The following is a 72,089-nucleotide window of genomic DNA, read 5'->3' on the forward strand; positions in this document are numbered from 1 at the left end:
TTTTTAAATATTTTGTGAAAGAAATGGATGAAGAGAACAATGGCAGGCGTAGCTTAAATCAAAGCAATAGCTTTGATCCAGCGGAGGCATGGCGACTTGTCATTGTTCAAAACCCACCTACACCCAACAAAGGAAAAATCTGTCTTCTGACGGTCAATCGGATCGGGGTCGCCCTAGCCACTAACCTGTCTCTGTGGTCTAGTGGTTAAGGCACCAGCGTTCAAAGCTGGGGGCCCGGGTTCGATTACTGGCAGAGACATTTTTTCGACATCACCAATTTTTCCAAAAGGCAGATAGCTCTGGGGAACCTTGATTTAAGCTACTACTATCATTGTTCTATTCATCCATTTTTTTTACAAATATATAAACAAGAATCAAATTACAAAGTGCGGTATTACTTATAAATGTACACAACATTTTATTAAATACACAATTTAATAAAATAATACAAAGCAAGGAACTAGATTCCACGCCAAAAGTAAAGCATTGTCTCATCTGCATGTCACTTTGAGTAAGGATACATGTATCTCAAATACTAAAGCGATGGGTATAATTCTCATAGCTATGGAAAATTGACCCTAGGTTATATCATGCTTTTATAAAGCGCTTGATGTGTACTCATTCATCAAGTACGCATGATTCTAATCCTGTAGAGAAAAAGTTGTTACAAAGTCCTGAAATTTAAAACTAGCACATCAATGATGTGGAGCTCATCCATCATTTCGCAACGAAATTTAACACAATTTTAATTTCAGCCCAGTTGACACTGTAGTGAATTATATTGGTGAAATAAATTGAGGATATAGAATTGAAATTGATGAAGAAATGACATAGAAGCATTTTTTGTGATCTATGAATAAATTTCATATAAATTAAGCATAAATAACTTTCTAGTAAAAAGTTCTTAACTTTGTGTAGAACCTTGGTGAACCTCATGTAGCTCTCAGATGGAACAAAAATAATCAAAATCAATTAACAAATAAATGGGTAATTTTTTGGGAGTTTTGAAAATATATGAATAAATTAGCATATTTAATGAATTTCAAAATTCTTTGTTGAAATTTTGTATCACCACCTCGCGCTATCATATTAAGCAAACAAAATTGAAATTGATCAACAAATGAAGAAGAAAAAAACATTTTTTGTGATTTATGAATAAATTTTGCATAAATTAGCATAAATAATTTTCCAGACAAAATTTCAAAATTGTGTGTACAAGTTTGGTGAACCTCATGCAGCTCTACCAGATGGAAGAAAAAAAATCAAAATCTGTCAACAAATAAAGAAGAGGCATTTCCTGTGATTTCTGAATAAATTTCGCATAAATTAGCATAAATAATTTTCTACTGTAAATTTCAAAATTCTGTGTAAAAGTATGGTGAACCGCATGAATTTCTACCAGATGGAAGAAAAAGAAAATCAAAATCGGTCAACAATTAAAGAAGAAAAAGCATTTTATGTGAATTTTTAAAACTATGAATAATTTCGCATAAATTAGCATAAAAATTGTTCTAGTCAAAATTTCGAAATTCTGTGTAGAAGTGTGTAGAAGTTTGGTGAACCTCATGAAGCTCTACCAGATGGAAGCAAAAAATTCAAAATCGGTCCACAAAGAAGCATTTTTTGTGAATTTTGAAAAATGCGCATAAATTAGCATATTTAATGAATTTCAAAATTCTGTGTAGAAGTCTTGAATCCCCCACCTAGTGCTATCATATAAAGCAAACAGAATTGAAATCGGACTTGAAATGGCGAAGAAGTAGCATTTTGAAATTATGGACGGACGACAGACGACGGATGACAGACGACGGACAACGGACACCACGCCACGGCATCAGCTCATCTTGCCCTTCGGGCGGGATGAGCTAAAAATGTGATTATATGGGTATACAAAGAATCCCAAATAATTATGTTGTACAGTATCTTTGTCATAAATATTGAAAGAGTAACATAAAACCAGGCATCTCATAGAAGTCTGAAGTATAATTCTTGTTTTAGTCCAAAGATAAACCTTGGTTAATTATCAGTGATCACAATTCTTTTTCTTTTCTTTTGTCATAACATGCAAAAATAAATTGCATTACAGAAGTTACATTGAAAATATAAAGCTGCTGAAGGTTTCCAGCCCTTAAATACACATGTTGCATAGGTTGTGGTGCTCATGTTTGAGCACTGAGTAACCTCTATCATATAACATATCATTTTGCTACATGAAAAATTATGTGTAAGAATTTTTCCAAGCCAAACTACAGTATTTCTGAAGTCTCCAATAGTCCATTCAAGACCAAATGAAATTTTGTGGTTTGGGCTAATAATTTGGACAAAGAGTCATGAATATAGTATAAAGTATATTAAATGACAGAGAAAAATAGATCATACAAATAAACTGAGACTATACCCCATTCATTGGGACCTTCCACTGGATGGTAATTTTTTTTGGGGGGGGATGAAAGTAATCACTAAAATGGTCAAGTTGGCAATGCAATGAAACCTTCGAATTACTGTGCCAACATGCAAATTTTTAAATATTAAAGTTGTAAATCCATTCTCCATTTCTCTTTCTTTCGTCACCACCGAATCTAAAAGAAAATTGTAGCAACAAAAAAGACTTATGCTGCAAATCGAAGAATAAAATATCACAGAAAATAATTAATTGTCAATTCTAAGTAAAATGATTCAGGCAGAGTGGATTGTATGTTCATAAACATTAATGCTGTAGTCACACCAAAGAAACCGACTCCTAATCACCAACGGTATGGTATTCCCAATAATGCAATAGCTTTGATCGGTCTGGGGTCGGGTTCGTTGGTGTGACCGAAGCATCAGATGTCTTCCAAGAAAGTCATGCCAAACTCAAGGTTCACTGGAATAAGAAAACTGTAAAATCACATGCTATTTTTCACAAAGAATCTCAACAGTCAAATTTCAGAATGAAATCATCAAGTGGTCACTCAGAGTATACATTGACCTGTTGTCTACTGATGACAAGTGACTCTTGTTGAAGCCTTTGAGAATTAGGATAGCAGTAGTCATAGGGTCAACATGGCAAATACAGGGATAATACACTCATTTCTCTCTCTCTATCTCTCTCATTGTTTTCAGCTGACATTCTTGTCATCAAATGTTCAAGGAAAGCATCACTGTCCAATGTCCATGTATCTGCATCAACAGGATCAAACTTGCTTTTCCTTGAATGAAATCACATTCAGCCATCCTCTGAATCAAAATCTGTGATGGACTGCTTTCCCTGGTTCCTTCTCTTTAGGACTCGGTAAGTGGCTTGGTCTGTGGTCTGGTAGAAGGTCTGGGTTGGAAAGATAAAATATAACTGCTTTTAACATGTTTAGTGGAACTGAATGGACCCATACAAACCATGTATACAAAAATGAAAACATTAAAAAAGTTAATTCTGCTATAAATTCTTAAAGATCAAGGATTCAAGATTGCCTGCATGCTAATCTTCAAGAAATTTTTGAAAAATCTTAAAACCTCTTGCTGCAGATCTCCATGCTTCCACTCGGGCAATTTCACATCTCTTTGAAAATGAAAACAAACAATATGAAGACTAAATAATTACAAATACTAACAATAACAGTTGGGCAGCCAGAGTGTAAGATAGAAAAGGAATTTGACGTGTCCAAAGGACACAGATGCCCCCGCTTAACGCAATCAGAAATTCATTCAATATGATTGAACTTAATATCGTGCAGAAACCAATATGTATATTTATAATGAACAATTTAGACTTTTGACCTAAAGACTCACCCTTTCCATAATAATCTCTGACAGAAGATATGACAGTCAGGTCATTTGATGTGACCTGACTGTATTTTGGTGTCATCTACTCAGACACCAAACATTTTTAATATCTGGTGAATACTTCCAAAGTTATCTTGCAGAAACCAACTCGTATATACAGTGCGTCCCACAAAAAACGAAACCAAGATTTATCGATGATTTATCATAACTTAATCACAAATACAATAGACAAATGACCTACCATTTTAAAGCTTAGAATCTCCTCTTTCATCTGGTATTACTTAGATAATTCCTCATTCACGCATGAGCGAGCAAAAACAATTTGAAGAAAGGATACCAAAAACTCATTTGGTGGGCCGTATCTGGGTTTTAAAAAGAAAACCACATGACTAAAAAGTTCAATATCTGCTCTTTAATTTGATACCTCAATTGCAGAAAATGGTCAAGAAATAACAAAGTTCTGGTTATTTGAAATAAGGCTTGAATTTCAATAATTTCATAAAATGAAGAGGTTTTACAGGCTAGCGTTCAAACTCACTCGACATTCCGTTTTGTTGACGATCAGCCATGCATTAAGTCTTTTGTTACCATGCTATAGCTTCTGTGGCAAACCGGTGAAAACATGTTTATTTAATGAAATTATGGAAATACAAGCATTGTTTGGAGGGATCATAACTTTTTTACTTCTTGACCATTTTTTGTGATTAAGGTATCAAAGAAAAGAGCAGATATTGAACTTTTTAGTCATGTGATTTTCTTTTTGAAATTCAGATACCCCCCGCCAAATGAGTTTTTGGTATCCTTTCTTCAAATTGTTTTTGCTCACTCATGCGTGAATGAGGAATTATCTAAGTAATATCAGATGAAAGAGGAGATTCTAAGCTTTACATTGGTAGGTAATTTGTCTATTTTATTTATGATTAAGTTATGATAAATCATCGCTAAATCTCGGTTTTGTTTTTTCTGGGACGCACTGTATAATGAGCTGTGACCTTCGACCTGCAAACTCTGAGTTCGAACTTAGCCTGTATTTTGGTGTCATCTATCTACACACCAAATTTTTTTTAATCCGTTGAATATTTCATAAGTTATCATGCGGAAACCAACTCGCATATTTAATGAGCTGAGACCTTTGATCTTCGGACTCCGAATTCGAACTTAGCATGTATTTTGGTGTCATCTACCTACACACCCAATTTTTAAAAAATTTCATAAGTTATCATGCGGAAATCAACTTGCATATTTAATGAGCTGTGACCTTTGACCTGTGGACTCCGAATTCGAACATAGCCTGTATTTTGGTGTCATCTACCTACACACCCAATTTTTTAAAAATCTGTTGAATATTTCATAAGTTATCATGCGGAAACCAACTCGCATATTTAATGAGCTGAGACCTTTGATCTTCGTACTCCGAATTCGAACTTAGCATGTATTTTTGTGTCATCTACCTACACACCCAAATTTTTTTTAATCTGTTGAATATTTCATAATTTATCATGCCGAAACCAACTTGCTTATTTAATGAGCTATGACCTTTGACCTGCGGACTCCGAATTCGAACTTAGCCTGTATTTTGGTGTCATCTACCTACACACCAATTTTTTTTTAATCTGTTAAATATTTCATAAGTTATCATGCAGAAACCAACTCGCATATTCAATGAGCTGTGACCTTTGACCTGCAGACTCCGAATTCGAACTTAGCCTGTATATTGGTGACATCTACCTACACACCTAAAAAAAAATTTATCTGTTGAATATTTCATAAGTTATCATGCAGAAACCAACTCGCATATTTAATGAGCTGTGACCTTTGACCTGTGGACTCCGAATTCGAACTTAGCCTGTATGTTGGTGTCATCTACCTACACACCAAAAAAAATTTTAATCCGTTGAATATTTCATAAGTTATCATGCGGAAACCAACTCGCATATTAATGAGCTGTGACCTTTGACCTGCGGACTCTGAATTCAAACTTAGCCTGTATTCAGGTGTCATCTACCTACACACCAAAAAAAAATCCATTAAATATTTTTTGAGTTATTGCGCGGAAACCAAGTGGGGGGACATACGGACTTCATCTGCGGAGGCAAAAAAAGACGCCATTCGTCAATTCACATCTGTCCAAAGAGCAGCCCAAAACACAGATCAAGTATTTTCATTATGGACACAGGACTAATTCAAATGTATCTTGCAGCATTAACTGAACTAGATTTTAAACAATCAATGTGGACATTCTGAACTATAGTGAATGAATGATTCCGAGCAATTCATATATATATTCATTTCACATTTCTTTCATCTAAATGAATTGCACTGCTGGTTGTAAGTGCTCAATCAATCAATAAATGTTTTGTTCATGTGGAAGTGATTTGTAATGTAGGAAGTGTTGTGGTTAGTGTTTCTGGCTCTTGCCTTGGCAAAGCTGTCAATTCACACTTTGTCACTCTTCACCTACATGTAGGTGCTAAATGGGTACTCTTTAGGATGCCAAACCTAATTACATTTAATCATATTTGTAAGATTTTTTTCCAATCAGAATGTAGATCCCTCATTTTATAAAAAAAAATAATACCATGATAATCAGATATCTAAAAAATTGATACTTTCTAACTTAATAAAGTAAAGAGTAATAGTAGGCATATATCATCCATATGATATCATGTTAATGATTGAATACTTTCAGTTTAGTATACATTTAAAATTGTATAGAATATATATTTAACAAAACTTACATTTGACTCCCATACCAAGGGATTTCACAAGAATGCATTTTTACACTGTAGAGTAGTAGCATACATGTCAATATTGTTATCGTTATTTCTTCCATTACAGTGTTGCCAACCATTCAGTTTTTTAAGTTTGTATTTCGCAGAAAAAAATCAACGTTTAGAGTTTGGGATTTTGTGTATTAGTGTGTCAATTATTAATGTTATCATTATTTTATTATATATATATATATATAAATATATATATATATACATGTATATATATATATATATATATATATATATATATATTAAATATATATATATATACATGTATATATATATATATATATATATATATATAGATATATATATCCATTTATATATATTCTGGTTGAGCAAATCATAACACATGCAGGTGCAGTAATTCCTGAGGCTGAATTTTCTCTCAAGGTGTATGCACACCAGATTGCACAATTGTAAGTCCAAAAATGCCCAAAGCTCCCTATCGTGGAATTGGGGAAATCCCCCTCCCATACCCATCCCCTCTCCCCCCCCCCCCCTCGGTCACTCTGATCCCTTGGGCTTGGTCGCTTCACTTCCTTGAAATAATTGTTTTCTGCATTTCAAATGTTGGCAAGTCTGCCATTATTATCGTCATCGATCATCATTATCAATGGTTAATGGATTGGAGCCCAAACATAGAAAATTACTTCGGTTACCTGCAGCTAATGCTCTTTCCACACATTCTCGTAAGTGTAGCTGCTGCTTTGCACACACTCCAGTTATATCTCTTGGGAGGACATTTCCTTCATTGTCCACAAACTGGCTAAGTATCAGAACATCCTGTTCAGATTCAATGAAATGATGAAGATGATCACAAAATGGGTTACACAGCATGAAAATTATTTTAATTATATTTTTCACTCGTGTTCATTACTTTTTTCAAATGAATAGGCCAAGTCTTTAAAAGATTTTTTATGGGGGGGGGGGGGGTGTAAGATGCAATAGCCATGGTATATTGAACACATAAAAGCAATCATCTTTTAATATTAAAGAAACATACATGTATTTCATATAAAACAAAATATGAACAGTCAGACCACAGGTCTCAGCATGATTCATCCAAATCCTCTTGTGGCTAAATCAGCCTAAATACGAAATCTTGTGAATTGCATGAATCTTTCCTCAAAGAATTTAAGGACGTTCCAATATGTCTGTGCGCATCATGATCTGCGCATGTGTAATGCTAAGCACATTTCAGTCACAATGAATGAACAGCTTATTATGCTGTTATTGGTAACAGTTGATTTTTTATGTTACCTGCACTCCAAATGCACGCACATCTGATTTTGTGAAGCTAATTAGCTGAAAATAATCCATTAACCCAATTTTTAAATGCCTCTCAACTTCAGAGTACTTTACTTCGCAGTGTTGCAAAGTATAATGAATATAACAAGTTTGAATGGCAGAGGGGGGCTTGGAGTTTTTCCTCATCTACTACGCCTTGGCACATTTTTGGTGTTTTTGTTCTTACGTAACTGATACTATACAAACAAGCACATGAACCCCCATTTTTATATCTTAATGCACCTCTCTAGTATACTTTCTGAGGCTTCCTCTACAACTTTGCAAATTATGGTGAAAACAAAAGCACAACATTCATTGTATTTTACAATTTTGTTAGAAAATTTCAAGATTCTTTCTATTTTTCACACCATTATTTGAATTGAAGGTGCTACTATCCTTAAAGAGCAAATGAGTAGCAATATGAATGGACTCTCCATCTTAAGTCCTGTACAGACAATCATTTTAACAACATGTACATGTATACTGTAAGTTTGATGTGTGACTCAATGTTGTGATCCTACATGTACATCTACAGGTGCCAAATTCTTTTGATTGAGTAGACCTTGACAGCTTTCAATTGGGTGAATTTTAAAGCTCGAGAGCAAGAAATCATGAATATGACCCATGTTATTTTTTTGCAAACTTGGAGTTTATCAGCACTAAACTGTGCAAAAGTTGGTAAAAATAACATTGATTTCATTTTAAATGCGGAACGTCTTTAACCACTTTTTTTCTCAAGCAACACTGAAAAGATTATGTGACACTTTCTTGGTCATGCTTTTGTACAAAATAGTTTGATAAATTAAATAATTTCAGGCATTAAGAGATGCCTCAAATAGTGTTCTTCCCCTGTTTTCTCTTGATAATTGTGCAAAACTTTTTATTTCAAGCCTAAATAATACTTGTTATATCATCATAAAGTTGAAAAAAAAGTCTGTACTTTGAGCACAACGTCACTCTTGGATATGTGGCACCTTTTAATCGGGTCAAGATCACTCTTTTCCAACCAAGGTACAAAACCAGGATTCTAAAATTTCTGAGTAGTATGAAATCTAGAGTTCTGATTGGCTGAATAAGGTTTCAAAACAACCGGCGTGGGTAATTTGAAGAGAAATCAACACATGGGGAGTGTGACATTTGAGGGGCTACAGCATAGAAATGTTGGGTAGGTGTATCATTTGTTTGACCAATCAAAGTGCAGTATTCTTTTTCAAGGAACTAAATATAACTGGCCTGGGAAACGTGTGATCTTGACCTCATAACAAAAACAATCCTTCTTTTGAAACCAATACCATTTTAAGGCATACATGTAGATCTTTGATCAGTCTAAAAATCATTTGGGCTCAAACAAATATAATTAAAGTGACAGAACAACTTTTGTCTAGCCACTCAGATGAAAATAATAATTTTTTTTAATAATCATTTTCACATCAAAATTTTCACCTCTGTAATGTTTTAGGCCTAAATATATTAAACTAGAGTGTTGCTAAGGCGAACACATAATACACCCAATGGAGTTATTCGTCAAGCAAAAAAAGTGGAAGGTGGCGACTTCACCTTTGAACTTCTGATCTCAAAACTGAAGTTATCACGTTTACAAGTAAACGGATGGACAGACAGACGTACGGATGGATGGACAGACGTACGGATGGATGGACAGACGGACGGGCACTGAGTGTGATACCATAATACGTCCTGTCTACGACGGGTATATAACTAGGACGGGCTTATAAAGATTCTTCTTGGTTAAAATGAAACCAAAAACATGAAATCTGATAAATATTTAGAGCAGCAATGACCAAATTAGAAGAGACCTGTGCTTTTGTCCGCAGTCAGCACATTAAATATGCAAAACTTTTCTAGTCTTAAATATCACTTACATACATACATACATACATACATACATAACAAGTACTTATATAGCGCTTTACCAAAAATATGATCAAAGCACTTTACAATAAATAAATAATAATACACTTGGATGAAAGAACCTATGTTTTGACTGCCTGCTGAATGATTGAACTGTATTTAAGGTGAAGAGATGATCATTAAAGGTCAAGTCCACCCCAGAAAATTGTTAGTTCGAATCAATAGAGAAAAATCAAACAAAGAACACTGCAAATTTCATCGAAATCAGATGTAAAATAAGAAATATATGACATTTTTAAGTTTCGCTTATTTTTCAACAAGGCAAAAGCAATTTTGTGTCTCGCCCACTTATGAAAATAACCAGAAATATCGTGATTTGCGAGAGCACGCAAGATAATTATATCGAAACTTCATTGTGAAATGACTGGGATGGAATAACACTTGTCATGAGAGCCTTGCACATAAACTTTAATGTTGACCTGAAAATGACCTTTGACCTTACCATGTGACCTCAGACTGCAGCATTACATGCAGGTCCCCCAAGTCCATCTACCATCCAAGTTTGGTTGAAAAGCGACTTACGGTTGTGGAGTTATGTGTCATTATAGGTTTGTGACGGACGGACGACATTTGGATCCCTAAGTCTCGCCTTCACCTCTGGTGGGCGAGACAAAAACCAGTTAAATGCACAACTCAGCAATATGCAAATGAGAGTCGATGATGCCCTTCACTCACTATTTCTTTTGTTCCTTATTGTTTGAATTATACAATATTTCATTTTTTACAGATTTGACAATAAGGACCAACATGACTTAACCATAAACTGTTAAGATAATGGTAATTCCACATGTTCAGGGAGGAATAAAATTTAGTTTCACATGACAAGGAGAAAATAAAAAATTTTCATATTTCATATAATAAAATACAAAAGAAATAGTGAGTGGGAGACGTAATCGTTTTGCCAATTTGCATACCGACCAGGATGTGCATATGAACTGTTTTGTGAAATTAAGCGAAACTTTAAAATTTCATAACTTTTGTATTTTTCATCTGATTTTGATGAAATTTTCAGCGTTATGCTATTCAAGTCAACTTTTTGTTGGGGTGGACTTGTCTTTTAAGTGCTTTCTTAAAGGGTTCAACTGCTGCCTTGGTTATGATATATGTGAAATTGGTATCATATTCATCAGATTTATAAAGGGATCTCACTTTTCACAAAACATGAGGTTTCATGATCTAATCTTTCATGACAATGCATTCAATCTTTGAAAATTAGTATTCTTTGGAGTTATCCAAAGTATTACTATACTGTAATTTAAACTTACCTTGTAGGTGATGTGAAGGTTTCGACTGCATATTGGGCAAGCACCATGTGGGTTATCTATTGGGGAGTAACTATTCCCTGCTTCTTCATAGGATGCTTCAATCTATTAAAAAAAAAAGGAAATTGAATTCACAAATCCCTTATACTGAGTGCATTCCCAGACACAATTTTTAAATACATGTATGGCCAAATTTATGCATACAAATTAAGTTAACCACACAAAAGAAATTAGTCACAAATAAAACAAAAGGACTTACAACTCAAATGATTGAGAAATACAATGATAATCATAATGGTGGAAACTTATAAAGCACACAGGTCCACCTTTGGTGCCCATGGTGCTTCCAGAAACAATACAAGTGGAATGCCTCTGGTGGTCTCACCTGCATCACGCGATTCAATAAAGCAGCAGCACTGACTTTGAAAACTACTATAAAATTATTCACAAAAAACACCATTTATACAATGATACAATAATACGTTCATTGACATTTTACCTTGATCATGTGACCTAAAACTTGTCAGTGATACTTGATTACCCCTATATCCACATTTTATACACTACATCTCTAAACTTTGAAAGTTATGACATCAATCTAATAATTACCTCTATAATGGCCAAAGTTCAAATACCTTAAATGACCTTTGACCTTGATCATGTAACCTGAAACTCGCACAGGATTTTTAGTGATACTTGATTACTCTTATGTCCAAGTTTCATGAGTCAGATCCATAAACTTTCAAAGTTATGATGGTAATGAAACAGACACCCCCATTATGGCCAAAGTTCATAGATCTTTGACCTTGGTCATGTGACCTGAAGTGTGCACAGGATGTTCAGTGATACCTGATTACTCTTATGTCCAAGTTTTATGAACTAGACCAATGTACTTTCAAAGTTATGATGGTAATTCAACAAATACCCCCAATTTGGCCAAAGTTCATTGACCCTAAATGACCTTTGACCTTAATCATGTGACCTGAAACTTAAACAGGATGTTCAGTGATACTGGATTACTATTATCTCCAAGTTTCATGAATCAGATTCATAAACTTTCAAAGTTATGATGGTAATTCAACAAATACCCCCAATTCGGCCAAAGTTCATTGACCTTAAATGACCTTGGTCATGTGACATGAAACTCATGCAGGATGTTCAGTAATACTTGATTAACCTTATGCTTAAGTTTCATGAACTAAGTCCATATATTTTAAGTTATGAAGACATTTCAAAAACTTAACCTTAGGTTAAGATTTTGATGTTGATTCCCCCAACATGGCCTAAGTTCATTGACCCTAAATGACCTTTGGCTTTGACCTTGGTCATGTGGCATGAAACTCAGGCAGGATGTTCAGTAATACTTGATTAACCTTATGGCCAGGTTTCATGAACTAGGTCCATATACTTTCTAAGTTATGCTGCCATTTCAAAAACTTAACCTTAAGATTTGGTGTTGACGCCATCACCGCCGTCGCTGTCGGAAAAGCGGCACCTAAGTCTCGCTCTGCTATGCAGGTGAGACAAAAAGCAAATGAAATGTAGAATTTGAATTTTCCTGAATAAACACACTATTAAACTCTTAATGGGAGAACAAATAAGTTATCAGTTGGGACTTGAATATTTCTGTTGACGAAATTTGGTGTAATTGGATAGGCAATCGATTCCATAGCTTTGGTCCTATAACAGAAAATGCATGGTCCCCCATTTGTGTTTTGTTCTGGGTGTCTGGAGCAATAGAGCACCGGATGATGAGCAGAGACTATGTGAAGGCTGGTATTTTCAATAGAGCTGCGGAGATATGTGAGGAAGAGAGAATAAATTGAATGATGTATTAGTAAAAGAATTTTGAAGGTGATTCTTTTATCAACAGGCAGCCAATGTAAGGACTGGAGGATTGGCGAGATAGAGTCATACTTTTTAGTGTAGGTTAGGAGACAGGCAGCAGAGTTTTGTAGACGTTGAAGTTTTGTCAAATCTTTTTGTGGGAGGTCATATGTTGTTTATGCAACTCTAGACATTTCTTATGCACCTACAATTAACATACGAGCAATGCAGCCAGAGTGAAGGTAGTCTAGATCTAGACGTTAGTAGTTATTTATACTAACAAGAGTGTCGCTAAGGCGAGCACATAATACGCCTGCCTGTAAAGCGGAAAATGGAGTTATTGGTCAAACAAGAAAAGTGGAAGGTTGCGACTTCACCTTTGACCTTCTGACCTCAAAATCAATAGAATTGCTGATATCTATGCTAGTATCATACACACCATATTATATGAGCCTAGATTAAGTTAAACTGAAGTTATCGCATTTACAAGGACTGCAGAAGGGTAAGATGAAAACATGTGAGTGTGATCTTGACCTTTGACCTTTTGACCTCAAAATCAATAGGCTTCCTGGGATCAATGCTAGTATCATACACACCAAATTATATGAGCTTAGGTTAAGTTAAACTGCTTTTATCGCATTTACAAGTACTGCAGAAGGGTAAGGTGATAACATGTCACTGTGAGCTTGACCTTTGGACCTCAAAATCAAAAGGCTTCCTGGGATCTATGCTAGTTCATACACACCAAATTATATGAGCCTAGATTAAGTTTAACTGAAGTTATCGCATTTACAAGGACTGCAGAAGGGTAAGATGAAAACATGTCAGTGTGACCTTGACCTTTGACCTTTTGACCTGAAAATCGATAGGCTTCCTGGGATCTATGCTAGTATCATACACACCAAATTAGCTTAGGTCAAGTTAAACTCAAGTTATCGCGTTTACAAGGACTGCAGAACGGTAAGGTGATAACATGTCACTGTGACCTTGACCTTTTGACCTCAAAATCAATAAGGTTCCTGGGATCTATGCTGGTATCATACACACCAAATTATATGAGTCTAGATTAAGTTAAACTGAAGTTATCGCATTTTCAAGGACTGCAGAAGGGTAAGATGAAAACATGTCAGTGTGACCTTGACCTTTTGACCTCAAAATCAAAAGTCTTCCTGGGATCCATGCTAGTATCATACATACCAAATTATATGAGCCTAGATTAAGTTACATGTAAACTGAAGTTATCGCGTTTACAAGGACTGCAAAAGGGTAAGATGAAAACATGTCAGTGTGTCAGGAAAGAAATTTAATTATAAAATGTTTCAGTTTAAACATGTGTTCAACATATTTACTTGTCCAGGAGACCACCCCCCCCCCCCTTTAGAATACAAGTGTACCAGGTTGATGCCATATTTCGTATTAGGTATACTATAAGCATTTTCATACAGGTGTCATAAATAGCCAATACAGTGCTCTAGCATTTATAAATGTAGTTGACAGATGCACAGGAAGTGTCTTTTATTAATAAGAATGTGTTGCTTTATGCACATCTGTTATTTGAAATTCTTTGAATTACTTTATAGAAGTTTTACAGTTAGTCCTAGTAACGGTAGGGTATATTAGGAGGTTAATTTAAGTAATTCAGAGAGAACTCCCTAAGCTAGAATAGACTACAGATGTTCGTATAGGCAGTCTAAGTTAAAACTGAGGGACTACGTCGGTGACGAGATAACGACCCCAGCTGCCACCGGTTCTCCACCGACATGATTCGACACAATTCATGTCATCATTGGGGGCTCGATCTCGTCCACTAATTCGTTGAAGCCACATCTTTGATCTGAGGGCTACTCATCGAGGGGCAATATAGTCTGCGGAGGCCGAGGCCGAGTGGAAGAGACATCGCTAGCTGCGGAGGCCAGGAACTGGACCGACCACCAGGGCCGAGTGGGGCATGTCAGGCCAGATGAGATGATGGGGGCTAGAATCAACGATTACCGTTAAGTTAAGTTGTATTTTGTTATATCTGTGTATATTTTCATGTACAAATTATTGTAAAACCATCAAAAGAGAACATCAGAAAGATTGAAGAGATATGATTAAACCTTTTTAATAACTGTATTCATCAGTTCTACGTATTCTTTATTTGGTGTCAAGCAGCAGTAAGTAAATAATTAAAAAAAAGTCACTTCCCACGTGACACAGTGTGACTTTGAACTTTTTACCTTTTTACCTCAAAATCAATGGGCTTCCTGGGATCTATGCTAGTATCATACACACCAAATTTTATGAGCCGAGGATAAGTTAAACTGAAGTTATCCCGTTTACATGACTGCAGAAGGGTAAGAGGAAAATAGGTCACTGTGATCTTGACCTTTGGACCTCAAAATCAATAGGCTTCCTGGGATCCATGCTAGTATCATACACACCAAATTATATGAGCCTAGGTTAAGTCAAACTGAAGTTATCGCGTTTACAAGGAAAAGTTAACGGACGGATGGACACCGAGCGTGATACCATAATACGTCCCGTCTAGACGGGCGTATAAGAACTCTACTCTCTTATTATACACACCAATTTACTAGTCCTCCCACTTTTCACCTTCTTTGAGAGGACAAGTATATTGGTGTGTATATATGCAATGGACAAGTGTAGGATTTTTCAAACAAATAGCTAATAAAGACCGAGATAATTAGACTAGACTGAAGCCTGAACTAGACTTTATTTTGAACTGGGCATTATTCACGCAGGGATGATGTTGTACATGTCACTGTTTTGGGATGTTTGCATTAAACTTTGAGGTTGGCCACATAAGTGAATTGAGAGCGCCTTCAAAGCTCAATTAGATCTACACACGCATACACATTGGTCATGGTCTCACCTTTATTGTATCTCCGACCGTCTCTTCCGTAACTGTACAAAACAAAACAGACAAAAATTTTATGTCATAATCTGTCTTACAATTACCTCTAAATCAGGCATCTGATCAATAGACTGCAGGCACACATGTGCCATTCTTTGCAAATTTTATGTGATTAAAATTATGACAAATCTTGACTTAAATTAGTTATAACTCTCTGGGTTAGCCCACTCAAGGGTTTATTACATGCCACCACGCACAGAAAAATCAAGCCATAGATGTCGTGTGTTGTGGACGCCAGAAGTGGCGTCGCAGCAGGCGCGACCCACTAGTTAGAAATCCACTGCCAAACACGGTTCTTGGTGCGAGGTTAGTATACTAATACTAAAATCGCCTAAGTGTGAGAGGCCCTAGCCAAGGGCTGGCTAACCTAAATTAACATTAACCCTAGGCTAAATAAATCAATCCCACGATCATCTGCTAACTGGTCGCATTTCATAAGCTGGGTATGCAAAAAGGGTGGTGGAAGAACAATTTTCCACACGGTGCCATGGATAAATTATTGCTACATCACAGCATCTTGACCAAATTTATTAAGTAAGATCTCACTTTGAAGCTAGAACTAGGCAGGGTGCAACAAACCCGCTTGCCCGGGGCAAGTGAAAATGACGTGCGGGCAAGCATTTTTCAAAATCAATTGCCCGATCGGGCAAGTGGTTGTTTTGAAAATAAAATAATAAAATATCAGTAGACCATCTAAATTTCAATATCTTTTGGATAATCACAACTATCTCTCATATTAAGTCAAACCAGTAAAAAGAACAGTGGAAACTGATATAAAATCAGCGCCAATTACCAATAATCTATTGCCAGGTACCTCGTTCAAAAAACCGTGCCATTGCATCTTACGTTCTATGTGTGCAATTACTGCGCATGCGCTACTATCTTGCGCAATTTGCCGATGCAAACCCAAAAAACCCACCAAAAGTGGCTAAAATTTCACATTTTGCAAAAATCAATGAAATGGCCATCTATTTTCCATATTACCTTGAAATTGTTTTGATTTAGTTGGAAACTGCCGAAAAAAATGAAGATTATTCAGCTCTTTCTTGACTCTCTTTCTTGACTCTGATTGATGATGATGCTTACACTCGGTAAATGTTTTTTGTTATTGTGGTACCACATGTAGACTTTCATGTTGCATGAAAAAAAAACATGAAAGTCTACATGTGGGACTACAATAAAAAAAATACTGACCGAGTGTTATATCATAAAATGAAGAAAAGACAAGAGAGAGGTGAATATTCTTAATTTTCTTGATAGTTTCCAACTAATTAGAAAAAAATAAAATTCAAGGAAATATGGAAAATAAATGACCATTTCATGGATTTAAAGATGCAAAATGTGAAATTTAGCCACTCCACTTTTTTTTTTTTTCTCATCATAAAACGATCTTTTTCAGAGTCAATAAAGAGCTGAATATTTTTCACTGGCTTTGTTTATAGTTTCCAACTAAATCAAAACAATTATAAGGAAATTTGGCAAACAGATTAACATTCCGTGGATTTAAAGATGCAAAATATGAAATTTTAGCAACTTTTGGTTAAGGTTTTTTATTAAACTTAAACGCCCATTTATAAATAGCGAAAGGTTTTTTTCAAAATAAATGTAATGACTCAGGCCTACCTTGCTGAATAAACTTTTAAATGTGTGTTCTATTATACTATACATGATTCTCAATTGTTGTTATTTTGTATGACCTTTAAAAATAATAGTAGTGCCGTCATAATAAAATTATAAAACAAATTGGGCAAGCAGTTTTTTCTATCGGGTAAGCAAATTTTTTCATCACTTGCCCGACAGGGCAAGTGACAATAAAATTTTTTGTAGAGACCTGCTAGGCTAAATGTCTTATTATAAATTAGATTACAATATCGGGAACAAAAACTATAGCACATTAAGTTTGAAGTAACAGGGGTGGCGGAGCTAGTGGATGCGGTGAATGATAGAATGTTAATTAAACTTAATTAACAACTTAATATAATATGTAATAAGACAGTCAGCCTCATATTTCTAGGCAGCTTAAAAGCTGGGAACAAATAAATGTTATAAAAATTTGACAATTTTGAAAATATGCAGGAATAAAATACATGTGTATGTCGGCTCTGATCTGCAACCTAATCAATGAGTAAACTGGAGAAATTTTGTTAATTATCTGATTTGTAATCTTAATTTTTAGTACAAATGTTGTGTATCATTGCAACAAACATTCCTACCAATGCCAAGCATATAAAAAGTGACAGGTATTTGGGGCAAAAATGCAAAATTAAATATTGTTAATTTATTATTGTAACTAATATGCATACAATAACAGATTTAATCTTGATGTTACAAGATTAAAACTGCAAAATACGGCTTGTTATGATCGTCTGTGTTCGCGGAGCGGGGATGGCCGCACCCTTTAGAGAAAACCGGGGGGAGTTTTTCTGGAAAGGGTGGGTTGAGGGAGGGGAGTCACATAAACGCACCTTTCGGGACAACCGGGGGAGCTTTTCACGAAAGGCTGTGTTTAATAGTTTTCTGAACCAGTCGTTCCTATGAAAATTATTCATAACAAAATAACAACAATACAAACCCCTCAAAAAAAGTTTGGAAATCTAAGTTTGGCCATTAATTTCCCCCAACTACCAATTTCACAAAATGCATATTTCATATCATTCAAAAGATCATTTAATTCTCTTAAAATGATACCATGCTTGCTTTGATCATGCCATCACGAAAAGAGCAGGATTCAAAAGTGTTGGATGAGGTCTGAATTTAAAAGCTGCAAAACGAGCAGAAATAGTCATGAAGGGTCAATAAAGAACATGATTCTTTTGTCTGTGTCAATAGAGATGAAAATCCATTCAAATCAAGCCCCTGCTTCTTCATTTTTGATGTTTTGTTATGGTTTACGTAGTGATCCTTCTGTGAGATAACATGGTTTGAGGCGTGGTTTGAAATACCCATGCATGTTAGTTTGTTTGTGTTTGCTTGTGGCGAGGTGTGTTTGATTCCATGTTAATGTTGATGTTATGGTGCATGAAACAAAAGATATTGCTGATAAACTCATTCATCAACGCGGAAAAAAAGAACAGTGACTTTCAATATTGTGTAATTCTGCAACTTTTGAATTTTGAACTTGCCCCACATTTCAAGGCTATGCACCTCCATGTGAACCATAATCATATCATGTAGGGTATCAGTCCTTCACGTTTTTTAAATTTTCGTGGAGCTCAATAAATTGCTCTCCTTATTTTTTTGAGGAGCTCAATTGAGCTCCTCAGAATCGCTCTCCTTGAGGAGCTCAAATCAATTCAACACAATACATGTATGATAAATTGTAGATTTTTTCTTTACATCGTATATGCAATAGCTGTGTAGCTATTAATTAATCTGTGGTGAAACTAGGCCTGGGTCAATACGTTTACAAAACGTCACGCTCCTGCTAAAAAAAAAAAAAAAAAAAAAAATTATTTTGATTTACTATCAGAAAAATAAAGAATATTCACCTCTTTCCCGACTCTGATTTGAACTTGCACTCTGTAAATATTGTAGTCCCACATGTAGACTTTCATGGTGTTGCCATGAAAATCTACATATGGGACTACAATATTTACCGAGTTTAAATTCAAAACAGAGTCGGGTCCGTGTCGACATGTCGGAAACACTGAAAATATAACTCGCTCTCAGTGTTTACAACGTGTACACGACCGAAAAACACGCCGTGTACAAGTGCATCAAAAACGGACTTTCAAAACGGGCCTAATATTACTGAAGTAATTCTAGTGTAGTGAAACATATCAGTGGCGTAATGAGCCAAAATATTTGAGGGGGCTGAATATGGCATATTGGGCAAAATTAAAAGAAAAGTTGTGAGCGTGCAAAAATGTTGACATTTTTATCTTTAAAAAGAAATCAAATTACATGTATGGCATCATATTCAGAAAAAATATATTTCACAATTTTCTCTTTCCCTTTCTTTTTTTTTCTTGGTCGTGATTTTTTTGTTGGGGGGGGGGAAGAGCCCGAAGTCCCCCCCATCTGAACACCACTGAAGCAATTACTTTGAAACTGGCTTTCCTTCGCAAGCTGCTAGCTAGCACTAATATTATACATGTAGTTACCATGGTACGGCAAAACCTGGTTGACGCGTGCACCGCCAAGACTATTGAAATTAAATAAGCCTAAATAAAAATGCACAAAATTTGTGTTTTTTCCTTCTTTCCTTCCTTTTTTAAACCAAATGTCCGAAGTGTTCCAATGATGACACACATGGACCAGCACACACCCCCACACACAACATCACCTCATATATGGCCTCCATACCCTTGCACAAATTTACAGAGACACACAAATAAACAACTGGTACAAGAGACTACTAAGCACTGCCTTTCGTGAAAAGCTCCCCTGGTTGTCTCGAAAATGTGCATTATTTTGACTCCCCTATCTCAACCCGGCCTTTTGAGAAAAGCTCTCCCAGTTTTCTCGAAAGGGTGCGGCCACCCCCGCTCACGCAGACGATCGTAACAAGCTGCAAAATACTAAGGTGATCCAATGTTAACTTCTAACATCATGCGCAGCAGGTCCAATTTCAGAAAAACACATTTCAAAATTCATATTTACAATACATTGACGTGAGCTGTAATAATTAAACCAAAAGTTCGGTTTCTGTTATATTGGTTGTTCCGCTGAACTCCGTTGGCTCCACTCACCAAAGGCAATTACGAGAAATAAAAAAATAATTAAATGTTTAAAAAACTCCTCGAAACAGACGGCTGCCAGCTATGTAATAATTAGCTGTTAATTACATGTACTAAGTCATGTTAAGGAAAAATAAAGGTATTTTAGACGTAAAACTTTTTCATTATTTACAGAATGGTAATAGGCCTACCTAACGTTTTATATCAACAAATATTTTTTTGACCATTTTTACCCTGTTCACAAAATTATTTGGACCACCTTGTCCTTGACATAGCCTAACTAAACTCACTCACACTAGTAGAGGTTAGTATATAATACTATATATACTAACCTCGTACACCGAACCGTGTTTGACCCTTGATTTCGAAGTAGTCGGCAAACATCGCTTCATTGCTGAAGTAATATTTGCCGAAACTCCTTCTCGCTACTCACCGGGGCTCTTTCCGGTAAGTAGCAATACATTAAAAAATTAAAAATGTAATTTGAATATAATAATCGGTCAAAAAGAGCAAATTTCGCTTACCTCGGCCTGGAAAGTAACTTCGCTTGTCTCTTCTACGGAAATACAAGGAGGCCCGTTGGTGGCGCTAATAAATTTCACAACCTTGATTCAGCTCCTCGGTAATTTTATAACTGTGTCTAAATTCTTTGAATGCGCAATTCTTATGATTAATTTACTAATTATGGGCACCAATAAATGAAATACCTTCAAACGTGTCAAAAACATAATTCAAGATTATTATTGGCGATGATAACACTTTTCTGCAATTAATTTAAAACGATGACTAATAAAGAAAAATTGAAAAAAATATACGTGCCTGGAACGAAACCAGCAGTACAGGCTTTAACGAACATCAATAATACGGTATACCAAAGTCTTTACAATGAAAAGATTGGACACTTCACGGACTTTGCGTAATGACCTGCGTCAATTTGCGTGTAAAATAGTGTAGGTGCCTAGTCTTTCCCTTGTCGTGTCTTTGATATGAATATAAATCGCGCGCCCTCTTTAGACGAAAATTGATATCGGCGCTGACCAAATTTTATCTCCGTGAAATCTTCACTAAAGATCAAGAAAATATACATATTTTTTAGAAGAAACTTCAAGAAGTCACGGAAGGATCTAAATGATTGGGTAAGTGTCATACTCATAGCAGAATGTGAAATCCCTAAATTATGTGTGATGTTTTATGTAGGCGAAAGCCCAGTAGTATATGGATGTGTCGTGTGTGTTGCGTTATTATGAATGATATTCCTTCGCACGCGAGATGATATGACTTAATGAGCCCATGGGTGAAGTTGAGTCACCATGAACTAAACTTAGAGTTAGAGTTAGACTTAGTTAGATGTTAAGATTTATTTTACTACTTTTGTCTTTTTTACTGGGGCCAGATCTGTCTCATGACTTCAAATTCAGCACTACAATTTTCGTTTTGTAATAGTAGATCAAACGTTAGATTTATTTAGAGTTCTATATTAAAGTTACTGTTACTGTAGTGTTACTGTTAGATCGGCGCTAGTGTAGTTTCGCACCTCCCCGTTTAATGGTTTTCAAACATGTACAATCTCACCCTAAATAATTCACAACCTAAAATACTTGCATCTGAGCCTCCAATGTCCAGTAGAAGTTGAATATTTGCCGTTTTGACACTTTTTTTTACAAAGTTTTACACCTATTTCGGAATCACTCGGTCGCTTGAAGCTCAGCGCTGCACATAAGCAGTCGGTACGCGTACAGTACGTACCACCTAGTGAAGTGCAAGAAGAGCGAGTTTTTCTATGGTATCTTCAAAAAGATTTTTTTCCCCTCTTTCAGCTTGCACCAAGTATTACGGTAGTGGTTGTGCAGAGTGGTTGAAGGAAAGTTCTCTGACCTAGAGTTCAAAACAAGGCTCTACATTATTATTTCTTATTTCATCGCTAAATCTACGTGTATTCACATTTTTCACATTTCTTATTTCATTCAAAAAAATCACACACAGGCACACCCCACACACATACCTTCACACAACAAACATCAACCACTCTGCACAACCACTACCATAATACTTGGTGCAAGCTGAAAGAGGGGAAAAAAATCTTTTTGAAGATACCATAGAAAAACTCGCTCTTCTTGCACTTCACTCGGTGGTACGTACCAACTAACGTAGAGGGCAGCAACACACAAGCGTGTTGCTCTAAGGAAGGTCAACTCCGCTCGAATTTTGTGACCACTTTAAAAAATAAGGTGGGGTTTTGGGAAATTTGTCGAGTTGATTTCTTTTCATTTGTTAATTTCAAATATTTTTTAATGAACAATTATTAGATCGGTTATTCTGGGTATAAATATTAAAAATATTACTTTCATTTTTAAAGAAAATATTTAGCTTAAATAATCATGATTTTGACATTTTTCTTCATTTTGGAATATTAAGCCTGTGACGAGGATACCTCATATCTCTTATTTTCTTCTGCTGAATTTCGCTGCACCACTAATAAATGCATAGACAACTACCGTAATAATCGAGGTCATTTTTCTGGGCCGGTCGCGCAGCTAGCTAGTGACGTTGATGATGCGCTGGGGCTTCAGGCGACTCGTCATAGATCTAGCAACTTAGACAATGACGTCTAATTTGCCTGGCCTGATTTGAAGTGTAATGGCTTCAGGGCTGATGTTTATCAACGATGATTGTTCAAGGTTAGATTTCAAATTTTAAATGTCATTTGACTTTTAAGTCTATAAATCTGAAATAAAGGCGCTGTATCCCCGAAATCCGGGTCTAAATTTCAACTCTGAGTCCGAGACCATGGCATGGACGGCGAAAAAACAACCCATGCATCGGATGCATTGCATTGGCTGCGCGCTGCGCTGCAGCTGCACTGTGATGATGGGTTCAGCGAAGAGCTCAGAGAAAATAAGGTGGTTATATTCAATCCCGAAATGCTTTGCGAGTGGTCACAAAATCGTCTCGACGCAAATCACCTAATACAGCCGTCTGGTGAAATCGCTGATAACAACAATCACCGATTTGGTAATGATTTTAGTTTCCTGAAACTTATATTTGTAAAGTTTTAAATATCAAAGTATGTTTTTATATGTATGTGTATTCCTCAACATATTTTTTAAGTTATCTTTGATATTGTTGTAGTCATATTCTTTCATATTCGTTTTTTGATCGCTACTAATTTGTTGTTGTATTGGATCGGCATTTGATTTCTTCTTCTTCTTCTTCTTCTTCTTCCGGGTGTAGTACGGCAAATATTTCGTTGGCATGAACAATAAAATACGCGCGCAGCTCAGCTGCATGCGCGTATCGAGTTGACCTTCCTTATAGCAACACGCTTGTGTGTTGCTGCCCTCTACGTTCGTTGGTACGTACTGTACGCGTACCGACTGCTTACCGTATGTGCAGCGCTGAGCTTGATCAAGCGACCGAGTGATTCCGAAATAGGTGTAAAACTTTGTAAAAAAGTGTCAAAACGGCAAATATTCAACTTCTACTGGACTTTGGAGGCTCAGATGCAAGTATTTTAGGTTGTGAATTATTTAGGGTGAGATTGTACATGTTTGAAAACCATTAAACGGGGAGGTGCGAAACTACACTAGCGCCGTTAGATCTAAATTCATTCAGTTCAAATCATACATGTACAACCAATAACAACGATGTCTACGCGTGGGACTTAACAAACATGACAAAACATAGCCCCCCACCAAGTTGAATTTTAAGACTCGCCTCACCTTTTCTGAACTTTTCATGAGTAGAACTTGCACAATATGCTTTCAAACAATGATCCACACCTCTTCTTCTTTCAAGGCTACAAAATCGATGCAATTTCGTTACATTTCTAGTCAAAAGTAGAGCACTCGTTCTGACGGCCGCAGAAAACATGATGATGCCAGCTAGCAGCTTTAATTTGCGGCAGTCACGCTCTGCCGCGCCTCCACGTCCACCACACCGGCCGCCGCGCGCGCCCCGTGTAGCAAGCCCACGCGTGGTATAGCCGCATTGGGCATGCAGGCATGGCAGCGCAGGTACTGGGAGGGGGGGGGGGGGGTCATCTGTTGACGCAAGCAGGTTTTTTTAATCATTTTTATTTTTGCGAGAGGGGGAGGGGGGTCATACCCTTATAGGTCTATGCAGGTAATTACATTGTTTGTAGTCATATACATGTATAGTCAAACCATGCAGACAAATATTTTCTTTTGTTAGCAATGCCATTAAAATTAAGAGAGTTCACCCAAAATTAGCATACCGGTATATAGGCCTACAAGAATTAGAGCAAAAATTTTGATTTCGTGAATAAAAACAATTATTTCGTATAAAATAAAAAATAACTTTGATCAAAAACCAATCAAAGCATCCTTGAATATAGGGCTAATATACACTGGTGTGAAAGTGTGTTTGTGAGAGTGTGGGTGCGTGCAGTACTGGGTGCGTGTGTGTTGGAGTCATATCCTTGTGAAAGTGGGGGTTAATTTGTACAAGAAAATATAGGCATAACCTACGCTTCATGTTAAATGAACGATGGGGTACTGATGACAATGACCCAGAAAAATCAATGCTCTTAATAAAACAAAGAGGCAAGTAGGACAGCAATATTTCCCACACACTTTAACACTTTGAATTACATTAATTAAAATAGTAATCAAACATGATTTTTTTTTCGCAAATGAATTTTGCTCAAAATTTTGAATTTTTGCATTGTTTCTTAATATATTTTTTAATATTAAAATATTACATTTTTTCAATATTCCTTCTTTTTTTTCATTTGCATCATTGTGCTCATATCCACCTTTTTGGGGGAAAGTAATATTGTGGTCCGTCTAGTCGGTGATGGCCTATTATCATTTATTAATTTCACCCTTATTCCGATAATCATGATCCAATTTTTTTTTGTCATTCTCACTTTACCTTGCATAGTTGAACCATTAATTGAGCGAATGAACAAACTCTGGACTGTTATTTGCTCTTTATATTTCTTCCTTTTCTTCTAAAGTTTTACGTTTATTGGTTATATACCCTTATCATCCTCTGTAATGCTTATATTTACACGACTGAACCAACTTTTTCAAGGCTCGCTCATATTGATATTAACTGTAATTCATTACTTCATATCCGATATGACAACAAATCCATTACAACTTAACAATCGAAAAAAAAAATGAGAAGCCTTTAGCTGAATGATGGTAGTATTATGTACACGTTTGTCGTCCTTGGTGTGGGGTGTTCCCAAAATTTTGAATTTTCAAGTCAATTTATTGCTATCACTAGAGGAAATTGTCTGAATATATATATAACTCCCCTGTCTTTGACTAATATACAGATTAGACCCCTGCAAGTATTATTTGCATAAGTCATGTGTAAAGAGAAAATCGTTGATCACTTTCTTGACTTCTCTATCTCCACAAGTTATTATCAAACTCTTCATTTTATTGTTGCCTATACATAGTGCTACGAAACAATGTGTTTTAATAAAGAGTTTCAGTGTTTCATAAATGTTTATATTATAACCTTCACCCACTCCGTCACTTTATTCATCAAGGGGAACAATATTGGTGCCCCCCCCCCCCCCATTATGAATACCGATCGACACTGACATATGTCGTCATTGTTTTCATTTCAGATTTTTAAACACCAATTTTCACTTTGAAAAATTGAAAGATTGAAAAAAAAATAATAATCTGAATGGCCGTTATTCTACGGTGGGGCTAGCCCAGTAGCCTCATCATTCACAGGACAGCTTCTCCCAGACCGTCAGAAATTAACTAGAATCTTAAAAATACTTAACATAACAAAAACTAATCTGTCTGAGGGTCTCATTTTCTCCTACAGTCTAAGGGACCAGCGCAGTAGGCTCATCATTCACAGGACACCATCTCCAAGACAGAAATTAACTACATAACTACTAGGCGTTCCGTTCTTCTACAGTTTAAAGGATTAATTAGCCCAGTAGGCTTAGGGCACCATCTCCCAGACAAAATATCAAATTCAATTCATTTTTCTCAGTATAAAAACAACACCATAAATAGTACAAATATGATAAAAATCAAACAAAAACATAAATAAAGTATTACACTGAAAGGGTAGCAACCAAAAACAAATTAACCTTTTCTACGGCCGACCCAAATTAAACAGACATAGTATTTTTTTTAAATTAAGGCACAAAGAAAGGAATTTCCTAACAATCCATACAAACAAACATGCAAAATAATAATTAATTCGAAAATGAATAAGTAGTAATAATACCTCCTAAAAACTTGAAGAACACAAATATCCTTAATTTCCTTTGATAAAGCATTCACAATTAATATATGGTCCCTTATAAAAGATTGATTTTTGAAATTATTTGATTATTACTTTAGGTACGTTAACGGGATATTCAGGGCTAAAAATAATTAGGGCCTAAATCTAAATAAATAGAGTAAATCTCAATGAGCACAAAATGCTTAAGTTATCAATATCTGAGACTGATAACAAATAACGAATTTATGAATTATATTCAAGTTTAGCAATATTTTGTGAAAACATGTTATACACGCCTTCATGAATATGCATCAGATGGGCTGATATAATAGTCCCCATTCCTCGATTGCCCCTTTAACAAGTTATCTGACGAGGTGTTCCATTCTTTCAATTCAATTTAACTTATTATAATATAACCAAACTGCACACTATACTGGTCTGATTATATATTACAGATGAAATGGTTAACAATTGCATACATTTTCAAAGATAGATAATTACTGATAATTTTAAATAATGGTACATGCTCCTAAAAAAAGTTTATAATCATAAAAACATTCAAATAGAAGATAGTATTACACATATAAAAAAGACAAAAAACGTACACAAATGCACAAAAATCAGGTGATACTAATTTTACATTGCATGTACAGTTGAAGACCCCGGGATATTCCTATACTGGATTGGATCAGCTTGTGGAAGGAAAGTATTCCATATGATCAATTTATAAACATAACATTCTAATAATTTTGCCAACACCGGGGTTAGAGATATAGGTCTCAGATCGTTTTTGATAGACACAGGCGGGTTGATTATCGGTAATGAGATTACATTCGCTAATTTCCAGATAGGGGGAAATAACCTTCTTTGGGAGAAGAATTGATTATGGGCATACGGGTTCCGTAAGAATGTTAAATTTCTTTTCTTTTTTTTTTGGTGAGAATCCAGGAAGGTATTCCATCTGGACAAGGTTCCTTCGTTGCATCGATGGATCTCAGTTTTCTGTCTACATCATGATTATACAGGTATATGATATACTCATCGGTGGGGGTGATTCTGTTAAGGCTATGATTCAAGAGATTGCAGTAGGTGCAGATCTTTTGACGAGGCAAAGAAGGAGTTGATCACATGGGCCATGCCGGATTTGTAAATAAAGCATATAACATCTGCCCAGTGAAAAGCTTAACTTCTTCCCATCAGTTATTACGATTATTATCATCTAATTGACGTTGGTAGAACTGTTTTTCATACGGTTCACTTTATCCCCCCAAAAAAACTTATAAAGAATATTATGATTGTTTGTAATGCACGTTGACGCTTGGAAATCACTTTACGAACCTTAATTCATGGTTGCTGAATTCCCACTCCTGTCAAAATCTTGAAAGGGAGCTCATTCGCAGGACACCACCTCCTGGACAGAAGTTACAAATACTTACTTTAAAAAAATCTCGGCGTTCCATTCTTCTACAGTTTTAGAGGCTAACATAGTAGATTCATCATTCACAGGACACCATATCACAGACAAAAATTAACTACATTCTTACAAATACTTCAAGTTAAAAAAAAATCATAATGATCTGACTGGGCGTTCCGTTCTCTTACTGTTAAAGAGGTAAGACTAAGATGCTCGTCATTCACAGGACATCATTTCTCAGACAGAAATGAACTACGTTCTTACAAATACTTAAAACAAGTTTACCTCCCCCCCCCCCCCCCCCCCCATCAAAGTGTGGATTTGAATGAAAACGAGACAAATCCAACAAGCATAACGCTGAAAAAAAAATCATCAACGTCCGGTGTAAAATAAGTTATGACATTTTGAAGTTTCACATAATTTCATAAAACAGTTATGTGCACAACCTGGTGGGTATGCCAACGATGGGACTGATGACACCATCTTCTTACTATATTCTTTCAAATAATTAACATAAAAAATAATCTGACTATGACTTTCCATCTATCTACAGTTTGAAGGGGCAAGCCCAGTAGGCACATAATTCACAGGACACCGTCTCCTAGACAAAAGTTAACTACATTCTTACAATTTTGTAGCATGACAAAATTATATGACTGGGCGTTCCGTCTCCTACACTTTAAGGGGCAAACTCAGTAGGCTCATCATTCAAAGGACACCATCTTCCAAACAGAAATAAACTACATTCTTTCAAATACTTAACATGAAATAATTATCTGACTGGGCGTTCTGTTCTCCTATAGTTTAAGGGGCAAGGCCAGTAGGCTCATCATTCACAGGACACCATCTCCCAGACAGAAATAAACTACATTTTTACAAATACTCAATATGAAATAATAATCTGACTGTGCGTTCCGTTCTCCAACAGTTTAAGGGGCAAGCCCAGTAGGCTCATCATTCACAGGCCACCATCTCCCAGACAGAAATAACTACATTTTTACAAATACTCAATATAAAATAATAATATGACTCGGCGTTCCGTTCTCCTACAGTTTAAGGGGCAAGCCCAGTAGCCACATCATTCACAGGACACCATCTCCCAGACAGAAATAACTACATTTTTACAAATACTCAATATAAAATAATCTGACTGGGCGTTCCGTTCTCCTACAGTTTAAGGGGCAAGCCCAGTAGGCTCATCATTCACAGGACACCATCTCCCAGACAGAAATAAACTACAATTTTACAAATACTCAATATAAAATAATAATCTGACTGCGCGTTCCGTTCTCGTATAGTTTAAGGGGCAAGCCCAGTAGGCTCATCATTCACAGGACACCATCTCCCAGACAGAAATAAACTACATTTTTACAAATACTCAATATAAAATAATAATCTGACTGGGCGTTCCGTTCTCCTACAGTTTAAGGGGCAAGCCCAGTAGGCTCATCATTCACAGGACACCATCTCCCAGACAGAAATAACTACATTTTTACAAATACTCAATATAAAATAATAATATGACTGGGCGTTCCGTTCTCCTACAGTTTAAGGGGCAAGCCCAGTAGGCTCATCATTCACAGGACACCATTACCCAGACAGAAATAAAGTACATTTTTACAAATACTCAATATAAAATAATAATCTGACTGGGCGTTCCGTTCTCCTACAGTTTAAGGGGCAAGCCCAGTAGGCTCATCATTCACAGGACACCATCTCCCAGACAGAAATAAACTAAAATTTTACAAATACTCAATATAAAATAATAATCTGACTGCGCGTTCCGTTCTCGTATAGTTTAAGGGGCAAGCCCAGTAGGCTCATCATTCACAGGACACCATCTCCCAGACAGAAATAAAGTACATTTTTACAAATACTCAATATAAAAAAATAATCTGACTGGGCGTTCCGTTCTCCTACAGTTTAAGGGGCAAGTCCAGTAGGCACATCATTCATAGAACACCATCTCCCAGACAGAAATAACTACATTTTTACAAATACTCAATATAAAATAATAATATGACTGGGCGTTCCGTTCTCCTACAGTTTAAGGGGCAAGCCCTGTAGGCTCATCATTCACAGGACACCATCTCCCAGACAGAAATAAACTACAATTTTACAAATACTCAATATAAAATAATAATCTGACTGCGCGTTCCGTTCTCGTATAGTTTAAGGGGCAAGCCCAGTAGGCTCATCATTCACAGGACACCATCTCACAGACAGAAATAAACTACATTTTCACAAATACTCAACATAAAATATTTATATGACTGGGCGTTCCGTCTCCTACACTTTAAGGGGCAAACTCAGTAGGCTCATCATTCAAAGGACACCATCTTCCAAACAGAAATAAACTACATTCTTTCAAATACTTAACATGAAATAATTATCTGCCTGGGCGTTCTGTTCTCCTATAGTTTAAGGGGCAAGGCCAGTAGGCTCATCATTCACAGGACACCATCTCCCAGACAGAAATAAACTACATTTTTACAAATACTCAATATGAAATAATAATTTGACTGTGCGTTCCGTTCTCCTACAGTTTAAGGGGCAAGCCCAGTAGGCTCATCATTCACAGGACACCATCTCCCAGACAGAAATAACTACATTTTTACAAATACTCAATATAAAATAATAATATGACTCGGCGTTCCGTTCTCCTACAGTTTAAGGGGCAAGCCCAGTAGCCATATCATTCACAGGACACCATCTCCCAGACAGAAATAACTACATTTTTACAAATACTCTATATAAAATAATAATCTGACTGCGCGTTCCGTTCTCGTATAGTTTAAGGGACAAGCCCAGTAGGCTCATCATTCACAGGACACCATCTCCCAGACAGAAATAAAGTACATTTTTACAAATACTCAATATAAAAAAATAATCTGACTGGGCGTTCCGTTCTCCTACAGTTTAAGGGGCAAGTCCAGTAGGCACATCATTCATAGAACACCATCTCCCAGACAGAAATAACTACATTTTTACAAATACTCAATATAAAATAATAATATGACTGGGCGTTCCGTTCTCCTACAGTTTAAGGGGCAAGCCCTGTAGGCTCATCATTCACAGGACACCATCTCCCAGACAGAAATAAACTACAATTTTACAAATACTCAATATAAAATAATAATCTGACTGCGCGTTCCGTTCTCGTAAAGTTTAAGGGGCAAGCCCAGTAGGCTCATCATTCACAGGACACCATCTCCCAGACAGAAATAAACTACATTTTCACAAATACTCAACATAAAATATTTATATGACTGGGCGTTCCGTCTCCTACACTTTAAGGGGCAAACTCAGTAGGCTCATCATTCAAAGGACACCATCTTCCAAACAGAAATAAACTACATTCTTTCAAATACTTAACATGAAATAATTATCTGACTGGGCGTTCTGTTCTCCTATAGTTTAAGGGGCAAGGCCAGTAGGCTCATCATTCACAGGACACCATTACCCAGACAGAAAAAAAGTACATTTTTACAAATACTCAATATATAATAATAATATGATTGGGCGTTCCGTTCTCCTACAGTTTAGGAGCAAGCCCAGTAGGCTCATCATTACCCAGACAGAAATAAAGTAAATTTTTACAAAATACTCAATATAAAATAATAATCTGACAGTGCGTTCCGTTCTCCTACAGTTTAAGGGGCAAGCCCAGTAGGCTCATCATTCACAGGACACCATCTCCCAGACAGAAATAAACTACATTTTTACAAATACTCAATATAAAAAAAAAATCTGACTGGGCGTTCCGTCCTCCTACAGTTTAAGAGGCAAGCCAAGTAGGCTTATCATTCACAGGACACCATCTCCCAGACAGAAATAAACTACATTTTTACAAATACTCAACATAAAATAATTATATGACTGGGCGTTCCGTCTCCTACACTTTAAGGGGCAAACTCAGTAGGCTCATCATTCAAAGGACACCATCTCCCATACAGAAATAGACTACATTCTTTCAAATACTTAACATGAAATAATTATCTGACTGGGCGTTTCGTTCTCCTATAGTTTAAGGGGCAAGGCCAGTAGGCTCATCATTCACAGGACACCATCTCCCAGACAGAAATAACTACATTTTTACAAATACTCAATATAAAATAATAATATGACTGGGCGTTCCGTTCTCCTACAGTTTAAGGGGCCAGCCCAGTAGGCTCATCATTCACAGGACACCATCTCCCAGACAGAAATAAAGTACATTTTTACAAATACTCAATATAAAATAATAATCTGACTGGGCGTTCCGTCCTCCTACAGTTTAAGAGGCAAGCCAAGTAGGCTCATCATTCACAGGACACCATCTCCCAGACAGAAATAAACTACATTTTTACAAATACTCAATATAAAAAAATAATCTGACTGGGCGTTCCGTCCTCCTACAGTTTAAGAGGCTAGCCAAGTAGGCTTATCATTCACAGGACACCATCTCCCAGACAGAAATAAACTACATTTTTACAAATACTTAAAATAATAATCTGACTGGGCGTTCCGTTTTCCTACAGTTTAACGGGCAAGCCCATTAGGCTCATCATTACCCAGACAGAAATAAAGTACATTTTTACAAAATACTCAATATAAAATAATAATCTGACTGGGCGTTCCGTTCTACTACAGTTTAAGGGGCAAGCCCAGTAGGCTCATCATTCACAGGACACCATCTCCCAGACAGAAATAAACTACATTTTTACAAATACTTAAAATAATAATCTGACTGGGCGTTCCGTTTTCCTACAGTTTAAGGGGCAAGCCCAGTAGGTTCATTCATAGAACACCATCTCCAAGACAGAAATTACTTACATTCTTACATATACATAGTATTTTTTAAATACACTAATTATGGGGTTAACACAGTCGGCTCATAATTCACAGGACACCATCTACCAGACAGACATTGACTACTTTCTAAACATGAATACTAATAATAAAAAATACACTAATATGGCTCGGTAATCCGTTATCCTATATATGGTTTAAGGGGTTATCACAGTCGGCTCATAATTCACAGGAAACCATATCCCAGATATTAACTACATTCTTAAAAAATACCCAATATAAAACAGTAATCTGAATAAGATGAGCTTTCCGTTGTCCTACAGTTTTAGGTTAAAGCCCAGTAGGCTCATCATTCACAGGTTACCATCTCCCAGATAGAAATAAACTACATTTTTACAAATACTTAAAATAATAATCTGACTGGGCGTTCCGTTCTCCTACAGTTTAAGGGGCAAGCACAGTAGGCTCATCATTCATAGGACACCATCTCCAAGACAGAAATTACTTACATTCTTACACATACATATCCTTATTTTTTTCAGAAAGAACTAAACTACATCCTTGCAAACACGTATGATTTAAAAAAAATAATCTGAATGGGGGTTTTATTCTTCAATTTAAGGGGCAACGCAGTGTATTCATCATTCACAGGACACTATCTCCCAGAAAGAAAATATCCAACTCTTTAAAATAATCTGACTAAGCACGTTCTGTTCGCATTCAGCTTATAAGTATCTAGACTATAAGGCTATTTATTACATCCATAGACCTGTTAGGGTTTATTTAGTTTTACATGTTGGATTATGTGCTTGGATAAACGTGCCGATTTTCCATCGGAGCAAATGTCGCCGAATAAAATGTCATTAAAACAAAATATCAGGCGACTTGAAGGAAGGAAAATAAAACTTTTTATCACATTTTTTATTCCCAAGTACTGTAATACAAAGTCTTAATGTTGAGCACAATATATGGCCATGTTTACAATACGATTTTTGTTATTACCGTTTATTAGAATCACTTGATTACTTATTCTGTTTCGTAAGTTGATGTGTTTTATTCTTTAATTCTTTAATCCCTAGTTAAGAGGTTTTAACTGTAACATTAAATGACTGAATAACAGTTGTGCAAATCTTGTACATTGATATATGAGCGAGCGAAGAAAGCAACGCGTTTTTGTGAATTTTATATGGAAGACTGAATGGTGTGCAAAGTCGTAAAGATGAAGATTGAAGAGTCAAAATCTATTAAAATAAAACTCGTCTCCTTCTCCTCAAAAGTGAGAAGACAATAGAAGGAAATGTGATAATGATTACAAGGAATGAGGAGGACATGATTTACATTAGCTATCACACGTCATAATATAAACTCACGTAAAAGCGTGGACATAGTACATTGATGCAAATGAAAAGGGAAACAATGCCGAAATTAAATATTTTGAATAATCTTTAACATCATATTCAGATATGACAGAACATTAGGCATTCTAAACAAAATATCATTCACATTTAAGATATTTAGTTTAGATTTTTTATAATGCTATTTTAAGTCTCTTATGTGTTGTTAAGTCCCTTTTAGTTGATAGAATCTATATAAACAAGTGGAACGCCTCCGGCAGTCTCACCTGCATTACGCGATTTGATATAGCAGCAGCACTGACTTTGAAAACAGCTAATGAATAATTATTCACAAAAGAAAACATTCATACGATAATAAAATACTGTGTACATTGACCCATGGCCTAAAACTTAAGCAGAATGTTCAGTATAAATACGTGATTGCCCTCATGTCCAAGTTTTATTAACTAGGCTCATATGACGACATTTCAAAAACTTAACCTTGGTTAAGATTTCGATTTTGATTCCCCCAACATGGTCTATGTTCATTTACCCTAAATGACCTTTAACCTTGGTCATGTTGCCTGAAACTTAAGCAAGATATTTAGTAATACTTAGTCACCCTTATGTCTAAGTTTCATGACCTAGGTTCATATAATTTTTAACTTATGATGACATTTCAAAAACTTCACCTAGGTTAAGATTTCAATGTAGACGAGTCCGCCGCCGTCGCCGTCGGAAAAGTGGTGCCTATAGTCTCGCTCTGCTCTGCAGGCGAGACAAAAATAACTCAAAGATACGTTAAATATTACTGTCTCAAGTGTTTTTATAACGTAATTGATTTCATCTTCAGTTAAGGGCAAAGGTATATGGAAATTTAATAACTCACTTCTTAGAGACGACATATCTAAAGAAACAATCAGAAATATTATAAAGAAAGTGAAACTAGAAAATATAAACTATAATGATCAAATGTTATGGGATTTATGCAAGATAAAGATCAAATAATATGCAATGAAATACTCAAAGACAATACAGAAGGATAGAAACCAAATATATCATACCTCGCAAAGTAAACTTGAAATCCTTTCGAAAGCAAATGATGCTCACCCGAGAGACAATAATCTCACTGAACTTAACGATGTTACTAAGCAGATTGATAAATTAATTGAAGATAAATGTAAAGGTGCCTTTGTGAGATCCCGTGAAAATTGGATGGAAGAAGGTGAAAAAATCATCAAAATATTTTTTCAAATTGGAAAAAAGGAACGCGATAAAGAAACATCTAGACTTTTTGAAATGGGATAAAGATGTCATTTTTGATGAAGAAGCCATTTTAAAAGAAATCTATGAACACTACCAAAATCTATATTCAAATAAGAATAATGTTCTTGTAACAGAAATATATGATTATTTGAATGATGTTGAGTTTACTACCCTGTCGGAAGAAGAAGCTGACCTTTGCGAGGGTTTACTTACAGAATCCGAGTGTTACAAAGCATTGAAGTCAATGAAAGGTAACAAGACTCCAGGTAGCGATGGACTATCAGCAGAGTTTTATCAATGCTTTTGGCAAGATATAAAATATATGGCTATCAATAGTTTGAAAGAAGGTTACAGAAATAATAAGTTGTCAGAATCTCAAAAGCAAGGTATTTTGATATTGTTACATAAAAAAAGGTGACAGAGGTTTACTTGACAATTGGCGTCCTATATCACTTCTAAACATCGATTACAAAATTGCAGCCAAAGTCATTTGTTCACGTCTTCAACGTGTTATCGATGATATCATTTCTAAGGATCAAACTGGTTATCTAAAATTGCGTTCAGCTTCAGAAAATGTTCGTTTAGTTGAAGATGTAATTGATCTTTGTTCGCACCTAAATCTTCCAGGTTATTTCATTTTTTTAGATGTCAAAAAAAGCTTTTGATAATGTTAACCATCAATTTTTATTTCAGTTATTACATAAATTAAAATTCAAGAATTCATTTATTAATTGGATTAAAGTTCTGTATTATTATGCTTCCGGTAGAGTGATTAATAACGGTTGGATGTCACAAAATTTCAAAATAGAACAAGGTGTAAAACAAGGCTGCCCACTCTCAGCCTTACTGTTTTTATTAATTGCTGATGTTATGGCAAGGAAAATAAAACAAGTGAAATGCCTCTGGCGGTCTCACCTGCATCACGCGATTCAATATAGCAGCGGTGCTGATTTTGAAAACTTCTATAACTCGCACGAGATGTTCAGTGATACATGTACTTGGTTACTCTTATTTCCACGTTTTATGAACTAGACCAATACACTTACAGAGATATGATGGCAATTCAACAAATACCCCCAACGTGGCCAAAGTTCTTTGACCTTACATGACCTTTGACCTTGATCATGTGACCTGAAACTCGCACAGGATGTTCAGTGATACTTGATTACTCTTATGTCCAAGTTACAAGAGTCAGATCCATAAACATTCAAAGTAATGATGGTAATTCAACAGATACCCCCATTATGGCCAAATTTTATTGACCTTTGACCTTGGTCATGTGACCTAAAATGCGCACAGGATGTTCAGTGATACTTGATTACTCTTATGTCCAAGTTTTATGAACTAGACCAACACACTTTCAGAGTTATGATGATAATTCAACAAATACCCCAATTTGGCCAAAGTTCATTGACCCTAAATGACCTTTGACCTTGATCATGTGACCTGAAACTTGCACAGGATGTTCAGTAATACTTGATTACTATTATGTCTAAGTTTCATGAATCAGATCCATAAACTTTCAAAGATATGATGGTAATTCAACAGATACCCCCAATTCGGCCAAAGTTCATTGACCCTAAATGACCTTTGACCTTGGTCATGTGAGGTGAAACTCATGCAGGATGTTCAGTGATACTTGATTAACCTTATGTTCAAGTTACAAGAGTCAGATCCATAAACATTCAAAGTAATGATGGTAATTCAACAGATACCCCCCAATTCGGCCAAAGTTCATTGACCCTAAATGACCTTTGACCTTGGTCATGTGAGGTGAAACTCATGCAGGATGTTCAGTGATACTTGATTAACCTTATGTTCAAGTTACAAGAGTCAGATCCATAAACATTCAAAGTAATGATGGTAATTCAACAGATACCCCCATTATGGCCAAAGTTTATTGACCTTTGACCTTGGTCATGTGACCTAAAATGCGCACAGGATGTTCAGTGATACTTGATTACTCTTATGTCCAAGTATTATGAACTAGACCAACACACTTTCAAAGTTATGATGATAATTCAACAAATACCCCAATTTGGCCAAAGTTCATTGACCCTAAATGACCTTTGACCTTGATCATGTGACCTGAAACTTGCACAGGATGTTTAGTAATACTTGATTACTATTATGTCTAAGTTTCATGAATCAGATCCATAAACTTTCAAAGATATGATGGTAATTCAACAGCTACCCCCAATTCGGCCAAAGTTCATTGACCCTAAATGACCTTTGACCTTGGTCATGTGACGTGAAACTCATGCAGGATGTTCAGTGATACTTGATTAACCTTATGTTCAAGTTACAAGAGTCAGATCCATAAACATTCAAAGTAATGATGGTAATTCAACAGATACCCCCATTATGGCCAAAGTTTATTGACCTTTGACCTTGGTCATGTGACCTAAAATGCGCACAGGATGTTCAGTGATACTTGATTACTCTTATGTCCAAGTATTATGAACTAGACCAACACACTTTCAAAGTTATGATGATAATTCAACAAATACCCCAATTTGGCCAAAGTTCATTGACCCTTAATGACCTTTGACCTTAATCATGTGACCTGAAACTTGCACAGGATGTTTAGTTATACTTGATTACTATTATGTCTAAGTTTCATGAATCAGATCCATAAACTTTCAAAGATATGATGGTAATTCAACAGATACCCCCATTCGGCCAAAGTTCATTGACCCTAAATGACCTTTGATCTTGGTCATGTGACGTGAAACTCATGCAGGATGTTTAGTGATACTTGATTAACCTTATGTTCAAGTTTCATGAACTAGGTTCATATATTTTCTAAGTTATGATGACATTTCAAAAACTTAACCTTAGGTTAAGATTTTGATGTTGATTCCCCCAACATGGTCTACGTTCATTGACCCTAAATGACCTTTGACCTTGGTCATGTGACATGAAACTCAGGCAGGATGTTCAGTAATATTATTAACACTTGATTAACCTTATGGCCAAGTTTCATGAACTAGGTCCATATACTTTCTAAGTTATGCTGTCATTTCAAAAACTTAACCTCAGGTTAAGATTTGGTGTTGACGCCGCCGCCGCCGCCGCCGCCGTCGGAAAAGCGGCGCCTATAGTATCACTCTGCTATGCAGGTGAGACAACAAAACGATAATATTTAAGGAATCATTATTCCAGGAGAAAATGGAACCCAGTGTTCAGAAAAAGAAATCAAAATATCACAGCTTGCTGATGATGCAGTAAGTTTTGTGAGTTTTGTTAATTCCGGTAATATTGCGAAAGAAGATATAAGGCAATTTGGAGAAATTGCAGGCCCTAAACTTAATTTAACAAAAACTCATGCAATGTCCATCTTCCCTCAAGATGAAACCTTAAGAGATATACAATGGACAAATGATCTAGTGAAATACCTTGGTATTTTTGTAGGAACGGATAAACGTAAAAAAGAAAGAATGAATTGTGATACAAAATTAGTTAAAATTCAATCTATAATGAACATCTGGAAAATGAGAAATTTAACTATATGTGGCAAAATAGTAATACTTAAATCTTTGATAATATCACAGATTGTTTACCCTGCAACTGTAATACACGTGTCAAACAACCTGGCACGTGAATTAGAGAAAATGATGTATACGTTTATTTGGGGCTCGAAAAAAAGAAAAGATAAAACGAAATGTTTGTATTAATTCATTTCATAAAGGAGGATTAGATATGATAGATTTAAATTCAAAATTATCTTCATTGAAACTTTCATGGATTTCAAAATATTTAAAATACGATGATCAACCATGGATGTACTTGTTAAAATTTTGGACAGCAAAGATAGGACCGATGCCTTTGTGTCTCCGTTTCAATTGTTCTAAAAAAGATATGTTAATTTTATGTATGAAAAAGCAAATTCCATCCTTTTATACAGATCTATTATGCTCTTGGTATGACATACAATTTACTGAATATCACAATATTAGTAGTATAAAACACGAAATGTTATGGTATAACAGTCATATAAAATTTGAAAGAAACCTTTTATATTTCAACAGATGGTTCGACCACAACATATTTTATGTTCACCAATTATTACGTAATCATGCCTGGAAACCTTCCGAAGAAATATTTGAAATAGTAGCATGTAAATCACTTTTAGTCGAGTTTGAATATTCAAAGCTAAAAAGATCTGTTCCAGCAGAGTGGACTAACAGATGTGACACCTTATCTTCAAAGCTTCCAGAAGATCTTTTTGAAATCAGTGGAGGAGATATTGTAAATTTAAAGAACATGAAATCAAAAGATTTTTATGTTTTACTTGTAACCACAAAAAAATCTGATCCACACTTTATACAATACTGGCAATCTAAATAAGGATTACCAGTAGACTTTGAATGGCAAAATGTTTTTAATTTCAAACTAAAGTATTTAAAGCAAAACAAGATTCGACAATACAACTTGAAAATGCTTCACAATTTATTACCCTTTAAATTCAATTTATGTCGATGGAAATTAGCTAATGACACATCTTGTATGTTCTGTGAAGAAACTTTTGTTCATATTACGTTAGAATGTAATCCTGTTGCCAATTTTTGGATAAAGATAAATAATTCTCTGCAATTTATGTTTAAAATCACAATTCCTATTAACGAAACGACTGTTAAGGTCTTAAACTGTAAACTCTTGCTATAGTGTAACTCCGCATACATTCGTAATTCCGAAGCTTCGTTATTCCGAAGGTTCGGTTATTCCGAAGGTTCGTAATTCTGAAGGTTCGTTAGTCCGAAAAAACGAAATGAGGTTCGTAATTCCGAAGGTTCGTTAGTCCGAAAACGAAGTGAGGTTCGTAATTCCGAAGGTTCGTTAATCCGAAAAAGAAATGAGGTTCGTAATTCCGAAGGTTCGTTAGTCCGAAAACTAAATGATTAACTAACCTTATTTCGTTTTCGGACTGACGAACCTTCGGAACAACGAACCTTATTTCGTTTTCGGATTAACGAACCTTCAGAACAACGAACCTTATTCGTTTTCGGATTAACGAACCTTCGGAACATCGAACCTTATTTCGTTTTCGGATTATCGAACCTTCGGAATAACGCCACAAATGTTCGGATTAACGAACCCTTTTACGTTTTCGGATTAACGAACATCGAGGTATAGGCAATTTGCGTGTTTCGGAATTACGAACCTTCGGAATAAAGAACCTTCGGAATTACGAAGTGTAACCGTGTAACTGGCTCCCTAGCTTATTGAAAATGTGTCCAGTGTGTGCGCGCACTGCCTCTGTGTTGTTTGGTACCATTTGTTTGTACACCAACGCACCGGATGCACGCATAGGATCCACTGCATCCACTGCATGCACACGTACACGATCGCCTATGATTTGCTCTAAATGAAAAATATGCTGCATTTTTTTACCAGGTTATTATATGTCTTAAATCTCTTTTATTTTGTGATGAGAAAGATGTGTTTTTTCTAAAACGGACTACAACTCCCCACCCCAAAAGAAAAACGTAAGTAGTTGGAAAAAAGAAAAATACAGAGTGTTTGTGCGTGAATATTTTATTGAAGCGATATTCTCGCATAAACTCCCAATAGTAGAGCGGATTAGCTCCAAAAATCACAACAATTGTGCAAATTTTGACTAAAGCATGAAACTTTCACAAGTATTAGTATATGCCGTAAGATTTATTTTAAAGATGGGAGGTAAATTTTTAAATGCCATTTTCGGCCGTTGCCATGGCAACGGATTAATTTCTCCAAAACAACATACATTCCCATGTAAATGGTAAATAAACATGATATAGATGACCAAAATGATAATTTTCAGGCTCCCGATTGAATACATATGAAATTTAGAAATATTCAAGATCATCAAGATAGTTCCAATTGGTCCGTTGCCATGGCAACGGCTTGTTTTTCCCCAGAAAAATAAAAACATTTGTTTGAAAAACCTTGTAGAATATGATTTATCTTTAATTTCCCCTAATTTTACAGTGCTTAACAAAGATATTTTGGTTGCTAAATGTGTAAATTACATCTCAAGCCATTGCCATGGCAACCAAATATAAACTAGTTTACAAAAATAACATGGTTGACAAGACAATGGACAGGTGGAAAATACAATTGGAATTGACTTTAATCTGTATGCTTAAGTTTTGACCCCCTCATTTGAACAAAATATACAAAAAGTGTTCTGCAGGAGTTCTTTATAAAGATACAAAATTTTGTTCCCTTGGTTATGCTTGAATTAAATTTAAAAAGGAACAATTTTACAAAGGGCCTGTTGCCATGGCAACAGCTTATTTCTCTCTAGAAAGGTAAAAATATTGATAAAAATGTAGAATACATGTACGGTATGATCATCATTCCATTTTCCCAAATTTAAAGGTACTAATCGAGATATGTTTGTGACTAAATTTATAAATATAACATCTTAAGCCATTGCCATGGCAACCAAATAACATCTAATTTTTTTTTTAAAGTGGATGATAAGGTTAACAACAGGTGAAAAATACAATGAATATTAACTTAATGTACATGCGTAAGGTTTGACCTACTCAACTAATTTAGGGGAAAATAATACAGTCAGTGTTCTGCATGAACTAATTAAAATGATAAACATTGATGTTGCCTTGGTAATACTTGAATTCAACGATAAATATCAATGTTCCAAATGGCCTGTTGCCATAGCAACGGATCATTTACCCAAGAACAGTACCAGTTTTGATTTAAAAAAGGACTGTATAATTTTAGGATTAGAATAGATATGTTTGCTGTTAACATGCAAATAATATCTAAATCCATTGTCATGGCAACCAAATAACATCTGATTTGAAAAAAATATATAACATGGTTGACATGATAATGGACAGGTGGAAAATGCAATTTATAACAATTAACTCAAGGTTTGACCCAGTCATTTAATTTTGAACAAAGATTACAGTGTTTCGCATTAGTTCATTAGAATGATGAAATTTGAGATTGCCTTGGTAATGCTTGAATTTAATGATAAATATCAATGTTGCATATGGGCCGTTGCCATGGCAACAACTCTTTTTTCCCCAAGAAAAGCACCAAACTTGATCGAAAAACAGTTTAGAATCTGCATTTTGTCATAAATTTCCCCTAATTATAGGGTGCGAAGCATAGATATGTTTGCTGTTGATGTACAAATAACTTAGGCCATTGCCATCAATGCCATGACAACCAAATAACATCTAATTCAGTGGCTTAATTTGGTTTCTATTCAATGGTTTTCAGGGTGAAGTAGTACATTGGGACTAGTTACAAGGACAGCTCGTGGTCTGACGTGTCCAAAACCCTAAGACGGCTTCCAAAAATGGAGTTTTAAATGGCTGTTGATGTATAAATGGACATAGCTCATTTCATATCCGTCTGAGATATATTATTTTGGTGTCTAGACCATGGTTTCAATGGTCAAATAATACACTATGACAAGTTGAACGGACAGTCAGTATATAAAAAATCCAAGATGACTTCCAAGAATGGAGTCTAAAATTGCTGTTGCTGCATTGAAAAACGTAGTTTGTTTAATATCCCGGAATATGTTTATGTCATGGTTGAATGGGTCAAATAATACATTAGGACAAGTTACAAGGACAGTCAGTGGTCAAGTATGTCCAAAAATCCAAGGTGGCTTCCAAAAATGGAAAAGCTCCTGTTACTAACAAATGGACATATTTCGTGTAATATATGCCAAAGGCATATTATTTTGATATCTAAACCATGGTTTGAAAAGTCAGTAAATACATCATATACATTGGAACAAGTTACAAGGACAGTCAGTAATCCAGTATGTCTAAACATCCAAGATGGCTTCCAACAATTGGAGTCTAATCGGAGTCTTTTACTTTAAAATTGACATAGTTCATTTAAAATCCACCAAGTAAAAATATTTTGGTGTTCACACTTTGGTTTCAAGGTTTAAAAAATATGTTTAGACTGGTTACAATGATATCCAGTTGTCCATTTTTTCTTTAAAAATCCAAGAGGGTTTTCAAAATGGCGTCTAAAATGACTTCTATCACTCAGAAATTATCTGAGTTCATACAACATCAACCTGTGAGAAATATTGTTGGTGTCTACACTGTGGTATGAAGGGTCAACTATTACATTAGGACAAGTACCAAGGATGATTGGTTATCAATTTTGTCCAAAATCCAATGTAGATTCTAAAATTACATCAAAATGGGTGCTGTTGCCAACTCATACCTGCTTGCATTTTGAATGTAGGCACCAAAATTATTTCTCCACTTCAAAGTAACAGTCGTCATTTTAGAATCCATTTAAGGAAGCCATCTTGGATTTTCAGGCAAAATGGACAATTGTAACCAGTCCCAAAGTATATTTTGATCCTTGAAACCCTAGTGTAGACACCAAAATAACATCCCCAGGTGTATTTTTGATGTACTATGTCCAATTTTAAGTAACATTAAAACCCCCATTTTTTAAGCCATCTTTGAATTTTTTGACACAATAATGACACCTGACTGTCGTTTCAACTTGACCAAATGTACAGTATTACTTGACCCTTTTAATACTAGTTTAGACACCAAAATCATATCCCCAATGTATATTATTAATGAACTATATTATGTCCATATTGAAGTACCAACAGTCAATTTAGACCCCATTTTGAAGGCCATCTTGGATTTTTTAACATACCAGTCCACTGACTGTCCTCGTAACTTGTTCTAATGCATTAAACCATGGTTTTATGATTATGGTTTAGACATCAAAATCATATTCCCCAGACAGATATTGAACAAACTATGTCCTAATTTATTATTTGACTCTTGAAAATATGGTTTAGACACCAGAATCACATCTCACATGCGGATATAGAATGAACTATGCCAATTTTTAAGTAACAACAGTCAATTTTAGACCCCATTTTTGGAAGCCATCTTGGAATTTTGGACATACTAGACCACCGACTGTCCGTGTAAGTTTTTCTTAATGTATTATTGGCCTTTGAAATCATAGTTTAGACACCAAAATCATATCTCACAGGTGAATATAAAATGAACTATTCCACTTTTTCACTATCACTATTCCACTATCAGCAGCCATTTTCGTTGTAACTTGTCCTAATATTATTAGACTCTTGAAACCAATGATTTAGAGTCAAATTCACTTCCCCAAGGCCAATATGAAATGAGCTACGTCCACTTAAGGTATCAGCAACCATTTTAGATTCAATTTTTTTGAAGCCATCTTATGTTTTTGGACATTCCAGACCACTGGCTGTCCCTGTAACTTGGCCCTATGTACTATTTGATCCTTAATAACCAATGAATAAAAAACAAATTAAAGCCATTTTATGAAGTAATGGATGAGTTGTGGATTTTAGCATACGGCAGCCAGTGAGGGCACCATCTTGGATTTTCCTGTTACCCTGGAGTACTTAATTTTTCTTTTCAACCTTTCAACCAGTATAAAGGGTATTTAAATTTTTTAAATATTTTAATAAGTCTACTTGTCATGTAAAATTAGCAGTGAATAGATTATACTTCATGTTGATTCCATTCATAATCATGTTAATCTAAAAATTATCACAGCATTTCAAAATCTTTTTCGTCAAAATCAGTAGCGTAATTTGGAGGGATCCAGATATGATGTATCGAGTGAAATGTATTTTTAAAAGTTGTCAGCTAGCCCAGCGAAAGAGTAAAACATTCGAAATTTTTCATTTTTTTTTACAAAAATAAAATTTTGGGTATAGTATTCGGAAAATAATCATATTTTATCCATATCTCTTTCACTTTCTCTTTATTTTTTCTTGGTAATGATTTTTTTGGGGTGGAGTAGGATTGCAGAATTCCCGGGAATTTTCTTGATGGAATCTTTTCATGGGTATAAACGGGAATTTTGTGGGAATTTTTGGAATTTTCGGCAATTTTCAAGAAATGATGGGAATTTATAAAAAGTAACAATTTTCTATGCAGAAATTAAAATGCATACCCTAGCAGATGATACTTGATAATTCTTTGCCTTCATATTTCAAGCCAAGTATTATGCTAAAACAGTCAGACAAAGCAACATTTTAATGATTTCCATGTAAAAGTTGATTTACTGTATTTACTTTGATTAGGAGCTCAAGACCATGTCAACTCCTCAAATAGACTTAAGATTTTGATTTATCAACGCCTATAATCCCCTAATATATTGGTATGATGAACGGCCTTAAAGCACAAATCACACCAAGACGCTTTCTTCAAAATGGCAGCCTGCGAATACTTTGAACGAAATTGACCAGCGTCGAAATTAGAGTTTCGGGAATTTATTTGAGCCCAAAAAAGTCTGATATGATTTTTGTAGGTCTTATTTCGATGCCATGTATAATGAAATAAATTGGTGCTTATCATTTAGCATATTTATGTTCAGCACCCTCAAATAAGGGAAAAGGAAATAAAAATAAACATATTATTTTCATAAAAAATGGTACTTTTAAGGGACCATTGGCAACATTGATATGTATCATTATTTTCAAGCATTACCAAATCAACATATCGTAATGAAATCATGCATAACACTTAATGTGATTTTAAAATTAAAAGAGTAGGTCAAACCTTACACATATTAAGTTAATTTTATTGTATTTTCCACCTGTCCATTATCTTTTCAGCCATGTTATTTATTTGAAAATTAAATGTTATTTTATTGCCATGGTAATGCCTTAAGATGTTATTTATACTTTTAACAACAGCGATGTACGTGTATGTTTGGCACCCTAAACTTTGTAGAATTGAATGAAAATTAAGATTCTACAAGGCATTTTTTAATCAAAGATGGTATTTTAGGGGGAATAAAATGACCCGTTGTCATGGGAACAGAACACACATTTGCAAACATTAATATTAAATTCAAGCATTACCAAGGCAACTGTCAGTTTTTATCATGCTAATGAACTCATGCGGAACACTGTATTTTTTGTTCAAAACTTAATGACTGGTCAAACCTTATGTAGATTAAGTAAATCTTTACTTTACATTCCACCTGTCCATTATCATTTCAACTGTGTTAGTTTGTTTTAAAAATTATATCTTAAGTGGTTGTCATGGCAATGGCTGAAAAGGTTTTTATTTATTAACAGCAAGCATAATAAATATGCTTAGCTCCCTAAAATTGGGGCAAATGAAATAAAAATCAGATTTTACAATTTTGTGTTTTTCAAAGATGATACTTTTCTGGGGGGAATTGAGCTGTTGCCATGGCAACGGTACATTTGAAACACTAATATTTATCATTAAATTCAAGTATTACTTAGGCAACATCATTTTATTATTATAATGAACTCATACAGAACTCTTATTGAAATTTTTGTTCAAAAATTAAATGACTGGCCAAACCTTTCGCATATTGAGTTATTTGTAATTGTATTCTACACCTGTCCATAATCTTGTCATCCCAATTATTTTTTTTTGTATTAGATATTATCTGGTTGCCATGGCAATAGCTTCATATGTTATTTATACATTTTGCATCAAACATATCGATGTTTAGCACACTAAGATTAGGGGAAATGCAAGAAAAATCAAATTCTACAGTCCCTTTTTTAATCAAAACTGGTACTAAATGATCCGTTGCTATGGCAACAGGCCATTTGGAACATTGATATTTATTGTTGAATTCAAGTATTACCGAGGCAACATCAATGTTTATCATTCTAATTAGTTCATGAAGAACACTGACTGTATTATTTTCCCCTAAATTATTTGAGTAGGTTAAACGTTACGCGTATGTACACGTTAATTTTTATTATATTGTTCACCTGTTCATAAGCTTATCATCTATGTTGTTGGTTTTTTTCAAATTAGATATTATCTGGTTGCCATGACAATGGCTTAAGATGTTATATTTATAAATTTAGTCACAAACATTAGGGAAAATGGAATGATGATCATACCGTACATGTATTCTACATTTTTATAAATATTTTTACCTTTCTAGAGGGAAATAGGTTGTTGCCATGGCAACGGGCCCTTTGCAAAATTGTTTCTTTTTAAATTTAATTCAAGCTTTACCAAAGCAACATTAATTTTTATCTGTTATAAATAACTCCTGCAGAACACTTTCTGTATTTTTTGTTCAAATGAGGGGGTCAAATCTTAAGCATACAGATTAAGTCAATTCCAATTGTATTTTCCACCTGTCCATTGTCTTGTCAACCATGTTATTTTTGTAAATTAGATGTTATTTGGTTGCCATGGCAATGGCTTAAGATGTTATATTTATAAATTTAGTCACAAACATATCTCGATTAGTACCTTTAAATTTGGGAAAATGGAATGATGATCATATCGTACATGTATTCTACATTTTTATCAATATTTTTACCTTTCAAGATGGAAAAAAAACTGTTGCCATGGCAACGGGCCCTTTGCAAAATTGTTTCTTTTTAAATTCAATTCAAGCTTTACGAAGGCAACATGATTTTTTATCTTTATAAAGAACTCCTGCAGAACACTTTCTGTATTTTTTGTTCAAATGAGAGGGATCAAAACTTAAGCATACATATTAAGTTAATTCCACTTGTATTTTCTACCTGTCCATTGTCTTGTCGACCATGTTATTTTTGTAAATTAGATGTTATTTGGTTGCCATGGCAATGGCTTGAGATGTAGTTTACACATTTAGCAACCAAAATATCTCCGATAAGCACTGTAAAGTTAGGGGAAATTAAAGATAAATCATATTCTACAACGTTTTTATATCAATTTTTTTACTTTGCTGGGGAAAAACAAGCCGTTGCCATGGCAACAGATCAATTGGAACTATCTTGATGATCTTGAATATTTCTAAATATCATATGTATTCAATTGGGAGCCTGAAATTATTATTTTGGTCATCTATACCATGTTTATTTACCATTTACATGGGAATGCATGTTATTTTGGAGAAATTAATCCGTTGCCATGGCAACGGCCGAAAATGGCATTTATAAATTTACCTCCCATCTTTAAAATAAATCTTACGGCATATACTAATACTTGTGAAAGTTTCATGCTTTAGTCATAATTTGCACAATTGTTCGGCTAATCCGCTCTACAATTCACTGTGCGCTCGTATATTATATTTGCAATAGAACACTTTTACGCAAACTTACCCGGCGAGTTACACTATAAGCAAAATTCGCTTATAAGATCGTAACAGATGTTAGACGTAAATTACAGTTCTTGTAAAATATTGTCACCATATAGTCGCAATAAATTTATTTTTCTGCAACCATTATAAGACCAAATATCTATACAATTTCATAATTTAGATAACATAGGCATGTCTGTATATCTACAGATCTATATCTAAAATTGCAAAATAATTTGTGCAATATGGAAAATAATCGAAATGAAAGGCAAAATGCTTTAAAATTAAAATATATGATATTAAAAACCTACATACATTACACTACAAAGTAGCAAGGGTGATTTGGAAATGAGAAAGCGCAATTTACCACTTTGATAATACAGAATCCTCCCTCTCTCTCTCACACACACACTTTTTACGCACACGCGTGACCGCTCTCTTTAAAAAATGACTAATAAATTACGATTATATATTTGCAATATATGAAATTTATTTTTGGGGTTAAAACTGAATTTGATACATTACCAGCAGATCGGCCTTATCCACAGATGAAGAAAGAGAGAGAGAAGATCACGTTCACTCACCGAACCTATATACACAAGTCTACCGAATTAAAAAGTCCCGGTTTTGAATTTCACGAAAATGTTCACTTCATATTGTCAATGCTTTACATGTAGACAAAGCTGGGACCAGTCAAACGAATGCAAGGCAGTTCGTAGCTTGTAACAAGGTTATTAATGAAAATCACTGCGAAGATACCCTCTGACAATGATCGGATACCTTTGCATTGAGCTTTACCACTGAACTCGTTAAATTCAATCGATAAAGCTTTCATCTGAATCAGTGGATTAACAGATTTTCTGGATGTACTTGGCCACCATGAGCTCAATAGTAGTACCGCAGTCAGAATGGCGATACCGGCTCTAGACCGACCAAACCTTTTATTACTAATGACATTCCATTGGTCTGGTTGGAGATGGTTTCGTTGGCATGATGGCGGATCGACACTTGAACACACAAAAAAAAACTATAGAGGCAGTCATGAGGGAAAGTGGATTCGATTTTACAATAAACTACCCCCCCCCCACACACACACACACACACACACACACAAACGTAAATAAATATACAAATAAATAAATAAATGAATAAATGAATGAATGAATAAATAAATAAATATATAAATAGATAAATAAATGGTAAATGTTCGTTTGCCTTTTCTACGCAATTCACATTCAATCAGGCCCGTAACCAGGGAGGAGGGTTTCGCGCTTCCATCATTTATAGTAACAACAATCGACCTCTTCATAATGGTCCAATATGTTTGAAAGCAGAGGCGGATCCAGCCTTCGCCAATAGGGGGCCCGGATTTTTTTTCAGCCATATTTTCCCCGATAGGCCGCTCGAAGTTGATTTTCTTTGTTTCTTTGAAGGGGTAGTCCTAATTATCACTTTTTAGCTTTATTCCAATAATCTCATAATCCTTATTTAAATAGTGCGAGCGCGAGCTATTTTTTTGTATTCTATGTATTTTGTCCTAAAATTTAAACATTCTGGGCAATGTCTGTGATCCTGAACAAGTATGCAACTAAATAATTACAACAAGCGCGAAGAGCGAGCATAAATTTTTAATATACTTTTGAACTGATCAAAAAGGTACCTGTTAGGGACTACTTGCAGTTAGCCATGAAGACGTTACATATTTCAACTGTCACGAGCGAAACTGCTCTAATTAACTCATTAATCTACAGGCTACTTAACCACCCTGAATAAAAGACCAAAGGCTATTCAAGATATAAATGAAGTGATCAATTTAATGTCATAAAATATAATAAGCCATTAACATTGAATCGTTGAGAACATAAGTATATTGGCAAATGGATATTCAATAAATCTTTGCATATAAAAATCATAAAATGCCATATATGCATAAGATGAATATAATCATCATCGATTGTTTATGGGAAGAGATCGATCTAAAAATAGGCCTTTAAATTATGTTACCGAAAGTCTTAATCGGGTAAAGTGGAGTTCGAAAAACAGAAGAGATCGACAAACCACGGCGACTACGAAGAGGCGACGATTACGACGAAGAACATGTCGATGATTGACGACAACGAAGAACAATTATGGGACGATGAAAACGCGACACACATCATCAGCGAAGACACGTGTCCTTGAAGAACGAAGAACCATAGTTGAGTTGAAGCTCTATAACTAGGAAGAATTATGGTCGAGTCCGACGAACAGAAGCTTCGGCTGACTGAAGTGAGTCATTCCTCTCTGTGACTCATGACCTTGACATAGCGGGTATAGGTGCTACCCTGACCTACGTACGTTGACTCTACATTAACCCTGGGTTGACCCTAGGTTGACAGCCGCCTAAAATAGGAATAGACCAAATACTTAACAGCAAAGACCCTAACAATTTTCTATTCACAAAGATGTCAGCTTATCGAAATTAGCTGTCATATTATCAAAGTAAATAAATAACAATCTTTTATTAGCATGAGCTTTGTGATAGTCAAAAAATACATAACAGTGTGGAGAAATCTAATATAATTAACTTTCTCTCTGAATCGTAGATCGATTATATAATTGACTTTAACAGACTTGCAAAATACGTTTCCTTCACCGGAGGTATCACATGAAATATTCATAATTTGCAAAACAAGCTTTTTATAAATGACACAGAATTGTACGACTTTAAATAGCAAAATACAACTTTGTTCATTTTAGTAAGGATAATTGTATTCACTTTGAGGAATGGAGTAAGATAAGAAATATATGTAATTTGGTGACAAAATGAGCAGAATATATATATGTAAATCTATCTTTCTTTCCGAAAACAGACATGCCATATTAAGCATAAGAATTGTATTAACATTAAAACCATATAAACCAAACATTACTTACAATTCGGCATGAGTAGAAAGGAACCTGCCCGCACTGTGGCACACGCCCTTTTCCTTGGTTAGGAAACACCCCAAAACGGACCTTCCTCTCCAAAATCAGAAGTCAGAGTGAGCTGGCTTGGCTTTTCTTGCCAGCACACCAAACAGAAATATGTAACACAAAGAGTCTGTCATCCTACACACCTGTTAACCTATAGTCTACTTATTATGACAACCCAGCCTGTTGAAATACCAGGCAACCTATCATGCCTATAGTTCAGTTACTAAGGTATGCAGTCCACATCTGTACATGGAGTTTAACAAAAGAGTTTAACAAAACATGGACTTTAACAAAAGGGTTATCTAACTTTGAATAAGATCCTACATCAACAATCAAATAATACGAGCGTGAAGCGCGAGCTGAAATTTTTTACATTTCTACCTAAAGAATGGAAATTCTAAGCACTTTTTGTTATCATGAACAGGATAGGTATATAACTAAACAATTCACGCTCGCGAGCGGAAAAATTCGAGATTTTGACCTTTAAACGAGACACTTTATTCATGTTTCGTAAATCATGAAAAGGATGGCTAATATGGGTATCTTCATACATTAATCATACGAGCGCAAAGCGCAAGCAGAAAACTTTGATATTCTGATCTGAAACTGGATAATGATTTAAGGACGTTCCACAGTTATGTTTGTGAGCATCAAGATCTGCGCATATTTTACACTCTGCGCGCTAACGTCACAATGGTGAACAGGATTGATCAGCTGTAGGTATGAGCTGATTGTCCTCCTTATGATCAGATCCGATGTGTTATTTTATGAAGCTAATAAACTGGAATTATTCCATGGACCATTTTTTTTCATTCCCCAACAATTTTAAAACACTTTACTATATAGTGCTGCAAAGTATGACGAATTTGACCGCGAGTTTGAATAAATGGTAGGCCTATAGTGGTTTGGAAATTTTCCTCACAATAGAAAGCTATTCGGCGCGTTTTAGGTGGTTTAAAAAGTACATTTGCTCTGATAAAAGTGCTGAAAGTTTGAGAATAAGCACATGAACCCATAATTTTTAATGTTTGCACCTCTAAGGTATACCTTCCTCTACAATTTTGCAAAGTTTAGTGAAAGTGATATGGGGTTTGAATAAAGTGCAGCATTTCTTGTACTTCTCAAGTTTGTTATTGAAATTTCACATTTTTGAAATTGAGTTTTTTTTTTGTCTTTCGCGCAATCTCTGAGAATTGAGAACGCTGTTAGACTTAAAAGAGCAAATAAATACCAGCATAAATAGATTATCCATCATAAGGATACAATTATTAATTATAATGCGAAATTTGATGAAATTTTCATGGATTTTGACTGAGTAATAAACTCTTTGTTGTGATATCTGGTTGTGATGGTATCAATATTGCAAAACACATCAGCCCAGAGCTTGCAGCATCCGACTTCGAGCCCGTCCAATCATCGTGCGATTCACCACAAGACGTGCTCGGAACATCATGTATGATGGAAGAAGAAAGCTGAAGACCCTCAGCACAAAGGATCTTGGATACAACAGCGATGGCAAGATCTACCTCAATGAAAACTTGATCGCTTCCACTAAGGAGCTTATGAAAGATCTCAACAAGGCCCGCCGAGATGCCGGATACAAGTTCTTGTGGACCCAGAATGGCCGAATCTATGTAAGGAAGGATGAGAAGTGTCAACCCATCATCATTCATTCCAGAGAGGACTTTTCCAAACTGTAGTAGTAGGACTATCCTTCACCCATTCCATGTTATTCGATTTTCCAGTATTCTTTTCATTTATTATGAAATTCTCGTCCCAAAATTGTTCGCATTGTTCAATATCTGTGTTATTTTCCGTGGTATATTTTGCATTCCTTCACTGCCCTTTCAATAATGTTTCAATACCAGACATTTTATGGAGGTCATTTTACTTATTTTTGTGTGCAAATATTCTTCATCGCCCGTTAATAATTGTATTAGATAATCTTTATTTTGTTAACTATTACAACTGTAGTATTTTCCGAACTCGAATTTTGGGTCATGATGGTATCAAATCTAAAAAATGCTTTATATGCTTAGCTTACAAAGATTTTGTTTTAAAATGGCAATATATTATATTTCATAATGGAGGATGATATGCGTGATTTCCCCTTTTATCATCTGAATAATGATGATTTCTTATTAATAAATCATCAAGATAAAAGCAATATTATCTCAAATCATCATAATCCATTTGATAGATTTTCTACTGATATTCTTACAAATAATTTTGATGAACTTCAAGTTGAATTCGATATTCATGATAAAGCATACAATCTTTCCTCTTCTCCATATTATACAGAAAATTCATTCAAAGACTAAGCTAAATTGATTGGAGAAGATGATGTTTTTATTTTGCATTTGAATATAAGAAGCGCTAACCAAAACTTCGAGAAATTACGATTATTATTAGAAAATACACAGTTTGCCAATCCCCCAATTATTGCTCTTACTGAAACTTGGTTCACGGAAACCCCGAATTCCTTATGCACCCTCCCGAATTATGATATTGTTATAAACAATAGGAAAAATAAAATTGGAGGTGGACTAGCATTATATATTCCGTCTTCATTTGATTATGCAATTAGACATGAATTTGAATACATGAATGAAATCATCGAATCCTTATTTGTAGAAGTAAAAATTCAAAAAGTTAAGAAAGCTCTAATAGGTGTCATCTACAGACCTCCTCAAACTTCTTGTATAGAAGATTTTTTACTTGCTACTAATGAACTTTTGCAAAACGGAGAATTGATAAATAACAATTGTATCATCACTGGTGATTTCAATATTAATCTCTTGACCAGTAATCACTCTTTAACAAATGATTTCCTTGAATTAATGTTATCTTCTACTTTTTTGCCTATTATTTCTAGACCAACCCGTATTACTGATCATTCTGCTACGCTTATAGACATGGGCGGAAATCCCAGGGGGGACAGGGGGGACGTGTCCCCCCTACTCAAAATAGTAGGGGGGACACAATATCAAATGTCCCCCCTACTATTTTTTGTCTTTAATGATGGTAAGAAATACATCATTCTAAATCGAAATAAAACATGTATTTTGGGACGAGATATGACCTTACTTTGGCGATGATAACTTTTTTTGCTTGTCAAATTGTCCCGCCCCTTGTCCCCATAGGCGGATCCAGGGGCCGAGGGGCCCGCCCCCCCCCCCCCCCCCCCCTCTTGGCGGAGCAAAAAAAAAAAAAGGAAAGAAAGAAGGAAAAAAGGAGGGAAAAGAGAAGAGAAAAAGAAGAGGACGACGAGTGCATAAAATAAGATGAGGGGAAGACTTGGAAAATAAACGAATTTTTCGTGCCACTATATAAAATTTTTCGCTCGCGCTTCGCGCTCGCATTGCCTGTTAGGTGATTTACATATCTTGTTCAATATGGAGTTCGAATATCAAGTTTGGAAGTCAATATACAAAACATGTTTCACCTCGGAAATCGAACTTTCATTATTTTGTGTGATTTACAAATTGGTTTTTAAAAAGTGCTCTGTAAAAATGTCAGTTTTATGGTCTGAATGTTAACATTTGCTGCTTGCGCTGCGCGCTCGCAAATTTTGATTTATCAGGTACCTATTATTTTCGTGTATTCCATAAAGTTTTCAAAATATCCCTTTTCAGGTCTGATTGTCAAGACCAAGACGTATCAGCTAGCGCGCTGCACGCTCGCATTTTTATTGGCGAGTTATATAAATGTTTCAATATTGATTATACAACAAACTACTTAAAATCCCCTTTTCATGACAGTTTATCAAAAATTTTAGCTCGCGATTTGCGCTCGCATTAATGGTTAAAAATATATTAACTGATGCATCCCATTCATAAGCACAAAAGTGAAATGTCCAATTTTTATGCCAATATATAATCAGATTTCGCGCCCTCATAAGGCATTAATAAATACGATATTAATTTAATAATTAAATTGTCCCTTTTGTTTCATCTCGCGCTTAGCAAGAGGATTAGGAAGATAGTCATCATTGTCATATGATGACATGTCGTAAGAATGTCCCGGTCCTATGTCAAAACTCAAAGTAATAATAATATCAGCTCTTTTTTATAAAGTGCGATCCATATCCACCTTACAATTTTTCTACAAAGGGCTTGAAATATAAAGCTGAAATTGACACTTTTTTCAGATCGGAATATCAAAGTTTCATGATTTTCATGATTAAACTTGTATTTAGAATGCCTAGATACTAGGTCTAAATATGAAACACGCTCGCGCATGTTTATTCAGATACTCAACTTGTTCTCTAATTTAAATCATTATCCAGTTTCAGATCACATATCAAAAATTTTCTGCTCGCGCTTTGTGCTCGCATCATTATTGTAGGAAGACCCCATATTACTCATCCTTTTGATGATTTACAAAACATGAACAGATTGGCCCATTTTAGGTCTAAATCTCGAATTTTTTTCTGCTCGCGCTTCGCGCACGCATCAATCGTTAAATTATATAGCTATCCTGTTCACGATTACAAAAACTGATTAAAATTTTCAATTCTTTCTTTAGAAAGTTCAAAATTTTTCAGCTCGCGCTTCGCGCTCGCATTTTTTAATTGTTAAAATATGTAACGCCTTCATGGCTAAATGCAATCAGTCCTTAACAGGTACCTTTTCAACAGGTACCAGTTCAAAACGTATATAAAAATTTTCTGCTCGCGCTTTGCGCTCGCATTATTAATACTCATCCTTTTCAGGATTTACAAAACATGTATAGAGTGTCTCGTTCAGTAAATATTATAGGACTAAAATCTCGAAATTTTCCGATCGCACTTTGCGCTCGCATTAATTGTTTACTTATATACCTATTCTGCTTGAGTTACAAAAAGTGCTTAGAATTTCCATTCTTTAGGTGAAATATCAAAAAAAAATTCAGCTCGCGCTTCGCGCTCGCATTATTTGATTGTTAAATGCTACTTTAACAGGTATGTTTTCCATCATTTCATTTCTGCTCGCGCTTTGCGTTCGTAGTAATTATTAAGTTGCATACACATCTTTTTCAGGATAGCAAACATTGCCCAGAATCAGTTCAAAGATTAGGAAAAAATACATAAAATTTCCAAAAAAATTAGCTCGCGCTTCGCGCTCGCATCATATAAATAAGGATTATGATATTATATATTAATTTATAAGAAAGAATAAAGCTAAGAAGTGATTAATGAGGACTACCCCTTCAAAGAAACAACAAAAATCATCTTCGAGCTGCCGATCGGGGAAAATATGGCTGAAACAAATTTCCGCCCCCCCCCCTATTGGCGAAGGCTGGATCCGCCCCTGTGTCCCCCCTACCTTTTGGGAGAGATTTCCGCCCCTGCTTATAGATAATATATTCTGTAACTCTCATCCTCTTCCGAAAGCTGGCATTGTAACAACAGACATATCCGATCATTTTCTTATTTTTACCCATATCCAAACAATGCAATCACTCGCAAAAATGGAAAAGAAATATAGGATCTGTCGCAACTTTAGTGATAAAAATATTGAACGCCTTCAAGAAGATTTAAGCTCTGTTGATTGGTCTGACGTTTATAACTCGAATGTGAATGTCGATGACTCATTTGACATATTTTTGAAATCTTTCAATGACTGCTTAGATTCTTGTGTTCCTTTAAAGAAATATCGAAATTACGATTATAAACGTGTTCCAAAGCTCCCATGGGTTTCAAAATTGATATTAAGGTCTATAAATCGGAAAAATAATCTGTATGTTTCTTATATATCAAATCCAAATGATATTTTAAGGAATAGATACACGTCTTATAAAAATACCTTAACAACTACTCTCCGAATAGCAAAAAAGAGGTTTTATTCAGAAAAATTAAAATCATATAAAAACGACATTAAAAATACATGGAAAACAATAAATGGGGCCCTAAACAAAATTAACAAATCTAGTGCTGTTCATAAATTATGTGTAGATGGAAATATGGTTGAAGATACTCATTCTATAGCAAATGAATTTAATACATATTTCTCTCAAATTGGACCAAAGTTAGCTGGAAATATTATGCCTGTAGAAAATTCGTTTAAGGACTTTTTGGATAAACAAAATGAAAGTTCAATATTTCTTACTCCAGTTCATAAAGAAGAATTACTTGAGATTGTATTTAATTTGAAAGCAGAAAAGACTCCCGGTTATGATGGCATTACAAATAGAGTTGTGAAAAACATTATGCATTCTCTTGCTGATCCTCTGCTTCATATATTTAATTTATCGTTGCAGCTTGGCCAGGTCCCAAAGAAGATGAAAATAGCTAAAGTTATACCCATTTTCAAGAAGGGAGACCAATTAATTACTAGTAATTACCGCCCAATATCTTTGTTAACTTCGTTCTCAAAAATTCTTGAAAGGATAATTTATAAAAGGACAGTTGCTTTCCTTAAGAAATATAGTATTATATGTGATAATCAATTCGGTTTTAGAGAAAAACATAATACAACTCATGCTATATTGACATTAATAAATAAAATATCTACTTCTTTTGACGATTCCGATCACACCGTAGGGTTATTCCTCGACTTCTCAAAAGCGTTTGATACAATAGATCATGAAATACTATTATGTAAGCTATCAAATAACGGTATCAGAGGGACAGCTTTACAATGGTTTAGGAGTTATCTTACTGATAGAATTCAGTTTGTTACAGTAAATGAATCAGAATCTCCAACAAGGCCAGTTGGTGTGTTATGTAATGGGATGAGTGATCATTACATTAGTTATTTTATATGGAAATCCCAACAAAAATTATCATCTGGTGAAACTTATATAAGGTATAGAAAATCCAGAAATGTTTATTTGGAGTCTTTCAGAAATGACCTTCGTAATCAAAACTGGAGGATAATAAAAGATTTTGATGATATTAATGACGCTGTCAATAAGTGGGAAATAATACTATTAGAAGTTGTTAATAAACATATGCCCTTAAAATCTAAGCGCATTCGTAAAAAATCTTCTCCTTGGATGAATAATGAGATCTTGTCTTTAATGAAAGAAAGAAATAAAGCTAAAAGAAAGGCCAAAACTAAAAACGATAATGATTTATGGAAATTATATAAAACTCTGAAAAATAAGGTCACTTTTGTCATCCGGAAATCTAAAAGTAAATATTATTGTGACAAATTATCAAATGTAACAAATAGAAATGACTCTTGGAAAATACTAAAATCCGTTATGGGCAAAAACAACAACTCGTCTAATAGCACTTTTCCCAAAGTAATGTCAGATGAAGTGGCTAATGGTTTTAACAATCACTTTGCTAATGTGGCGTTGGAAATTGCTGATGAGTCAACAAATGTACACCATGATCATGTAGCGTCCACTCTGCATGAAAACTTTAAATTTTCGCCTATCTCTGAAAACGATGTCTTGAAAGAGTTTCATAATTTGAAGAATACAAAGTCTGTTGGTCTAGATGGTATTTCAGTATATATAATCAAAGAATCAATTCCAGTTTTAATCGAACCTATTACTTTCTTGATAAATAAATCTTTATGTGATGGTGTTGTACCTGAGAAATGGAAAGTAGCCAAAATTGTTCCTATTCACAAGAAAGGTGATAAGTTTGAATTTAACAACTATAGACCGATATCGATTCTACCCTGTGTGTCTAAATTAATGGAAAAAATTGTGCAAAAGCAATTGCTTCGTTATATTCAAACTCATTCTTTACTTTCTGCTTTTCAATCTGGATTCCGTCCGAAACACTCTACCATTACTGCTCTTGCTAAGGTAACGGATGACTGGTTTCATTCTATGGACAATGGGCAGTATACAGGGGCTATTTTTATAGACCTTCAAAAGGCTTTCGACCTGGTCGATCATGCAATTCTCCTATCCAAACTTAAAAATATTGGTACATCTGGTGATGAATTGCATTGGTTCAAAAGTTATTTGACTAATAGAAGAATACGTACATCCATTAATGGAATTTTATCTGAAGAAAGGGTAATTTTTAAGGGAGTACCCCAGGGATCTCTCCTTGGACCCTTCCTGTTCATTTTATTTATTGATGATATAATTTCTGTATTTAAAGAGTGCACCGTACACCTTTATGCTGACGACACAGTAATATATTTCTCACATAAAGATATTAGAGTTATCGAACTCATCCTTAATAAGGAGCTGGAAATTCTATCTGTCTGGATGAACAGGAATAATTTGAAAATAAACTATGATAAAACTGTAAGCATGTTGATTGGAACACCTAAAATGCTTAAAAGGTCACAACATTTACAACTAAAAATTGACTGTCATTTACTGACTCAAGTGAATAGCTTTAAGTATCTAGGTGTCTTTGTGGATGAAAACATGAAGTGGGACTATCACGTAAATTATTTATGTAAAAAACTGGGGAGAATGATTGGTTATATTGCACGGCTAAAGCATTTTGTAAATTTGTCAGAATTAAAGTTAATATATAAGTCAATAATTTTACCTCATTTTGATTATGGTGACATTATCTATCAATCTGCAAACAAATCTCTACTTGACCAACTTCAAAAAATTCAAAATAGAGCTGGAAGAATAATCTTGAAAATTGACCCCTATTCACACACTTCAACCTCTCAAATTCATTCTATTATTGGTTGGGACACTATTAAAAAGAGACAGTATACTCACTTGATATTATTCATGTATAAGATTTGTAACAACATGTCCACTGAATATATGAAAAATTTGTTTCATACAAAAGATACTCCTTACCCTCTTAGAAATGAAAATAATATATGTTTACCCAGACCTAGAACCAATAGTTGTAAAAGATCTTTCTCTTACCGAGCTGCATCTGAATTCAACAGAATCCCTTTGTGCGTGCGTAATGTCACCACTTTCAATTCTTTTAAAAATACATTTTTGAAATATATCTGTGCTAAATGAAATTAAACCACTGATTTGTACCGGGGGGAGGGGGGTAGGTGTAGGTTATATGATTTTTCTTTGTTTTTAATGATTTCACTTATATGTCTGATGGTCAACTTTCTTTATTTTATGGTAATCATAGCATTTTTGTAAGTAAACTGGCTCCATGGAAGACCAGCAGCAATGCATTATTGCAGCTGAATATGGACTACCAGCCGTATAATTTACTTTATTTTTTACCTTTTATTATTGTATCTTAATATTGACCTCATCATATCATGTTATATGTATTTGTATGTACTTTGTATCTGTTATTTTATATACGGAAATAAAACAAACAAACAACAAACAAACAAAGTTTCCTGTGGAATTCCACAAGGTAGTATTCTTCGCCCTTTGCTATTTGTACTTTATGTTAATGATATGAAAAATTCATCTCATGTTCTCTCATTTATTCTCTTTGCTGATGATTCCAATATTTTCTTTACACATCATGATCCACATGTACTTGTGAGCACTATGAATGCAGAATTTAAAAAAGTAACAAACTGGATTAAAGCCAACAAACTGTCATTGAATCTGCAAAAAACTAATTATATGCTTTTTAGTCATTCATTGAAACATCTACCGCATCAAATACTTTTAGATAATACTGAAATCAAAGAAGTGCAAACAACAAAATTCTTAGGTCTTACTATTGATCACAAGCTTACGTGGAATGCTCATATCAACAATATTTGCAAAACTGTGGCAAGAAATATTGGAGTCACCAATAAGCTTAAAAACGCTCTTCCAGCACAGGCGCTATCCATGTTGTATTGTGCATTAATTCTACCATATCTTAATTATGGAATTCTGGCATGGGGTAATGCCTCTCAAACGAGACTCAATAAAGTCTTGCTACTTCAGAAAAAAGTACTGAGAATAATATGCAATATGTCCTTTAGAGCTCATACAGATGAATTGTTTCGCTTGCAACTATTCCAATTCATGTATCAGCTAGATAGAAATAGTGTACCTAATGTCCTACAAAAGAAATTTATGAAAAACAATACTTTACATTCATATAATACGAGACATTCAAATGACTATCACTTACCCAAAAGTAGAACAGTATTTTCTAGCAAAACTGTATTTTTCACAGGACCAAAACTCTGGAATTCTCTGGACAGAGTAATAAAAGAGGCAGCTAATCTAAACCGATTTAAATTACTCATCAAAAAATTTATTCTGAATTCTTATTGATTCAATCAAATATTTTGTGAACCTCATACTTACCCACGGTAGTATTGATTATTTTAAAGTCAATATTTAATTTTGTATATAGTGTAAATACATTTGTGTTACAGTGTTTATATATAATTTTATAGAATTTTGCTGATTATTTTACTCTACTTATATCATATTACCCTTTTATAAAATTTTGATAGGGGGTCTACATTTTACAAGCTTTGCTTTTTATTAGGCCCCTCCACTTTTTTCATTTCATTGCTACGTTTCAATCCTGCATGTGTTATGCATTTTTTTCAGTGTTAAAATGATTTATTATAAATGTACTTTGATGATTGTGGAATATGAATATATCAATAAATAAATAAATATCGTGAGGTCTAAAAATGCCAATTCTTTTAAATGCGCAATTTTAAGAACATCCATTTGTGAACTTGAAGCTATATAGCAAAAACCAAGCACAGGGACCCATGTTAATTTTTGCATATTTGGAATATTCAGGTGCTAAAGTATCTGTGCTCAAAGTACGATGAAAAAATGAGTCGGACATCGTGGTGGTGCCATGTATTGATGACCACTTGCGTACCTACGGGGGGGGGGGGGGCAGGTGGGCAGTGCGCCCCCCCCTGACGAGCCACAACCCATACAAAAGACATATCCCTGCCTTGAAGAGCTTGAAAGACCTTTTTTGCCCCCCCCCCCCCTGACGAGCTTGAAGACCTTTTTTTTTTTTTTTTTTTTTGCTTATCAATTTTTTTTTCTGGTACGAAAGCCTTTATTTTTTATTGAAGACCCCTTTTTTTTTTGCTTGTCAAATTTTCTGGCGGGCGATTTTGCCCCCCTGTGGAAAATCCTAGGTACGCCACTGTTGATGACCCATTGTATAACCCCTAACCCCACCACATTTTTTTCAACTTTGAAACAAAAAGTACTTTTTTGAGGGAAAAAAAAATTTCAGCCAAAAAAGTAAAAAAGGGTGTGAAATAGATAAGTGCTTTTTACACCCACACGCCTTTAAAAATAATAAAGATATAAGAACAACATTGTTAGTCCAGGTATGAATCTTTATTCTTGCTTTTTTACATGATGGATGCATAAGAAATGACTGGATGCGAAATTATTGCATGAAGTTAGGACTGGGGTAAGTTGAGCAAACCAACAAGGGGCAAGTTGAGCCATGGTAATTCTTATGGTAATGTATATAAAAAAACAAAGAAACCTTTAAAGGCCATCGATATGCAGGCAGAAAGGAGCAAATTTACATGACTGTCCTTTTCCTTTTAGAAGATGTTGGCGTTTATAGAGAATAAGCGTGTAAAAAGACTGTCAATAAAAAAAAATTGACATGGTGGTTCTTCCCCCATACATTTTGTACATAAGTTTTTGTGGCTCAACTTACCCCAGAAGGTGGCTCAATTTCCCCCACAGATGGGGCAAGTTGAGCCATTTGACATCTCTTTTTGTGACTTTCAGTGTGGGGGTAGAAAGTTATATATAGGTGATAAATATTTCAGAAGAATTAGATTTTAAGGCAAGGTACCTATTTCTTCAAGATCATTAATCATATCAGTTCTAACATGCAAAAAGCAAAGAGTGTCACAACTTACCCCGCCTTCTCAAACAGACCACAATCCTCGTGTGTTTTAGTTCAGCATAGGCCCCATAGAAAATTGACTAAACCTTGTTTTTCATATATACAATATTTTGTATGGTTTCTTGTCAATTCGAGGGTTTTGATTACGAATCTGAATGATGTCACTCGTGCAACCTTGAGCATTTTCCGCAAATTGGCAAAATCCAATATGGCCGCCAAAATATGCAAATTACCCATGAAAATCACAAAATTGCCCGCACTATAAAATGCATAAATTGTGTGGCAGGAGTGAAATACTCTCTGAATTTTTTTTTTTTGACAACATATTTATTTTCTGAATATTCAAAATGGCCGACATAGGCCTCTGTATACTCTATTATATGTACAGCATAAATATAGGAAAAACTAATTTTCACACAAATTAGCACTAAACTGCAAGAAATCGTGCTATATATGAAGGAAGTACTGTATGCAAATCGCCATTACTAATGAGATATATTATTCATTATGTCATGTATGGGAAAATTGCTGTATTTTGATATTTAAAATAGCCGCCACTGGCCCAAACAGTATTATGTACAATGACAATATATATACAATAGCGGCCATATTGGATTTTGCCAATTCGCGGAAAATGCTCAAGGTTACACGAGTGGCATCATTCAGATTCGTAATCAGCACCTTCGAATTTACAAGAAGCGATAAAAAAATATTGTATATATGAAAAAACAAGGTTATGCCTCTTCTATCCTGGACTAATAACAGTAATTTATCCTTTATCTTTGGAATCTACTCTGCTTTTAATTCAACTACTTTATCTTTAAATATTAAAAAAAAAATCTTGATCTACGCACAAACTGATTAGATTTCCAATAAGAATTCCCAAAGTGAGGAGCATGTACATGGTTCTGTAATTGAAGCAGTACACCTGAGTGATCTGGTGTAAGTGATTTGAAAATATCAAAAAGGAAACAACCAATAATCCAACCGATTTTGAACAATTGGCCACTTTTGTCTAAATGTATTTTTTTAGCTGGATTCTTCTTTCTCCATATATCTACTACAAATGATCTGTCAAGAAGGTCTTCAAACTTATCATCGAATCGATTTCTAATTAACTTTCGAGGCCCCATAATTCTCCATTCATTATCATATTAAATTTCCAACTAAAATAATTGCACCTTCAGAACTGTAAAACTTTGAAATACGATTTTTCAATTCATCTAAAAATTCCATTTGCATCTTTCCTTTATCTCTGGTAGGAAAATAGCAATTTACTGAGTAAAAAGTAAATTGTTGGTATTCTAATTTCACTATTATAAGTCTTCCATTTTCACCAATACTCACATCTTTCATTTTCATATTCAAATTTGGAGAAATCAAAACTAAAACACCTTTACTAAGATTTGTTCCATTGTGATGACTAAACAATAGTCGACCATTCCACTCTGATTTCCATTTTTCTTCCACCTCCCGTACTCTATGTTTCCTGTAAAAATGCTATGTGACTGCCTTCATCTCTGCAAAATTAAAAAAATGTTTCCTCTGACATTTAAAGTTAAGAAAGTAAAATATGACCTCCTACCGAAGTATTAACGCCCTATCCCGTAAAAATATGCAAATGAAACTGACCAAGTAACAGATTTAAATGTGAACAGGCATCACCACGCTCCAAACAATTAATCACTTTCACTACACCACACGAAAGGCACACCCATTCACCCATTCACCCAACACAATTGCACTATCCATCGAAACGTTGATAGTGCATGTAATAATAGCCGTGAGACATTAATTGATAAACCAATTAATAAGGAAATATCTTCCAAGTGAAACATAATACACACACATGCACCCGTTGCTCTCACTCGCACACACACACATGACTGATTGTCTGCCGATTGTCTGATAGAAATAGCCATTTACGCTCTAAAAGCGATAGAATAGAAAAGCACAATAGAATACAAACTAATATATCATTTTCAGGGTGCACATTTTAATTTCTAAGAAATTCCTGTAAAGGTACAAACGTAATCATACTGGCATTTGCATTTCTATTGTATGTTATACATTGCCAAACGTGTAAAAGTTTTCGTATTCATTGCAAATTCTCACGAATTCCACCCAAAGTGTGCACAATAATTATATTCTTCGTTTTCATTGTTTGAATCACACTTAGCTGTTCGGTAAGCTCCATAAATTCGCTCTTCGCTCCCTCTCTTAAAAACTTAACATTATACGTATTATTGCATCTTAATATAAAATACAACCATGATCTCGTGGGTAAAGATAAAGAAACAAAAATGAATGAATGAAAATAATAATCTTCAGGACAATGCTCATTAGGACAACTACCACATATTATGAGTTCACTTCCCTTAATGACTATAACCTTAAAGATCAAGTCCACCCCAGAAAAATGTGGATTTGAATCAATAGAGAAAAATCAAACAACTCAGTGATATGCAAATGGGAGATTTGATGTCCCTCAGTCCCTATTTCTTTTTTTTTTTATTGTTTGAATTATACAATGTTTCGGTGGTTTTTTTTTTTTTTTTTAATACAAATTTGACCATGAGGGCCAATTCAACTGAACCATAAAATGTTAAGATAATGGTGATTCCAAATGTTCAGGGAGGAATAAAACTTGGTTTAATATGATATTGAGGAGAAAATAAGAATATTTCATAATCATATGATAAAATACAAAGGAGATAGCGAGTGGGTGACGTCACCAGTCCTCTCATTTACATACCCGGCCGACCAAGCTGTGCATGTAACTGTTTTATGAAATTAAACGAAACTTAAAAATGGCATAACTTTCTTATTTTACATCCGATTTCGATGAAGTTTTCTTTGTTATGGTTGTTGGATTTTTCTTTTTCTATTGTCTTTGTTGTAGCGGGCTTGTCCTTTAAGAATTACCTTATATCCAAAGTAAACAAAAAATATCCACCTAGACTCGGGTGGTCATTACCATTGTATCATTGAACCTTTATTCGAGTGGTAATAATCGGCGGAATGATATAAAATTTTCAAGGCAAGATAGAACAAAAAACTGCCGCTCTTTAAATTTACTAATCCCGTGAGAATTCTATAATCAAATCAAATCAAAAGAAGTAGTATGCACACGCATACATTCTAAATATTCTCCATTTAACGCCTTAACTTCATTTCTGAATTAATTGAACAAAAGTGGTTTGCTGAACAAACCTTAAAATTATGAATTTGTCTTTTTCTTTCACATTTTTATTATATGTATTTTCAAGGTTTAATTTGTCACTTTGGTGCTACCCTGAAGCTTTCGTAAGTAATGCACTTTTTCTGCTCATTCACTGAAAAATATCTCTAGCTTTTAGCACCTCCAAAAAATATAACATTTCTGTCATCAAACTTACTTCTTGGGCGGCATTTCCCAAGAAGTAAGTTTGATGACAGAAATGTTATATTTTTTGGAGGTGCTAAAAGCTTTTATTTAGTTTCACAACTTCACTCTTCTCATAAAGTACAACTAACCTCCTAATTAAGTGTGCATAGCTAATCGCGTTCATTTCACATCCACTGATTGTACATTACACATACCTATGGCGTTCATTACACATACTGCGTGTTCATTACAGTTCAAGTATCTGCATACGATTTTTAATGCACTTTTTCTGCTCATTCACTGAAAAATATCTCTAGCTTTTAGCACCTCCAAAAAATATAACATTTCTGTCATCAAACTTACTTCTTGGGAAATGCCGCCCAAGAAGTAAGTTTGATGACAGAAATGTTATATTTTTTGGAGGTGCTAAAAGCTAGAGATATTTTTCAGTGAATGAGCAGAAAAAGTGCATTAAAAATCGTATGCAGATACTTGAACTGTAATGAACACGCAGTATGTGTAATGAACGCCATAGATATGTGTAATGTACAATCAGTGGATGTGAAATGAACGCGATTAGCTATGCACACTTAATTAGGAGGTTAGTTGTACTTTATGAGAAGAGTGAAGTTGTGAAACTAAATAAAAGCTTTTAATGGATTTGTTAGATTATTTCAAGAAAAGTAAAGTAGTATGAGTTAAAGGAAAATTAAGCTTATGAAATGAACAAAGGTGAATTTTAGGAGTTTGATGGGCACGAATCGTGCGTGTATGGGCGTGGTCTTTAAATTGCGTGATTTGTTTACATTTAATTATATTCAGTCAGATATATTTGAGTAAACATTTATAAAGCACTTTAAGAATTTGTGCGTTTGTAACCAAAATAATTTTGACTTGTTAAGACAATTTTTGGTCAGAAGTTTTTCATACGAACGAGGCTTAATTATGTGCAAGCATGGGCGGAAATCCCAGGGGGGACAGGGGGGACGTGTCCCCCCTACCCAAAATAGTAGGGGGGACACACTATCAAATGTCCCCCCTACTATTTTTGGTATTTTACGATGGAGAAAAATGCATAATTCACATTTGAAATAATACATGTATTTTGGACTAAATGACCTTACATTTTGGGTGAAAACCTTCGTGTTTTTTTTTTTGGGGGGGGGGCTTGTCAAATTTTCCAGAGTGACTAAAATAAGATGAGGGGAAGACTTGGAAAATAAAAAGAATCTTTCATGTCACTATATGAAATTTTCGCTCGCGCTTCGCGCTCGCATTGCCTGTCAGGTGATTTTTCAATATGGAGTTTAAATATCAAGTTTGGAAGTCAATATACATTACACATTTCGGAAATCGAACTTTCATTATTTTGTGTGATTTACAAAGTGATTTTTAAAAAGTGCTCTGTAAAAGTGACAGCTTCATGGTCTGAATATTGACATTTTCTGCTCGCACTGAGCGCTCGCAAATCTCGATTTATTAAGTACCTATTATTTTTGTGTATTCCATTTAGTTTGAAAAAATCAAGTCTGATAGTCAAAACGTATCAGATAGCGCTGGCTACTCGCTCGCATTTAATCGGCGATTTATGTATGTCTCAATATTGACTTTCATGACAGTTTATCAAAGATTTTGGCTCGCGATTTGCGCTCGCATTAATGGTTAAAAAATATTTTGACCGATGCATTCTATTTATAATCACAAAATTGCTTGAAATGTCCAGCCTTCAGGCCATAATATCATCAGATTTCTCGCCCTCATTAGGCATTAATAAATAAGATATTAATAATTTAACGATTAAATTGTCCCATTTGTTTCATCTCGCACCTAGCAAGAGAAATAGGGAGATAGTCATCATTTTCATATGACATGTCCCAAGGATATCCCGGTCCTATGTCAAAACTCAAATAACAATGAAAAATATCAGCTCTTTATTAAGTGCGATCCATATCAACCTCACAATTTTCCTACAAAGTGCTTGAAATATATATAGCTGAGATGGACTCTTTTTCAGATTTTTCATGATAAAAGAGGTGTAGAATGCCTAGATTCTAGGTCTAAATCTGAAACACGCGCATGTTTATTCAGATATTCAACTTGTTCTATATTTAAATCATTATCCAGTTTCAGATCACAATATCAAAAATTTTCTGCTCGCGCTTTGTGCTCGCATTATTAATGTAGAAAGATCCCCTATTACTCATCCTTTTCATGATTTACAAAACATGAATAGAGTGTCCCGTTTTTAGGTCTAAATCTCGAATTTTTCTGCTCGCGCTTCGCTTGCATCAATTGGTTAGTTATATTGCTACCCTGTTCACGATTACGAAAATTGATTAAAATTTTCGATTCTTTTTGTAGAAATGTCAACAATTTTCAGCTCGCGATTCGCGCTAGCATTATTTGATTGTTGAAATATGTAACGTCTTTATGGCTAAGTGCACGCAGTCCTTAACAAGTACCTTTTCGATCAGTTCAAATTAAAAAAACATTTTATGGCTGCACTTTGCACTCGCATTATTAATGTGAGGACCGGGTGTAAGGAAGGCCCCCAATTACTCATCCTTTTCATGATTTACAAAACATGAATAGAGTGTCTCGTTCTTATAGGTCTAAATCTCAAAATAGTTCCGCTCGCGCTTCGCGTTCGCATCAATTGTTTAGTTTTATACCTATTACATGTTTCAGTTACAAAAAGTGCTTAGAATTTCCATTCTTTAGGCAAAAATTTAAGCTCGCGCTTCGCGCTCGCATTATTTGATTGTTGAAATATGTAACGTATTCATGGCTAACCTTTTCCATCAGTTAACATCTGCTCGCACTTCGCGTTCGAAGTAATTATTTAGTTGCATATACATCTTTTTCAGGATAACAAACATTGCCCAGAATGTTCAAATTTTAGGAAAAATACATAAAATTTCCCCCCCCCAAAAAAAAAAAAAAATTTGCTCGCGCTTCATGCTCGCATTATAGATAAGGATTATGATATTATATATTTATGTTGAATTATAAGAATAAAGCTAAAAAGTGGCCATGAGGACTACTCCTTCAATGAAACAAACAAAAATCATCTTCGAGCGGCCGATCGGGGATTAACATACGGCTGAAAAAAAAATTCGCCCCCCCCCCCATTGGCGAAGGCTGGATCCGCCCCTGTTGTCCCCCCTACCTTCCGGGACAGATTTCCGCCCATGTGTGCAAGGTCATGTCAGGGTCACTCGTTCCGTTTTTCGCACATTCAATTTTAGTGTGCAACCGCTAGCTAAAGAAAGCTTTCGGTCTATATTTTAGATTTTTCTGATAATGTCAAAATTGGGATAAATAATAATGAAACACCTTGGTAATTTATTTCTTACCGGACTTATTTGGATATAAGCTGAAGTTAGCAGACAAGTTTGCTGTCTGTTTACCTTTTAAGGTAATTTTGTTCAGAATATAGAAATTACTAAGTGGGAACGCAAAGTTGATTTAAAGGTATATATTTAAGCAGTTCACTTTGATTTATTGCAAATATGTATGCATGTATTTAAGTTAGTCTTTTTCAAGACGTTAAAGAAAATGGACAAATTTTAAACTGGTTTTTCTATCGAGGAAAACTCGGATATTTGTTTATATATATTCGTTCTATACACCTGATATGAATGATAATTAGATTTATATTCCTTATTGTTTAAAAGAGATGACAATTTTGGGAATATTATGAAAACATTTATTTTTGTCAAAGCATTGGACATATATTTATGATCCACTTCGTTTTCTTATGTTTATACAGATTGAATAATACACGGTAGTGAGCCTGCCTAACTATCCAATTTAAAGCGGCTTTCCTAGCCTCTGTTATTTCGTAGTCTTCGACGATCCAAAAAGATTTTTAACTATTACATAAGTCAAGCGGGTATTACGCACGATCCGGTTAGAAATAACCTTTGTGTCAATTCGAGAGTACTAATGGGTGTCAAAGTAAAATTATTTAATTATTTCTATCTCCATGGTAATACACTGTTCAATAAGGCACCAATTAGGCATCGAAGCCGGTGATCGGCCGTGGGTTCCTTTAACAAAAAGTCTAAATATTGTATTGGATTAGTCAGTTGAATGATTATAACAGTCATGTACTCTGTAAAACTGATGTAAAATAATGGCATTTAATAATCGTGATGGCTTCAACTATAATTGTCATTATTGTGTGTATGGTAGTGAAGCGGGTGTTTCTCTTTCACATGCGATTAATAATCCTTAGAGCTTTTGAAATTAGATTACAATGTATAGTCACAACTTGATTTCAACATCACATTTGACAATAAAATCGGAATGAGAGATAGATAAGTACCACTTCACCATTTTCCACTTCGTACGTCATTTGATTATGATTCGACAGCAAGCTGCCTATATAACACGCTGTGTATTTCCACTCCTTAAAAAAAGAAAAAGAATATCATCGTTCGATCAGAGTCAGCGCTATACCTTTACAATAAACAATGTCATACTTGTAAATAAAGAGTTCAGTATATGCTTACAATATAATGTTAATTCATATCGATGTACAGTTCATAATACAAATGATACTCCCTATTGTGGTGTCCAAATATATTTCGAAGATTTTTTAAATAATTTGAGCGAACATGTTTCAACAAGCTTATTTCCACTCCTCAAAAAAGAAAAAAAAAAGAACTGGAGATGTTATTCTCACATTGACATCATCGTTCACTCAGAGCCAGCGCTATACCTTTACAATAAACAATGTCATACTTGTAAATAAAGAGTTCAGTATATGCTTACAATATAATGTTAATTCATATCGATGTACAGTTCATAATACAAATGATACTCCCTATTGTGGTGTCCAAATATATTTCGAATAATAATTTGAGCGAACATGTTTCAACAAGCTTATTTCCACTCCTCAAAAAAGAAAAAAAAAGAACTGGAGATGTTATTCTCACATTGACATCATCGTTCACTCAGAGCCAGCGCTATACCTTTACAATAAACAATGTCATACTTGTAAATAAAGAGTTCAGTATATGCTTACAATATATTACGTTTGCATCACTTTTCTTTGCTGATGATGCAATGCTGATCATGCCTCATATTGCATTTTTTTCTAAATAAAAAGACAGGTAACAGGTGGTCCATTCTTGCAAAGCTACACCACTGCCCCGCCGTTGGCTTTCTAACCATGTAATGCTAACAATTATCTGACAATGTCACCTCAAAAATGAGGACGGTCTAGAGCTATTTGGGGGATGGAGCTGAGCAAATTTTCTTGAGATATTTGCTAATATATTAAAAGATGTAACGAATGCTTGAATAACATAATATACATCTATACTAATCCAACTGGAATTTTGGCTGCATGGACCCTAAAGAGATCTTGTGTTAAATAGCGATTCATTATGAAATGTGACTATGAGCCATAATTACATTCGTTTCAACCTATATGGAGTTATTTATTATTCAATTTGCTTTCAGAACATTCAATGATCTAGCATGATGAAATATACACGCCTATAAAA

At 34.9% G+C, this 72,089-nt stretch overlaps 2 protein-coding genes across 2 annotated transcripts in view; both read right to left on the reverse strand.

Moving 5' to 3' along the window:
• Window positions 1–394: 394 nt before the first annotated feature.
• On the reverse strand, window positions 395–24,367 carry LOC129264763 (large ribosomal subunit protein mL66-like). The gene is made up of 5 exons (XM_054902706.2): window positions 24,154–24,367; window positions 15,714–15,745; window positions 11,015–11,116; window positions 7,193–7,316; window positions 395–3,304 (listed from the first exon to the last, which is right to left on the reverse strand). The coding sequence occupies exons 1-5, from the start codon at window positions 24,302–24,304 to the stop codon at window positions 3,222–3,224; spliced, it is 492 nt and encodes a 163-aa protein (XP_054758681.1). The 5' UTR covers window positions 24,305–24,367; the 3' UTR covers window positions 395–3,221.
• A 46,332-nt stretch (window positions 24,368–70,699) lies between these two features.
• Window positions 70,700–72,089, reverse strand: part of LOC129264761 (alpha-(1,3)-fucosyltransferase 7-like) — a 3,044-nt gene continuing 1,654 nt past the window's right edge. The window contains exon 1 of the mRNA XM_054902704.2: window positions 70,700–72,089. This exon is cut by the window's right edge and continues 1,654 nt beyond it. The gene's annotated coding sequence lies outside the window, so the exon portion shown is untranslated.

Source organism: Lytechinus pictus, chromosome 7 (assembly GCF_037042905.1).
Source record: "Lytechinus pictus isolate F3 Inbred chromosome 7, Lp3.0, whole genome shotgun sequence".
Taxonomy (NCBI): Eukaryota; Metazoa; Echinodermata; class Echinoidea; order Temnopleuroida; family Toxopneustidae; genus Lytechinus; species Lytechinus pictus.

Bases quoted from the DNA above. Each gene is read 5' to 3' on its own strand.
- LOC129264763 (XM_054902706.2), bottom strand. From the start codon at position 24,304: ATGTTTTCTGCGGCCGTCAGAACGAGTGCTCTACTTTTGACTAGAAAT. The intron at 7,317-11,014 runs GTAAGTTTAAAT...GAATCTGAACAG, and splicing joins ACCTTCACATCACCTACAAG to GATGTTCTGATACTTAGCCA. The intron at 3,305-7,192 runs GTAACCGAAGTA...TTTCCAACCCAG, and splicing joins GGAAAGAGCATTAGCTGCAG to ACCTTCTACCAGACCACAGA.